This window comes from Peromyscus leucopus, chromosome 13 (assembly GCF_004664715.2).
Source record: "Peromyscus leucopus breed LL Stock chromosome 13, UCI_PerLeu_2.1, whole genome shotgun sequence".
NCBI lineage: Eukaryota > Metazoa > Chordata > Mammalia > Rodentia > Cricetidae > Peromyscus > Peromyscus leucopus.
Window position 1 is genome coordinate 33206690 of NC_051074.1, and position 71318 is coordinate 33278007.

General features: G+C 45.1%; 1 protein-coding gene across 4 annotated transcripts; it reads left to right on the forward strand.

Annotated features, from left to right (window-relative positions):
- Nucleotides 1-265: 265 nt before the first annotated feature.
- On the forward strand, nt 266-51040 carry Wdfy1 (WD repeat and FYVE domain containing 1). Of its 4 annotated transcripts, XM_037210234.1 has the most exons (13): nt 266-459; nt 20388-20455; nt 23423-23481; nt 26349-26422; nt 30849-30903; nt 33538-33688; nt 35296-35408; nt 37649-37775; nt 38795-38900; nt 43892-43993; nt 45390-45520; nt 46927-47035; nt 47747-51040. In XM_037210234.1, exons 1-13 carry the CDS (start codon nt 289-291, stop codon nt 47804-47806), a joined length of 1326 nt encoding a protein of 441 aa, XP_037066129.1. In that variant the 5' UTR covers nt 266-288; the 3' UTR covers nt 47807-51040. The 4 variants fall into 4 exon arrangements, with proteins under 4 accessions (XP_037066129.1, XP_028739934.1, XP_037066131.1 ...); XM_028884101.2 differs by lacking the exon at nt 23423-23481 and having other exon boundaries at nt 269-459; XM_037210236.1 differs by lacking the exons at nt 266-459; nt 23423-23481 and adding an exon at nt 16350-16535.
- The last annotated feature ends 20278 nt before the right edge of the window (nt 51041-71318 follow it).

The following is a 71318-nucleotide window of genomic DNA, read 5'->3' on the forward strand; positions in this document are numbered from 1 at the left end:
TGCAGTATTGTCTGAGGGGCGGGCTGAGCATAGGCATGCTCTGCGGCTGCTGCTGCTGCTGCTCGACTCAATCTGTTTCCGGGAGAACGGTTTGGCTTTTTAACCTTCCTCAAGGTCTTTGCTTGACTTTTCCGGGAGGGTTCTCTCCCGGGTCACGGCACGACACCTGCGCGGCTTTCCCAGGCAATACGGGCAGCTGCGGCGGCGCTCGCGAGCTTACGGCAGCGTGGCGCACACGCGGCTCGGTTGCCCCGGGCAACCGGCGCGTCCCCGCCCGGCGGTCAGCTGATGGGCCGCCCGCGGGGGAGGCCGCGGCGCGAACATGGCGGCCGAGATCCACTCCAGGCCGCAGAGCAGCCGCCCGGTGCTGCTGAGCAAGATCGAGGGCCACCAGGACGCCGTCACGGCCGCGCTGCTCATCCCCAAGGAGGACGGCGTGATCACCGCCAGCGAGGACAGGTAGGGTGTCTGGGAGTCCGCGCGCGCGCGGGGGCCAGGGCGCGGGGAGGGGGCGACCACGAGGCGTGGGGGCCGCGCCTCTGCCTTCCCCTCCTGTGGTCACCTTGGGTCGAGCGGCCACCCCTCTCTCCCGCGTCCCTGCAGTCCACCGAGATCCGGGTGCTGTCAGGAGGTCCTGTCTCGCTCCTCCAGCCTGGGACCGCTCCCCCGCCGCGCGCCTTTAGTTCCTGGGAACCCCAAACCTGCTCCTTCAGCCCGGACCTTCCTACAGCGCTCTTTCAATCCAGGACCTGGTTCCACTGCGCCCCCTCTATCATGGGACCCCGACCCACCCAGAACCCTTCCATCCCGGGACCCTGTCCTACAGCGCCCCTACAGCCACTGACCGTCCCCACAGCTCTTCTTTAGTCCCGGACCTCGTCCCACAATTCCGCTCCAGCCCGGGACCCTGACTCACAGGGCCCATCCATCTCAGGACCCTGACCTACAGCGCCCCTCCATCCTGGGACCCCGTCTCACAGAGTCTCTCCAGTCCAAGGTCTTCCTTCCTACCGCCTTCAGTTCAGCACCTTCTCCACACCCTTTCAGTCTGGGACCTCGTCCCCCCCATGTCCCCTCCAGACAGAACCCCTTGCTCCCGCCCAGGCCTCCAGTCTTGGGTTCCCAGTGCGCCCCTGCAACTCTGAGACGCCAGTGGCCATGGTCTTCTAGCCAGCCTTTGCCCCCCTGCCGCCCAAACCCTGCCTGCCCCTTGGTGCTGCTCCAGCCTCAGACCTTTGCCTCCTGCGTCTTCCCCGTGGGGGTTCACCTGGTGCTCCAGAGTTTCTGGGTTCTCCTGGGTCCGTTCCAAGTCCCAGAGGATTAGTGGCTGATTACATTGGAACCTGGTGCGGGTGTTTATTTCTTAAAGGAACTCCTGGGACGTATACCTCTTCCTTCTAGTTAGTTTGGAGTTGGGTTTGCGGGTGGGGTGAGATGGGGTGGGGATGGGGGAGTGGGTGGAGGGTGGGTGTGGGTGGGCTGTACCTTTCAATACTTCACCTGGCCTCAGGATCAGTTGTTTTTTTTTTAAACTTCAGCTGCTAGAACTCTCTGACCAAGATAGGTTTCAATTTTTAAACAAAAATGATTCATTCCTAAAAAGACTAGACGCATTCATTTTTAAAAGGAAAATTTATTTGCGAGTAAGTAGTTTTGTTTACGAGTAATTTATCTCCACAAGTAAGAAACAGAATGTCTTTATCATAAGACTGAAACAAGCCATGTTATCAACGTTCCTACTTTTTGCCGGTCACTACACTTAGGAAAAGACTCGTTTGGTCCAGTGATTTCATTTTACCCAAGAGGGAACTGAAGCCACAGTGGTGTAACTAGTTTCTCTGAGTCAAGGAGATGCAGAGGAAGCCAGAAGTGGAACCTGGGATTGGTCATCTGGCCTTTGGTGTAAAGGGACGGGACAAACAGCCCTTGCTTTAGAATTGTAGCAAGTTTGAAACCTTAAAGGTTTGATACACCGTTGAGGGAAACGGTTTCCTTGTAGTCTTAAGCAGCGAGCCGTAGGCCCAAACTGCAAGGGCTTTGGTGAGAATATTCTACTGTTCTCTGAAAGCTGGAGGCAGAGGCCAGCCTTTTGTTCTTCCACCTTCTGAAGTGAGTGAATTGAGGGCCTGCCCTGAATGGGAAAAGGAAACGTGAAGTCCCTAGCTCCTACTGGACCTTTCTATTGGCTTTTGAATGTGCTTAGTTGGGCTTTCTCCTCAGGTAGTGAGCGTATTTTCCCTGCAGTTTACATCTACCTGACCTCAAACAAGGTGGTTGGATTCTTGCCGGGATGTGAAACAGAAAGGGTGTGGGGAGATCGAGAACGGGAGATGAGAGAGAAGGGGATGTAAACAAGGCCAATGGTAGAGTAATGGCACTGGCCTGATAGTAAACAGGAATGCAGACCACAGCTTATTAAAGTCAGCAGGCTTTATTCAGTACAATATTTTATTTGTGACTCATGCATGTTGGGTAAATTGTCGAATATTTGAGATTACTGGGTAGGAACACTGCTAATAAAGATTTATGGAAAGTGATTACTAAGCTCCTTTGGGACTCAGACATTTAGGGGAGTTTTGAATTTGGATTCTTTTTTTTTTTTTTTTTTTCCACTACTCGACTGTTCTGTAGGGTCCTGGCAAATGACTAGACCACCAAGGAGTTGCTTGCTACTGAAGGTTTCTGATGTGTATGTTAAGCCTTTTTGTAGGTACCACAATTCATGGGATTTAATGAGTGTGGGCTGTGAGTTTTGTTTCTGGTTGGTCTTATTTTTTTCTCTAAAGTGTCATATTTGTCATACTCTCATTCATTCATTCATTCACTTAGGAATACTGTATCTATTGAGTATAAGGTCCTGGGGATAAAAGAGGGATCAAAAGCCATAGTGCCTGTGCTCATATAACCTCTGATTTATTGCTCTTTATGGCCCTTGTATATGTCTGAGGACTTAGGACACTGGCTTCCCTTATTCGGCCAAGAATATGTCAGAAATGCCCGTTCATTTGTCTCCACCGTAACCATAAAGGCGGCTGACATTAAAATAGCTCTTTGAAGGGCTGAGCAGCTTACTGAGGACGTGGCCCTTCATACTCTGCTCTCCAGATGCTGGGAGACACAGAAGGAAGAGACTCCGTGGCCTGGGTTGAAGAACCATCTTTAGGAGAGGCCCTCATGGATAAAGGAATGGTTTATAGAATGGAGGGTGTGGGTCCTGGTTCCAGCAGAGGGAAAGGACAGAAGGATGTGATGTGGTAACCATGCTAGATGTTTTAAAGTGGCCGGAGCAGAAAGTATGGGAGGCCATGGCAGGAAAGGTACGAGGCCTGGAAGGGCAGTGTCCAGTGAAAAGAATTTTAGTGTGGCTCTTAGGAACTAGATTTTATTTTGCTGGCAGGGACAAACTCTTTTTAAAGTTCAAAACAAGCAAATGATGTGATTGAGATTTATGTTTAGAAATGGCAATAGTTAACTCTTAGAAAGTCCCTTCTCTACCAATGCAAAATTGGGCCGTGTGTTTGTCTGTGTGTGTTGGGAGTGTGTGTATCACCACACCCAAGCTTATGTCCCCCCATGAGAATAGTGCAGTCCATTTCTCTGATCAGCAGTTCCAAAACTCAATACATTTTCAAAGTCAGAAGTGCCTGTATATGGAAGTTTTTTCAAAGCTCATTTGGTGTGAAAACTTGATCTGAGTAGATGAAACTTTGCAACTTTTATTTATCCCATGCAGTCTGTTTTACTGCATAAGCAGCAGCAGTGGAGAATGCTCTGTCAGATTCTGTCAAGAGTATTATGGAGGGCTGGAGAGGTGGCTCAGAGGTTGAGAGCACTGGCTGCTCTTCCAGAGGACCTGAGTTCAGTTCCCAGCAACCACATGGTGGCTCACAACCATCTGTAATGAGATCTGGTGCCCTCTTCTGGCGTGCAGGCATACATGCAGGCAGGACACTGTATACATAATAAATAAATCTTTTTTTTTTTAAGAGTATTATGGAATATAAGGTAAACATACCATATATTCTGATAGCCATTTGACAGACAGATCAGAAAACTGAGGCACAAACCACACTTAAGTAATTACCAAGACTACAAAGCTGTTAAGTGGTAGGACTGAGATCTGAATCCAGTTCTGCCACTTCCATCCCAAGTTCTTCTTGTAGTATACCTCGGTGCATGAGAAGAAACCGAGTCCAGGCTATGTCAGTCAGCGATTTCCTAGGCCGGCTGCAAATACAAAATGACAGGATTCACTTTCTGCCTTCATCAAGGAGCCTGCCTTTTCGCTAATTTTCAGGATTTAAAGAAATGGCTTGCAACTTTGCAACTTGTGTTTTAATGCTTACAAAAGTAGCTTTTGTATACCTTCATTTATTAGTGTGTGTAAATAACGTATGTATGAGCGTGAATGAATATACACCACTGTGTGTCTGTGGCAGACAGGCTGAGCTTTCCAACAGCCATTTTTTAGTTTTTTACTCGGGAGTTCCTGTAACCCAGGCTGTCCTCGAATATACTGAGCAGTGCAGGGTGGTCTTGAACTCCTAACTCTCTTGCCTCCATCTCTTATTGCTAGGACTATGGTCATGTGCCACAACAATTTTTATTTTTTTTATTTTTGAGACAAGGCTGGCCCAGAACAGCCCCCTGAGGGCAGGAGTTGTAGGTGTGTAGTGCCACACAGATCTGCTTAGGAAAGTAACTCTGAATGTGTGTAGCAGGATCCAGCTGAAGTCAGTCAATTACATAAAAGCCACAGAGAACGAGGACGTCCTGAAAGGAAAAGCTAAAGAGTCCAGGGGCTTCCTGAAGTCAGGGCCCACTTTTCCAAAGTCTGTACCAGTGGTTCCACTATCATTGGTGGGCCCCGGGGAACGTTCAGAACTATCTGCATTCACTGTGAGTTGCAGGGCAAAAGATACTGTTGGCATATGGGCCCGTGCCAGGCTCATGGCTCAGCGTCCTCAATGCCAGGGCGACTGCTCAACATCCTGTGGTACACAGACCCCAGTCACTGTCTTTCTCCTCTTTAGAAAGTGGCTCTCAGGGGCTGGGGATTTAGCTCAGTGGTAGAGCGCTTGCCTAGCAAGCTCGAGGCCCTGGGTTCAGTCCTCAGCTCCGAGAAAAAAAAAAAAAGAAAGAAAGAAAGAAAGAAAGTGGTTCTCAAACTTGAGTGTTTACCAGAATCACTTGGAGCTCTTGTGAACCAGAGACTACTGGGCCCCACCCCTGGAAATTCTGATTAGGAAAGTTGAGTTGGGGGGCGGGGCTGAGAAAGCTGGCATTTCTGTCAAGCACCTGAGGGATGCTGTTGATCCGAGGACCCTCAAAGCATCCGTGTTGTGCAAGAAAGAAGCGTTGTGTATCAATCGCCAGGGAAGAGTGCTCTTTACACCTCCCCTTTAGAAAGAGATTAATTGTGTGGCTATGTGGGTCTGTGCACTGTGAGTGCTGGTGCCCGTGGACTTGAGAAGAGGGTGTTGGATTCCATGCTGCTGGAGCTATTCTGGGAACCACACTCTGATCCTTGGTATGTGCTCTTTAACTGCTGAGCCATCTCCCCAGCCCTCCTCTCCTTTTTTTAGCATTTTGGGTATGTTTCCTTGGAGTTATACACGTCGCCACACAGTATCAAGGACCCTGTCTGTCACTGTGACAGAATACCGGAGGTAGCCAACTTGGAAGAAGAAAAGGTTATCCTCATGGCTTCAAGTTGTGGTCCCTTAGCCTAGTTGCTTTGGGACCTTTGGCTGGGCAGTGTGTCATTGCTGGGAGAGCATGGCAGAGGAAACTTCAAACCAGTGCAGACAGGAAGCTAAAAGGGAGGAAGGGCTAGGGTCTCAATACTCTCTTCAAGGGCACACCCCCACCTTCAATTGCTTCCACCGGCCACATCCCAAGGTTTCCACAACCTCCTAATAGCATCACTGGTTGGGGACTAAGCCTTTCAGCACATTATCTTTTGGGGGAAATCTAAGATATAAACCGTGAGCTGGGGAGACAGCTTAGTGTCTCTGTAAGCACGAGGAGCCGACTTCACATTTCTAGCACCCACTTACAAAGCTGCACATGACTGTGCATGCCTGTAACCCCTGGTTGGGGGACACAGACAGGTGGGTCTTGCACACTTACATGTATACACCACACACACACACACACACACACACACACACACACACATTCAAAACATAACATTCTCCTCCTTTCCAGTAAAATCAGACTAACGTAGCAGCTGAATACAATCTACCCTCTGAAGACATTAAGTCAATATGAATAATAAGGCTTAATTGGGGTCCTAAACTTTCGAACTAAGAATTTCCTTAATTGGGGTCCTAAACTTTCGAACTAAGAATTGTTTGAGCAGTGTCTTCCTGCTGAGGAAATTAAACAAGGACCACCATCAAATGATGTTCCATGGTAAATTTAAGAATTGGAGTCAGAGCAGTTACTCTCTGGAGGGGAGCTGGAAGCTGAGCTTGCCTGCAGGGCAGAGCTGAATTGTGTGAGGCAGCAGGGGCTGATTCCCTAGACACATGGCTGTTTGTGGACTCTGCTGGGACTGCACAAAAACTTAGTCAGCTGGTCCCGTGATAGAAGTTTTCAGAGTCTTGTTAGGAAGCTTTCTAACGAAGTAAAGGCTACAGACTTGCTGTCTTCATTTTTGACAAGGTTAAAGATGCGCCTTCTCTGTCCGCTAACTGCTCCAGGAGCCAGTAAGGCCGGCATTGATTTCTGCAGGAAACTCGCTTCTCTTTGGCTTAAGTCAGACAATGACAGATCTGTGTTTTCAGGTGCTGTGCATAAGCTGGTTTTAAAAAAGTAACAAAACAAAACAGGACAACCCTAACTTTTAGATAGTTTTGTATCATTTTCCCTTTTTAGTCCACCAGCTCTTTTAGTATATTTGTTGTCTCTTAAACACATTTGTTTGTTTGTTAATTTATTTTTGAGACAGACTCTCATGTAGCCCAGGCTGGCCTTTAGCTTATTCTGTAGCTGAGTTACTCGTGAGCCTTGTTCCCTGAGTTCTGGGATGACAGGCGTGTGCCACCAAGCCGGGTTTATGCTGTGCTGGGGATCAAACCCAAGGTCCTGTGCACGCACACACACACACGTTGGGCAAGTACTCTACCTGCTGAGCTGTCTCCAAACTGTTTCTGAACACTTGTGAGGATATTAAGACAGTGTGTAGGAAAATTTGTGTATTTCCTTACTGTTTATGGGAACTGAGTCTAAACCCGTTTTTTTTTTTAGGTAAAATACATAGAAGGAAAATGTGTCTGGGGTGTTAATGGCAGTATTTTGGTTGGCATTCAAGGCCTAAAAGTTTGTGTTATAAAAGAAACTGAAGAGTGGCAGGAAGCCAGCACAGACGTGAGCGCAGTGACTCCCATATTAGAGCGACCCCTCGCTGGGACAGTCATTTTCTTCTTTTAGTGTAATTAAAAACAGAGGCTCCAGCGATAAATGCCAGAGTTTGAATCCAAGTCATGTGGCCTTGGACAAGCTACTTAACCTCTTTGCATCCTGGTCCTCTCAGCTGCAAAGCACATATATAGTAGTGTCTACCTCCTGGGGTTCTGGGAAGAACTGACAGATTGATAACATAGATCAACTTAGAGCCTGGCACACGGCTAGCAGTTGTGATTTTATTCCTGTTTATTTTCCTTTATGTCAACAAAGCTAAATATACTTCTGCCCTGTGTGTGCATGTGTGTGTTGTGCGTGCATATGTGTATGACTAAAGTAAAAAAATTTTCCCTGCCCTAAATAAGGCATTTGGGAGCCAGTTACAAATGTAAACTTTCATAACTGACTTTGAGTCATGGCTTTTGTTTATTTCCTTATTTGGTCCGTTACAAGTCATTTCAGTCATATTCACATCCCACATAGATCTTTCCTCAGCTGTGGCAGAGAACCCTGAGAAGAGGTCCTTTGACTCACTGGAAGGACTCACACCTTACAACCGTACACACACACACAGCCATGGCATATTGTAGTCCCAGGGCACAACATAAACCCAACACATGCAGGAAGATAGGAAGATACTAGACCAAGCTTCGAGAGTCCTCCAAAGTGATTGTGGCACCACACAAGATGTGCTAAATGCTTCCATTGTTGAATTATGTGACACCACCCCCCTTGTGTTCAATACTGTTTATCAGGGGAGTTCAGCGGAGACAGTATGCCAGGTGTTTATTGGGGGGTAGTTATAAGGGCACCCTCTTGTAAGCATGTACCAAAATTTGGGAGTCTTGAAAAGAAAAACAAATAAGGTAGGGCAGCAGTGGCGCACACCTTTAATCCCAGCACCTGGGAGGCAGAGACAGGCGGATCTCTGTGAGTTCGAGGCCAGCCTGGTCTACAGAGCAAGATCCAGGACAGGCACCAAGGCTACACAGAAAAACCCTGTCTCGAAAAACCAAAAAAAAAAAAAAAAAAAAAAAAAAAGAAGAAACACAAATAAGGAGCATAAACCATATATTTTGTACAAACGTTAAACAGGGTAAGCCACTCTTCTGAGTTTTGGAATGTTGGGAGCCCCCTAGAAATCCAAGATCGGAGACACCAGCCAAGGGGCTAGCCTTGAAGGCAGGACAGTTGTCTCAGGCCTGACTCTGCTGCTGTGAATGCCTGTCCATTTTCACCCCAGGCTGGTCCTCATCTCTTAGTCACTGTTAAACCCTGATCACTACAGTAGCCTCCATGAGGAGCTCCTGAGCCCTAGCATGCCCTCCTTGAATCTGTCTTGCCAAACTTGTATCTCCAAAATGGCCTTGATGATGTCTTTTTTTTTTTTCATGACCTTTCGTTAATGTTGTCTGTCATCATACCTGTAATTGGATGCAGGGGCGCTTGTAACTATTCTGTACCCAACTTTATTTCCATGTCTGTTTCTCATTTCTTAGTGGTTCTTGCCAATGCGTTCTCTGTCCTGTTAGCATCTTACAGCTCTCTCACCTGGATGCTGTGGTTCACGTGCACCCTCCTCAAACCATTTGCCCTCCCCAGTCTCCCACATCCCAGCCTTTTAGGACCACTTTCGTATCCCTTTCCATCGTGGAGTAATTCTTCCCTGTCTACCGTTGTCAGCCTTTGTCAGCTTCCTCCAGCTTACAGTCAGGGGTTAGGTGCTGCTGGTTTGGATTTATTAATCTGATCCTCTCACATGGCCAGTACCTCCAACGAGCAGGTCACGCAGCAGGCCATGCAAAGCTACAACTAACTAGCATCATTGCTAGTTACATTGCTATATGGTGGGCCTTTCCCAATCTGGTTGACTTTAGCCATCTGCAAGTTCTCCCATAGGAACAAAGCTGAAATGTAACCAGTGCTATTGGTCTTTAGAATTAAGCTGTTTATCTTACTTTCTTTCCGTAAAAGGCACTTAACAAATCATTCTGAAGGTTAAGAGAGTAGGAATGTGTACTTACTCACTTTATGGAGTATTTTTTCATACTTCATAATCAAATAATCTCTTTTTAACTTTTTGAGTCAGGGTTTCTCTCATGTAGACTAGGCAGGCCTCAAATTCACTGTCTACCCAAGAATGGTCTTGAGCTTTTAATTGTCCTGGTCCAACCTCCTTATTGTTGGGACTCCGTGTGTGAGCCACCACACGCTGTTTATGTGGTGCTGAGGCTGGAACTCGGTTTGGTGCCTGCTAGGGAAGCACCCCCGCAACTGAGTTCAAATCGTCTTTTAATTATTCATTTCCCTCATAGACCACACACAGCTTTACTCAGCACAGTCCCCTTTAAGATCAAAGTGAGTCTGCAGCCAGCATTCTTGTACAGATTTGGGGTGAGGTCCTGTGTCGGGATAGTTGCCTCCTCTTATCTCATCTTCTTTGCTTGCGTGCTGGCAGGGGCATCCACCCTGGAAAGACTTCTGGGGAAATTGGAGGTGCTTGAAGTCATTGTTGATAGGGAGCCTTTGAGGGTACTAGGTTATAGTTGGTTTGTAGAAAATACTATGTGGACTGGATTTCCTTGGGTACTTGAGTACCCCAAAGGGCCTTCTTGCTAACTCTCTGTTCCCCCCAACATTCCCTGCCTGTGTGCTTACCCTTCTGGGGAAATTGTTTGAAGGGACTGAACTTTGAGGGTACCTTTTTTGTCCCATCCATTGCTCCCACCTGCATTTCTAGTTGTCAGCCCACCTTTATCACCATCCCCGTAGGTCTGGCCTCGGTACCTCCTTCCAGCTGAACACTGGCCTTTTAAATTCCTCTAGGATTTAAAACAGTGTAAAGCTTACAACAGTGTGTCCAATGTTAGTTTGATTGAATCACTAAACAAACTCATAAAGAGCCAGAGAGCAGAATCTAAAACTAACTCAAGCTGTGTTTCCCCTGGGTTAATTTAATCTTGGGTTTCCAGACAGCTCTACGGGCTATGGGTAGAGCTGAAGTTGTTTGTTGGTTATTATTATTAATATTATTATTATGCCGACCTCAGCTTGTCTATATTATTCCTGTCCTCTGGGGTGGGATTTTCCTTAGACTTCTTTTGTGCACAGGAGTCACACAACATCATTGATGCCAGTAGTAAAAGATTACATCTGGACTGGTTTCTCCAGTCACACAGAGAACCTGCAGGAGGCATTTCAGCCACATGGCTGTGGCTTCCTGGGAGGCGTTACTGATTAGGGGTGGTATGAGCACTGGGGTCCCTGCACGCCTTCTCTGGATGGTACAGTATCCTCACAGACCTTAAGCTGTCCAGTATTCCTTCTTTCCTGTAGTGCAAGCCAGTAAGTGCAGCCAGGCTTATTGTTCTCTAAAAATGAGGCCCGTTTTAGAAGATCCACTCAGCAACCGTTCGCTCGCTGCTTCACCTCCCTGTTACCAAAGGAGACACTTTGTTCTCTAGCGGAAATGCAGAGGTCAGAGTTCCAGCCACTTGGTTGGAAGGAAATTGCTGTTTATTTGATAAAGCCAGACTGAAGTGATGATGGTATCATTCCGTCTTCCTTTCAGGCTAACATCTCAGTGTTCTAGAACCTAGCTTAGTGCCAGAATTCAACACTGTTATCTGGATCCTCCAGAGGTAGGGTCAGACTAGGAAGCGATGTCCTTTGTTGTAGGGGACAGAAGTGTTCAGAGTCCAAATCTGGTAGTAGCAGCGTCCCTGCAAGCAGTCACAATTGTCAGCTTTCTTTACAATCACGATTTTCCCAGAGTTTAAGATAAATCAGGACCTTGGTCTTACTTTGTAGCATATTATATATTCTGAAGTTTGCTTTTTAATTAATTGGTTGAACACTACCTATTTATCAGGATAAAAGTAGAGAATGATTAAATTGCTTTATTTCTGTTGTCCCAGGAGGAAGTATTCATTGCTGGAGGTGGGGAGGGCTTGACCCTGGGCTTCTGCAGAAACACTTGAGTGTCATTGGAGATCACAAGTGGGCATGTGGTTATAGTCAAGGTTATTGTTTCGGTATCATAATCTGGAAAATATGTAGCACACCCAAATGTATGTCCTCACGGGTTTCGGATTGAAAATGGTACACATTAGTTCTACTAAATACTTCCTGGCTTGGGGGTCAGTGCCTTTGGGGGAGAACTGTGCTGGGTGTCCATCTTTGTTCTCACACCATCATGGTGGCGCACACCTTTAATCTCAGCGCTTGGGAGGCAGAGGCAGGAGGATCTCTGTGAGTTTGAAGCCAGCCTGGTCTACAGAGCGAGTTGCAGGACAGCCAGAGCTACACAGAAAAACCTTGTCTCAGAGAGAGGAGAGAGAGAAAGGGACAGAGAGAGAGAAAGAGAAGAGAGACTGGCTTTATGGGCTTGTGTTGGTAGTTTTCTAATATGAGTGTGTGTGTGTGTGTGTGTGTGTGTGTGTGTGTGTGTGTGTGTGTTTCAAGGCAGGGTTTATCTGTGTATCCCTGGCTGTCCTGGGATTAAAGGTACCACCACCACCTGGCTTAAAATGTATTCGTACATGTATTCTATTTCCCTGCATTAGTTAGCCTTTGCTCTGTCCAGAGCACCTCAAAGCAGTGGCTTAAAGCAACAGGTATTTCATTGTCGGGAGCTGTGGGTCCGGAAGAGCTGAACTGACTCAGTTCAGCTGACTCGTGCTTATGACCAGTCCTGTGTCTCAGCGCCTGGAGAAGTAGCTAGTTCCAGGCTGGTCCAGGGCAGTTCAGCTAAGACACAGGCTGCCTCTTCCTGTCGTCCTTTCTCCTCTGCAGGCCAGCCCCCCTGGTTCATGTATTTTGGCAGGCTTCCAGGACAGGGAGCAACAACAGGAAAGGCCTTTCTCAGAAGAGCCCCAGCACCACTTCTGACACACCCTGGGCAGCAGAGACACCAGGCAGCCTACCCACACGAGTGGGAGGAATAGACTCTACCTCTCCATGGGAAAGGCTGTAAAATCAGATAGTAAAGCGCACGGAGCAGCAAGGGGTCAAAAAACATGGAGCACGCTTCACACACAGTTATCTGCCACAAACTCTGACACACTGCATTTCACGCTAGGTCCTGCTAGATCCAGACCTTGAGTAATGAGAGATGTTATTATCATCCCTATTTCAACTTAGCACAAAAGTCAGATTTCCTTCCAGCTTTGGGGCACAAGTCTAGTTGAACCTAGACTTTTGGGTGCTCTGAGTCTCTTTGTTTAGGGGAACAAAGAACCTGCTATGTTATAGTTCTCGTTTATTTGTTTAGGAGTTACTGCTTTAGTGGAAAACATGTAAATTTCTGGAAAGGCTCTTTTTTTTTTTTTTTAAACTATACAAAGCTACTTTATATTGAATTGTATCTCTTGTAAGGTTTTAAAATGATGAGATTTTCTCACTTTCCAGTAAGAGATGGCTAGCACTGGACAAGGCAGCTTGAGTCGGCCAGTGTTGCAGCGGCCATGTTGGCTTGTGTGATTTTTAAGAAAACTTTCTGCTCATTTCTGTTTCCTGAAGCATAAACTGGAGGTAAAAAGCAATGTCCATCATCTTCACCACAGAGTAGCTTGCTCTCTGCAGATCACAAGTGTTTCCGGAATCCCTGTGTGGGTCTAGAATGTGGAAAATCTTTACCTGTACAGTTCAGTCCTGAGGACTAACGGGAACTAAGCAGGGACACACTTGGAGGGTAATAGCCTATTACATCTTTCAAACCAGGGAGCCTGGTGCCTTTTGGGAGAATCTCTTTCCCAGCCTTCTTTTTGTTTTTGTTTTTTGTTGTTTTGAGACAGGGTTTCTCTGTGAAACAATTCTGACTGTCCTGGATCTCTCTCTGTAGTCCAGGCTGGCTTTGAACTCACAGAGATCCGCCTGGCTCTGCCTTCCGAGCGCTGGGATTAAAGGCGAGTGCCACCACTACCCGGCTTCTCCCAGCCTTCTTGCATCTGGTTTCTTAGTCCCGATCTGCAGGCCCTATGTTCTGCTCCTTTGGGAGATCCTGTCAAGGCCTAGTCCATCTGGAAACTCTAGCTGTGCCTTCCATCGTGTCTCGTTATGGGGGCTAGAGTCCCTTCTTTGCGCAGTAGTGGCCTTCAGGGAAACACTCCTGAGTTCAGGCTGCTGGGGGATGTCTTTCTGTACACTGTGAATATATGTTGTTCCCATTGGTTAATAAATAAGCTGCTTTAGCCTATGACAAGGCAGCTTAGAGGCAGTCGGGAAATCCAAGGAGAGAGAAGGAAAGAGAAAGACAGAGACTGCAGAGACGCCAGTTGCCGCCAAAGGAGCAGCAAGATGCCAGCAGACCGGTAATGCCACGACCACGTGGCAACTTATAGATTAATAAAAATGGGTTAATTTAAGATATAAGAGCTAGCTAGCAAGAGGCCTGCCACAGCCAAACAGTTTGTAAATAATATTAAACCTCTGAATGATATTTTATAAATGACTGAGAGACCGAGGGGTGGGGGCGGGACATGACTCGGGACCTGAGAAAACTTACAGCTATCCTTAGCCAAGCCTGTACCAGGCACAAGTTCCTATTGATGGCCAGCAGACCACAGAGCAGGCGTCTTAGTGAGGCACACAGAAGCCTCTAGGGTTGGTCTTGTTAAGAAGGACAAGCGGCTGCCATTTATTTGAAGTTGCCTCTGATTCTTGTGCCTGAGGCCGCACAACAGCTTAAGCCTTCATCTAGTTTACACTCATCAGCCTTCTTTGCTCTTAAGGAGTGGAACATTTTCACAATTTCTCCTGTAGATAACTACACCTGAACACTAGACAAAACCCACCCCTGCACATTGGGAACTAATTGCAAGGTGTGTAATTGGTGGCTTGTCAGAAGTTCCCCACGGACTGACTGTTGTCCTCAGATCCTGGAAAGGACCTAGAGTCAGTGATTGTTCCTCTCACTGTCTACCCCGTCCCTCTACCTGGTGCCTGCAGCGCCCTAGAGTGTGCTTATACAATTTACTTATATAACTTTCACTTAGCTCAGTATTTTTGTCTTAAAAGGTGGGTCAGTAGGTAAAGGCACTTGGCACCAAGGCTGAGGACCCACATTGGGCCCCCAGAACCCTCATGGTGGAGGGAGACCCGACTCTCATAAGTTGTCTTCTGACCTCCACCTGTGTGCTGTGTGCATGTGTACACACCAACATGTGTACACACCAACACACACACTTCAGATAAAAGTGTTAAAAAAAGAAAACTGCGCCGGGCGGTGGTGGCGCACGCCTTTAATCCCAGCACTCGGAAGGCAGAGCCAGGCGGATCTCTGTGAGTTCAAGGCCAGCCTGGGCTACCAAGTGAGTTCCAGGAAAGGCGCAAAGCAACACAGAGAAACCCTGTCTTGAAAAACCAAAAAAAAAAAAAAAAAAAAAAAAGAAAACTGCATTTTATAAACATTTCCACACATCTACTGGCCTTCATACTTATTTTTAGTGACCATATAAGCTATTAAGCTACTGTGCCATTTGATAACCCATCTCATTATTTAACCTTTTCTCCAAATCCTGATTCTTACCTTTTAACTTTTAGATGGGAAGTTCTGTTTTTTTTTTTTCTACTTCATTAATTTCTCCTGAACAGTTGCCAAGCCTGAAACCCCTGAATTCAGCCAAGTTTGCCATCTTTCCTTTAGAGCTGATACACGCTTACTCATTTGTACTTGCTGTTTCTCTTCTCCCACTGTGGGTTCTGAGGATCGGACTCAGGTCCTCAGGCTCAGAGGCAAGCACGTTTACCTGGTGACCCAGAATTCTGCCGTTAATTTGTCTCACTCTTACAGTCAGATAAAGGTATGTTTCTTACTGTGTGCTGCGGCCAAACTCTTGCCAACGTGTTCTAGTTTAGAATGCTGGCCAAAACCTCAGAGCCCTGCTGCAGTGGGCGCTTGACTGCTGTCTGGGTTGTTCCCATGCTTATCCTGCGCAGCACCCACACACTTAGTGTGGCAGGTTGAAAATTCGGAGCTGCAGTCTCGCGTGCTGATGGACAGGATCACAGCTCTGAGCCATCTCCGCTCTCTCTCTAGATGGGTGGTGGAACCCTCCACAGGGATAGGGCTGTGGCGAAACCTGCAAATCACTTAACATAGGCTCAGAAAGAAATGATGCACTTCCATTCCAAGTATCTTTCAGAAAAGCAGACTATTGCTTGAAAACAGAAATTAGAAAAAGAAAAAAAAAAAAAAGAATGGTTCTAAGGTGTTTTTCAGGAAGTTTTCTTTTGAGGCTGCTAGGGTCTTGGAATGTCAGAGGTCCAGCCACAGTAGGGAATGAATAGAAAAGGTAGCAGGAAAAACAGGGCCTGACTGGGCTGGAGAGATGGCTCAGCGGTTAAGAGCACTGGCTGTTTTTCTAGAGGTCCTGAGTTCAATCCCCAGCAACCATGTGGTGGCTCACAACCATCTGTAATGGAATCTGATACCCTTTTCTGGCATGCAGGCATCCATGCAGACAGAGTACTCATACCAAAAAACTTACATACGTAAATAAAATTTAAACAAACAACAAACAAAAACAAGACTTTGGGGTGGGAGTAGAGTTGTCAAGTAAGAAATGTTCTGCTGGTTTAGTCCTCACAGGAACACGCGAGGGAGCAGCTTCAACGCTGTCCTGCCAGAAAACATTGGGCCTCTGCGCCACAAACGAAACCACCAGATCTCAGCGCTTAATGGAGCTGGCTCATTATATGGTTCAAGGTTTTGAGTAATTTGCATTCAGTAAAACATCACACACACTGTTGCTTTCAACTTACTGGAGAGCAGGCTTTGCTTAACTTTGCTGACAAGTCAGTGTTTTAGCCTGGAATTTCTTAAAGTATGACTAACTAGTCCAGTTGAAGCCTGTTTTTTATAACCCCATTAAGGCAAGGAGAAACACTCTGATCAGAATATGAAACAGATTCCCATGTACCTTGTAGACACTGGAAAACATTAACATACAGATTCTTGAGGATCCTGGGTTGTCAGGGATTAGATTTAATGTTGGTTTGATTGAACCATACACATGGAATGCCTCAGCAGTACAGGGAGGGAAGAATGTCGATGGTTTGAAGATGAGAACTCTGGGAGAGGGTATAAAGCTGAAGTCTACTGCCTGCTTGGAGCCTGATTCCCGGTGAGGTTGGCCTTCTCTGGCTTTATACGATGAGCACTTTTCAAGGGAATACCATAAAAGTTTCAGTTTCCTAGCTTGCTGGTTGGGTCCTAACCAGGGTCAGATTTGTGCCAACCAAGTTGTATGCTGTTTGTTCTACAAAGAAAAATGACGCCATGTTCCAAATGCTGGAATGCAGCTAAGTGGGATCTGAGTGTGGCCTTGGGCTAGGTTAAATACCATCCCTAAGGTGTGGATTTCGTTTTTTTGGGGTCTAGTGACGTGTGGGAGAGATGGGCGTTTAAGATTATTTCCTCCCGACTGGGTCTTCTGATGTCCAAATATTGCCCTTTCTGAGCACAAAGGGAAAAGTGTATCCCACTAGAAAAGGGGAAGTGCTGTGGGATGGTCTGTATGTTAAATGTGTTGCTCTTATTGGTTTAATAAATAAAACACTGATTGGCCAGTAGCCAGCAGGAAGTATAGGCAGGACAAGGAGAGAGGAGAATTCTGGGAAGTGGAAGGCTGAGGCAGAGAGACGCTGCCAGCTGCCATGATGAGAAACAGATGTTAAGATACCGGTAAGCCACGAGCCACATGGCAACTTATAGAGTAATAGAAATGGGTTAATTGAAGATATAAAAACAGTTAACAAGAAGCCTGCCACGGCCATACAGTTTGTAAATAATGTAAGCGTCTGTGTGTTTATTTTTTAAGTGGGCTGTCAGACTGCCGGGGCTTGGCGGGACCTGGAGAAAAAACTCCAGCTACACATGACCTTTGTGGTGGCAGAGTTTTAGTGAATTACCAACATCATGTTCTTCCATAGACTTAAAAATCTTGACAGTAGTTAGCTGCCAGATTTAACCCTTCGGTGCGCCTGTTGTACATTAAGCCAGTGAGCTTAAGCAGAGCTGCATGGAACAAGGCTCGATCTTCAGCGGCCTTTGTATCTTGAATTTGGACAGGAGGGAGGATCATTGAGTAGACTTAATCCTTACCTTAGAGTTGGCCTTTAACTTATTACTCTGCTTTGGCTTCGTCTGTTGTGCTGAATGTAGCCATAGCATTTCTGTGTAGACCAATTTCTCAGTGGTCTTAATAAATAAAAAAACACGGAGCCAAATATAGGGGTAAAAACCTTAGAGAGATCAGGGAAATAGGGAAAGCCACCAGCGAACCTCACCTCACCAACTCTGCAGCTTCCAATATGCCTTGCTGTTCTGCCATGTATATGGCTTGCTGTCTAGCTATATCACTTCCTCTTCCTGGCCAGCTCTGTCACTTCCTGTCTGTACAGGCCTCCAGAACTCTGTGGTTGGTACTGGGATTAAAGGCGCATGTCACCACTTGGGTCTGTTCCCTAGTGTGGCCTTGAACACACAGAGATCCTGCCTGATAAATGATAGGATTAAAGGCATGTGCGACCAATGCCTGACTTCTTTGTTTACTTAAAATGGCTTGCTATTTCCTCTGATCTCCAGGCAAACTTTATTTATTAAAGCAGAAATAAAATATCACCACATTTCTGATTTAAGCAACATGGAGTACAGTCAGCACAGGTAAGGCCCCTTTTGTGAGTCAGTTCTAGGGTAATCCTTGTATACTTCCATTGAGTTTTTAGATGGAGTTGTGTTGAAATAGTATCCAACCTGTTATCTACCTCGAAGGACAAGTCTATAGAGAATAGTTCATGGTGGAATGGTGAGGGAGGAGAGCTTGGGGCATAACCTGAGAGGACCTTCTGGAGACTTGAAATATGGCAGCTCACTGGTTTTCAAGGCCTGAGCTGGGGAGTTACAGGAGCTAAGTTTGCCACTTGAATCCTGGGTTTGCTTTTGCTGAAGTACCTTTGTCATGGTGTTTTAACAGCTTCTCCTGTCCCTCTGTCCTCCCGATACACTGAAACCGGTCAGATTCCATTGGCCTTAAGACATACATTAAGTGGGGTTCTGTGCTGTGTCATGGTGTCATCGATTTAGTCAGTGAAGATCACTGTCCAGTTTGAATGGCCGTCCAGTCACACAGACACAGTGGGCTATGCAGATCTTGAGAGTAGTGGGACGTCTTCTAGTAGATGGACACAGCCTCGCCATTTTCTCTTCCTCACACCTCCACAATCTGCGCCGTTCCCCAGAATCAATCAGCCATTCTTGAGTTTTGTCCCTGTGGAAGAGTTTTACTTGCCTTGAACTTCAAAAGGAAATAGCTTGATAAATAAATGGAACTATGTGTCAACACTTAGTTTTTATATATTTCAGTCTGAACTTACCAACATTTGTCAACTGTCATGTTGCTATTGGAATTATACTTTTATTTATTCATCTTTGTGTGTGTGTGTGTGTGTGTGTGTGTGTGTGTGTGTGTGTGTGTGTGTCTGTGAGTGGCACAGCTCAGGGATGGAGGACAACCCATGAGAATCAACCCTCTCCTTTGACTGTGTAGCAAGGATCGAACTCAGATCCTCATTCTTGATGGCAACCGCCTTTACCCAATGAGGCACCTTGCCAGCCCATGATTAGAAATATAAACACAACTGTCAAAGAATGACAGTGGACGATGAGAAACTTGTGAACAAAGCAGACCCCACTAGAATGCAGTTCCACAGAGGGGGCTGGAGCAGAGCCTGCCTTAGAGGTTTGGCAAGGGCAGGAGTGGCCCAGGCTGGCCCTGCTGTTTTCTCCTTCAGTGAACACACACATACACACACACACACACACACACACACACACACACACACACACACAGCCCTTTGGCTCTGTTGCTCAGTTACTTTCCTGCACACAAAGGATTTCCTCACAGCCCTGTGTGCCCTGATGAAAAAGAGGCCAGAGACACAGTGTGGGACACTTTTCTCCAGGGCAGGAGGCTGAGGATAGTTGTGGATAAGCGAGACCTCCCACTGACTGAGACACTTACACCTCTCTTCCTTCGCCAATCCCATACTGCTTTTCCATAAGCATGCTGCTTCATTTTTTCTGTTTTTACTTCTGTGGGATAGGGTTTTGCAATGTGTCCAAGGCTGGACTTTAATTCATGATGATCATTCTCCTGGTTTAGGCTTCCAAGTGCCAGGATTGAAGGTGTGTGTGTCCCTGGACCCAGCTTTTCTTTCTTTGTGTGCCTGATGCCTTCCTCAGTGTCTCCTGGTGAGACAGTCATGTGACTTTGTTGGTACAATCTGTTTCACCCAGAAAAGTAGTTGATAGTTTTCAGCTTCCTTTGTATGTCATTATATAGTGTATGTTTCTACGTTATTAAAATTACTTGAAATTTTGACCACTAGGTATTATATAACTTACCATGGTCATACTGTGTGATACATAATATATTAAATATATAAGTATGTATACCATATATAATATAATAAATTCTGTGTATGTATATATTTCCCTTTGAATAACTTTGTAAGATCAATTTAAAAATGTTGAATTTTTTAAATAAAAAACAAAATTGCCCTGAATTACAAAAGAAGATAACCCCATTGCATACACCACTGAGGGTGAGCATTCTTATGACTTGGATGTCTTTTATGCATATTTTGGAGAGTAAGCCTTTCTAAAGCATTGTAGCAAACTCTCTCTGCCAAGGCTGCTCTTTGCTTTGCACTGAATCTGGAGAATGGTGAGCTGAGCTGGTGCTTGTGTGAAGTACATTAATGTATATGGGGAGTCAGTCGCCACTGATGGAAAGGTTTAAAGATGACAGTGTCTGCAAATACTTGGCATGGGCATTAATTCTCATCCCGTTGTGTGTTCGGATTTTATAGTATTAGATGATTGACAGTTCTGCCCAGTTAGCTGACATGCCATTCAGAAGATTTTATAGGTAAAATGACTGAGCACTCCTCTCTCTCTCTTCTTGTCTCCACAGAACTATCCGAGTGTGGCTGAAAAGAGACAGTGGCCAGTACTGGCCCAGCATCTACCACACAATGGGGTGTAAGTCACACAGTTCTCCACTTAAGGGCCTTGTTTCTGATGCCTTTGATGACTTAATTTCAAAAGGCCTGGCTAAAAATTGCTGCTGGATTTCAGAATATGCTCCTTTATTGCCTAAGACTCTGACAGGCCGTAATAAACCACAGGAACCCTCCTTTCCAGAGGCACTTTGTCTACCAGCCTAACTGAAACAGGACCACAATTGAAGAAAGAAATGATTGCAAAACAAAACAGGAAACGGCCATTTTCCTTCATCCGAATTTGTCCAGCTTTAACTCCGTAGTGACTTCACAAAAATGACCTTTACAGTTTCTTAGCTGTGTAAGCACTCTTACCTTGGCGGATATTTGGAGGTTGTAGGAAAACTTGGAGTGTCGATTCCGTTCTGTCTCCCATGTGGGTACTGTGGAGCAAACTTGGGCTTTTCAGCATCCTCCGCCTTTAAATGCTGAGAGCCTTCTCATTGGCCCAGCAGTCACTTTCTCCTCAGTGGTTAGGGTCAGTAGTTAGGTTAGTGAGTTAGCAGCCTTTCCACACTGTCCCTCAGTGTTGTAGAAAGATGTGGACCAAGGATCAACACTTGGGAGACGGAGAGTCTTCTCAGAAGCTGGCCATGGAGCCCAGTCGGAAGAGTGTTTGCTTAGCATGTTTGCAGCTCAGTTCAGTACCCAGCGTGGCATGAAACTGGGCATGGTTGCCCATAGCTACATAGCAAGGTTCAAGACCAGCCTGGGCTACACGAGACCCCGTCTCTTAGGATGCCCTGACATCGAATTACCCATACATCGTCAAGCCAGTGCACACATCACCACATTACCATGTCTCTGTCTTCCTTCTTTTCTTCAGCTTTTCTCAGACAAAACCCCGCAGAAAATGCCTGGATGCCACCCAAGGCCAAGTGGGAGGTCACTCCTTCTGTCCCAAAACAGCCACAAAGGAGGCAGCTTCTGAGGGAATTCTCTATTTAGAAAGTATTCCACCTTGGGCCTCCGTGACATGGGGAGGTGGGGTGGGACAAGAGCAGGCTAAAGGCTAGTCATACTCACAGGAGTAAATGGAGTACATAGACCTTTTTCGTAATGGGGTCTTAGCTCCTAACTAGTGAGTGAACAGCCACAACTGTGGGACTCCTTGAGATACTCTTCCTAGATGACCCTCTAGGAAAAGAAATGGATTTGTTGTGAGCTTAATCGTTTGTTACTGAAGGACACTGTGAAGTTCCTCCGTAAGAGGCCTCATGTCACTTGTCCTGGTTACTGTTGACACTGGTCACAGCTTTCCTAAGAAGCATTCCGAAAATGCCGCGTTTGGTACGGTATGGATCAGCAGTTATTCAGGACATTCTGTGTGATGGGAATGTTAGTGGTTTTTTAGTGTTAGACCTTCCAAGAGCTTTGGACAGCTGGTCAACTTCTTTATGTTTATAATCACTCATTGAAAATGAAACACGTTTGGAATCCTGCTTGATAGTAAGTATTAGCAATGGAATACAGAGCACATTGGAAGACTCCCTGAAAGGCTGCTCGTGATATGCCAAGTAGTAGAACCTTCTTGTTGCCCGTGTCTGCATGTATTATGGCAGCACAGCCTTGGTTTCTTACTCAGAATTCTCTCCTTAACTATGAAGCGACCGCCTCAGTTAAAGCGCTTCTGGAGCCTGTTTGAGCAACAGGGCATCAGGAGGTGATATCCTCTGGGCCTCATTAGCTACAGCAGCCACACAAGAGGCTTCGGCTGGACTCGTGGCTTCTTACTTCCCAGTGGCTCAGCCGCAGATCTGGTCGCTGAGGGAGCAACGGTCCGGGAAGTCACCCCAGTGCTGGCAGAGCGTGCTCGTCATGTCAGAACACCTCTTCAGTGCTGCTGGTGTTCACCTTCTCAGGCTCCCAGCCCTGCTTTCCTCCATAGTTCACAGTAGGGTTATAACTCAGCCTCTTGGGTCCTGAACATTGGGGCTCATGCTCCTAAGATGCTGAGATGCTTGTGCCCCCACGTTCCATTGTTACTCTTCAGATTCCCTGTCCCTCTTCCCCTGTCCCCCGAATTATTTTTCTTGCAGTGCTGGGAAGCTGTGTCTCCAGCCTTCCCTTTTCCAAATATTTTGTGCATCTTGATTGTGAATTAGAAACAGTAAATTACATCTATTTATATTGTGTGGAGGGAGATGCTTCCAGTGGAGGTCAGAGGACAACTTGTGGGAATCTGATGTCTCCATCTACCATGTGGATCCTAGGGATCAAACTCAGGTCATTAGGCATGACAGAAAGTGCCTTTAACCACTGAGCCCTCTTGCTGCCCTGCTGTTACTGATTTTTTTTCCCTTAGGGTACCACTACTTCATCATAGCTGTTAGATCTTGAGCATGTGACCATGGTCCTCTCTGTCCCCATCCATCCTTTTCTTGACTTCACTGGCTCTCTTGAGGTAGTTCCCAGTTTAAAAGAGGGCTGGTGCCGGGCGGTGGTGGCTCACGCCTTTAATCCCAGCACTCAGGAGGCAGAGGCAAGCGAATCTTTGTGAGTTCGAGGCCAGCCTGGTCTGCAGAGCGAGATCCAGGACAGGCACCAAAGCTACACAGAGAAACCCTGTCTCGAAAAAACAAAAAAAGGAAGAAGGAGGGCTGGAAAGAATAGGCCCGGCCGGGCTCTGCAGTGGCTGCCTGACACCGCACGCCAGGTTTGTTTCTACACACAGCTGCTGCTGCTGTGATTTGTTGTTACTGTCTGAGACAAGGCGTCACTCTGTAGCCTGGGCTAGCCTTGAACTCACAGCAGTCTTTCTGCTCAGCCTCCCAAGTGCTGAGCCCCAGTCCAGCGGAGACACTTCCGTATTGCCTAAGCGTCAGTAGCACGGCAGTGAGAAATAGAGACATGGATTGTGAAAAGTAACTGCTATTTTCCCATGGCATTTCTTGCATAATTAAATTCAAAATACAAGAAAGATGTCCTTTCTCCAAACGATCTGCAGATTACTGGATTTGAGCTGTTTAGTGGCCGTCTACCGATTCCAGCTTCCCTGTGACCAAGGTAACCCTTCACATGCTGCCGCCGGTGGCCAGTCCTGCTCTATAACCTTGCTTCCCTTAACAAGAGTTACTTTCACAGTGCTGAAGAGAAAGTGGTGACTCAGTTTCTTTGTGCCCTTTTTTTCCTTGGAAGATAAAATTTGATGATGTCATCACAACAGCCATTTTATGAAGAGGCTGAGGAGATATAAGTTGATGGCTTGTGGCAGTGATTCCAGTTCACACCTGTTTGTGACTGCAGAACTGTGCCGCCTACCAAAAGGGTGAGGTGGATCCATGGTGTTTTATGCACAGGACCAGGTGACAGTGTTGAGATCCCATGGGCCAGACAGTCAATGGCAGCCCCTCAGCTCTGCCACTACCGTACGAAAGCCATAGTGAACAGTGAGGGCGTCAGGTGGGCCCCAGCACCAGAGACTGTCAACAGAACCTGTGGTGGGTGGATCCAGCAGTCCACTCTGAGTTTCACATCCGTGATTTCAGACTCACCGGTGCCTTGGGTGTGGATATTGCCACCAGTTTGAAAGATGCTCTGTGTCTTTCCTGTTTGTAAAGCTTTGTGAGTACCTGACCCCTCCACTCCCATTTTTTAAACTCCATCTTGCTTACCCCAGTAGAAATCTCTCTTTTGGAAGAGGGAAAGGCAGAAAAGCAGCCCAGGGTATCATAATATCCAAACCAAACTAGGGAAGCTTTTTTAATTAAAAAATTCTGGGGTCCATGAGCCAACTCAGTGGATGAAAGTGCATGCTGCATGAGCCTGGCAACCTGAGGTCGCTCCCTGGAGCCCACAGTGGAAGGAGAAACCAACTCCTGAAAGTCGTCTTCTGATCACCACATGTTCACTGTGGCACGTGTGTGCCCCCCATCACACACACAAGACAATAATATAATAAATAAACAAGTCTCTAGCATCATAAAATTACTCAGCACATTGACATTTTTACACAAATGAGGAATTTTACATATTTATGTAGCTTTATGATAGTGTCAGGCATTAAAAGAATTGAAGCTTAAAGCCAAACATCAAAATTTATCATCAGCTGATAAGCAAACAAAATGGTAACAGTGAATCTTTTAAATCATTGAAGCAGCTGATGATTGCTTTAATTGCTTGAGATTAGTGTGTGTGTGTTTAACAATATATCTTTGTGGTTATAATTATCTTTTAATTCAGGCAGCCTCACTTTGTACACATAGCTGGCCTCAAACTCCCTATCTAGACCAGGCTAACCTCAAACTCACAGAAATTCTCCTACCTCTGCCTCCCGCCCAGGTCCTGGGACTAAAGTCATGTGCCACTATGCCTGGTAGAGGGTATAATTATTAAACATGAGATTATATATTATAAACTCAAAACATAAATATAGGAGTGTGCGCACTTGGAGCCAGTTCAAAGCCACATACATCCAACTGAGTTGTGTACGGTGTCAGTGTCTACCATCACCTGCAGAGTTCTTGAATGCAACCGAATAGTCCTTTCCCATGTGCGATCTTACAATCGTCCTGGGGTGCAATTCTGGACATAATGCCGATTGCCTGCAATGCCAGCGATGTAGGGCAGAGATAGGAAAGATGCTGGAAACAGGCAGATCTCGGAAGCTCATTAGCTAGCCAGCCTGGCTGAATTGGTCAGCTGCAGGTTCAGTGAAAGACGGTGTCTCAAAACAGGAGAGAGAGCAAGAAAAGACACCCCATGTCTATGTCTGGCCTCACATTCATACACATACACGAAGAAGTATACACGCCACACACACCAAATAAATAAAAGCCAAGAAATGCATAAGCCTAATGGAATGAGAAAACTTCAAGTTATTTTCAAGCTCTAACTTCCTTTGGAGATTTTTTTTCTCTTTGACTTTTCTTTGGGGATTTGAGACAGTGTGTCACTCTGCGTGGATGCCAGGCAGCATGGAACTTTCTGGGTAGGCAGTTTGGCCTTGAATTTTGATCCTCCTCCCTCTGCCTTCTAAATGCTTAGTTACAAGCTTGCACCACCCAGCCCAGCTTTCATTTGTTTTTGTTTGTTTGTTTATTGTTAGTAGACAGTTTTAATCCAAAGCCACACACATCTGGTTTATTCCCCCTCTCCACACTGCATGCATTTCTATGCTGTGGGTCTTTCATTGCTAGTTAAAATTATTTATGGGGAGTGAACCCAAACAGTTCTGTCTCCAGATGTTCGGTTTTAGGAATCACATTTGTTCTGATTTAGAAGAAGACAGTTTGGAGTTTCTACTACTTAAGAAATTCTGTTGCCCATGATTTTTGGAAGAGGGATGGGTTGGCCATAGCAGGTGTGTGCATGAAAGAGGTCGGTGCTATCCCATGCAGTCACAGCTCCGCTTACTGCAAACTGGGGTGTGTGTGCTATTGCAAAGGGACTAATTGTTATTTTTCTCTTGAGGAAAAAAGTAATCCCGTGGTAGGTTTCCTTGCTTGTTCACATATGCCATGGGATTGGCATGCTCATGCCAGTACCCTCCATTGTTTAGAGTCCAACTAATCATTGGTCTTTCCTAGGGAAGGGTGGCAGGTCAGGGTGAGCATCTGGATGTCAGAGCATGCCCAGAAACACTGGTTCTGGAGGCATCTGTGCTGTAGCAGGAGCTCCACCCAGACGAGACTTCACGCTGGCAAACTTCACCCACAGTTCTAAAAGTAACCATGGGATGACTTACACCGTTCCAGTTTTAAACATAAGCCACAGGAAACTTCAATTTTCAATCTGTACAATTTATTTTTCATGAAGCATTTTTGTCTATTTTTAAAACCTAAACTGCATAACTCTTCTTAATAATAATATGCTTTTAAAAATGGCTTCCAATACTTAGCTTTTCTCACAGTGTGGTCTTGTCTTTCTGGCAGCTCCTTGCTCTTCTATGGCTTACCATCACGACAGCAGACGGATATTTGTGGGCCAGGATAACGGGGCTATAATGGTAGGTAGTTTCTCCAATATATTCAGTATGTCCTTTGTAAGACCACCCCACGTTTACTTATGCTGAACATGTTGTTTGGCATGATCAGTGTCGGATTCATCATCGATGTTAGACTGAAAATGAGTTCAATTTAATTAAATGCTTCTGAACTAATTTCTATACATCTCAAAATGCTCTCATGATTGGTATATTGGTACGCAGGTCACCCACAAAGCATAGACTTTTTACAGTAGATTCGAGAACTTTAGCTGCTTCTGTCTTTGACAGGGTAATGGAGAACCTCTGTGTATGTGTGAATATTTGTGAAAGACAGAGCTGAGAAGACAGACCAGCTATTCATTCAGGAACTCATGTGGTTCCAGAGGAAAGCAGTGTACCTTGAACCACCTTTGGTGGAGGATAGGATATTTAAATTTTCAGTCTGTTACTGACTGGTGTTTTTTATACATTTAACCGTGTGTACATGTCTGTTCATTTCCTCAATAGAAATGTAGCTCATGCACTGTATTGGCCATCATTTTACATGTACATGTTAGTGGTTTGTAGTGGTTTGTATTCTCATTAGATCATATCAGCATCACCCCTTTCTAATTGCAGAACATTTTCACATTCCACAAAGAAAACTTGTCTTCATTGGCAGTTGCTTTCTAATGCACCTCCCCCATCTAGATATCTCTAATCTACTTTCTGTGAATGGGGAGTTGTCTATCCTATCCATTTTGTGTGAACAGAATCATGTTCTGTGTGTAGCTTCTTATGTGTGTCTTCCCTGCTACAGTTTGGGTTAGTTACTTCATCCCCTTTTATGGTAGACCAATGTTCTCTCAGATAGAGTATTCTCTTAGATAGAGAAATTACACTTTGTCTATTGATGAGTTGACTGCATTGGGATTATTTCCATGTGGGGCTGTTGTGAACACTGCTACTAGTAACATTGTGTATAAGTCTCAGTGTGAATCTACATTTTTCAATTTGTTAGATATATAGGAATGGAATTTCTGGGTCATATGGTAACTAACATTTCAGGAAATCCTCCCATTCTTATCTATTTATTTATTTATTTATTTACTTACTTATTTATTTATTCATTCATTCATTCATTCATTTATTTATTTTGAAAGAGCCTTGCTTTATAGGCCAAGCAACCCAAGAACTCACCCCCTTAGTGCCTTTACCTCCAAAGTGCTGATCTTAGAAGCATGCACCACCATCCAGTACCCTGGGTTTGGGTTGTAAGTTCTTGCTTAAAGTTTTGTAAAGCCCAATTTATCTTTTCTTTTGTTTTTTTGTAGTTGCTTGTACTTTGGCTACAATATCGGAGAAACTTTTAATTACCTGGCTCAAGGTTATTTATCCTGTTGTCACAGGAGTAAACTAATCTGTGGCCATATCACTCTGAGTGTGCCTAATCCTGTCATAGGAACAGATACGTTACACTTCTCCTTTCTTCTAAGTGTTTGACAGTTTAGCTTTTATTTAGATCTTGGCCCCATTATTAATTTCTGTAGATGGTCTGAGGGATGGTTTCACACTTACCCTTTGGCATGTAGATACCCAAAGTTTTCCCAGTACCATTTGTATTTTTTTTTAATTTTTCAAAATTTATTTTACATACCAACCACAGTTTCCCCTCCCTCCTCTCCTCCCATTCCCTCCCCCACCTCCTATCTACCCACCTTCCATCCACTCCTCAGAGAGGGTAAGATCTCCCATGGGAGTCAACAAAGCATGGCATATCAAGTTGAGGTAGGACTAAGCTCCTCTCCCCTGCATCAAGACTAAGCAAGGCATCCCACTGTAGGGAATGGGTTCCAAAAAGCCAGCTCATGTGCCAGGGACAGATCCTGGTCCCACTCCTAGGGACCCCACAAACAGGCCAAACTACACAGTTGTCAGCCACATGCAGGGGCCTAGGTCAGTTCCGTGCAGGCTCCCTAGCTGTCAGTCCAGAGTCTAGGAGCTCCCAGGAGCTCGGATCAACTCATTCGTATTTTCTTTTCCCTTGTATTTACTTGGCACCCTTGTCACAGCCAGTCAGCAGAGATTCCAGAAGTGAAAGCTCTGTAAAGACTTGAGGTGACCCAGGTTTGTGTTGGAGGAAGGTATCTTGGCTGGGTGGCACTGAATGATAGAGGAAGGACCCAGGCCTAACTGAGATGTGGACCAGGGCCAGGTCATGCAAGACCCATGGGTCAATTTAGTGAGAAGCTAGCAAAAGGTTTTTGACAGGCAAATGATGTATTGTAATTCATATCCTCCTCTACCTCTCTCAGATAGGATTTCACTACACTGCTCAGGCTGGCCCTAGAATCTACTGTGTGACCCCATTGACCTCAAACCTATGATCTTCCACCTCGCCTTTCTAGAGTGGAATTATAGGCACCACCCATATTCTTGTGCCTGGCTATATATTCTTAGATGACTAACTCTGTGGAGACTGAAGTGGAGAGTAACAAGAATGGAAGGGAAAGTTAAGTTACCATGGCAACCAGGAATCTGGGATCAAGGACAGTGGCCCCAGAAGTGGACAGAGTGGATGCATTAAGATACCTCCTGGCATGTTTGCTGTAGGTTCAGTTTGAGAAGACAGAGGAAGATATCAGGTGACACCAGATTTGGGGTTTGAACTAAGTGGGCTGTGGTGCCATTTCCCGAGGAACTGAAGAAGGGAGCAGAGAGGTGGTGAGTTCCAGAAACCTAAGATAACTGAGAGAGGCTGGGCTCAAGCTGTCCTGAGAAGGCAGCATATGCTTAGATATAAACAGATAGCAGAATGAGTAAAGCTTAAGAAGCTAGAAAGCAGACCAAGCTGAGCAACGAGGAAGGGTGGGCATGGGCACAAAGACACAATAGTCCTGAAAGGAGAAAAGAAACTGAGCTGGGGTGCGACAAGGGAGATCAGGGGTGATGCGTGGAGAAATGGCGGAGGGGGAGAGGACCATCAAAACATAGTGTGCTTGAAAATCCCCTCAAGATTATCCAGTATTTTACATGCTAGCTACAACGTAAATAAGTAAATAAAAGAAGGCGGCCAGGGCTAGGAGGGAGCACACTCTCCTTGCAGGCACAGAAGTCTGGAACACAGTGGTAGGAGAAGGGACCGTGGTGGGAAAGCCTGAGGTTGGCTAGGAAGGGGTGATCATAAGAAAGGGGTTTTTGCTGAGAAGGGGCGAAGAGTCCTGTGTAGGTCAAAGATCTTCATTATTGTTTTAGTTGATTTGCCTTTTTATATATATATATATATTTATTTTACAATACGTTTTGCCTTTTAATGTAAAGATGCCTTGATTAGTTTAAGGGCTGAGAAGAAAGAGCCAAAAGGAAGGATGGGCTGCTGCCCTATCATTCATACAGCCTTGGCAGGTGGCAAGGACCATTCTGCACACAGGGTAGCTAGCAATGTTGGGCAAAGCTCTGCCCATCTCCTTCCAAAGACCTTGTAGGGATATCATGATGATGCACACACTCATGTGAGATAAACCCTCAAGTGTAAGCTGCAAACTTCTTCTCCGGGTGGCAGTGTGTGCACTCGGGATTCTTCTTCTAGTTACAGCACATAAAAGCTGTGGCTCTAGCAGAAAGAGATAGTGCAAATCTCATTCAGCGCGAGTCAGCAGTTGACCTCTGGGTTGGCCACCTTGTCTAGAGTGTCATTTACAGTGCCAATGAACTTTGGTACTCAGCAAAGCCAGATGGAGGACGGGAAGTCTATATTCCTTTATGTGTGTTTTTCTCACTCTAAATCAGTCTACAGTTTATGATGTCTGCATTACATAGCACCTTAACAATTTAACACTGATCAGTAGGATTCCTAATTAGTGCATATTCTTTTGACTTTTATTGATTCTTTTCATTATAAAAGTGCATGCTTTTTTTCTCTCCTAATTATTTGGAAAATACAAGAATATCAAAAGACCCTCTACAATCTCTAAAATTTGTGTTTTAGAGGATATGTTTATGCATACAACATGCATTTTTCCTTATTAAATCGCTGAGCCATCCCCGTGTCCTTCCTGTAAGTCATCAACAGTGTTGACAACAGGTCTTTCACATTTGCTCCTTAGGCGTTGTCTTGAGAGGTTTATTAGTTTAGTTTTGCATAGCCAAAGGAGCACAATTAACAAAGTGTTGTGGTTAGAGCGAGACTGGCTTGAGGAGGAAGCATCAGACTCAAGCACTGAGTGAGTGAGCAGCAGTTTCTTTGTAGGATTCCAGCTGATCGAGATTCCTCCTTAAAGGAAATGATGGCCCAAGGACACGTTAGCTGGGAGGAGCGGTTCGAATCCCCTCTGTAGCTCACCTTGAGTGCCATGCCTTGTGACAAGCATTTTTTGGACTTTGATTCAAGTTTGGATTCTCTTTCAAGTTGAGCTCCTGTTGTTTGAAGAACTGTAACTGTCTATTTATTGCGTATGCTTGCTTTTAGGAATTTCACGTTTCTGAAGATTTTAATAAAATGAATTTTATCAAGACCTATCCAGGTAATGACACACACTCTTGCATGTGTACACATTTAGACGCACACACATTGAAGGTAGGTTTCCATGTTAACATTTCCATTATATTGCACAGTTATATGAGAGAATATTAAGTTATTTATCCTCCTTTCCTGCTTCTTGCACTGACATTTGTGTATATTGTGTAAGTGTACAAGATTTAACTTCACCATTCTTCTGTTATTGGAAGAAGATGTGAGCTGCTTCCAGTTTTTGATTAACATACAGTACAATATACATGCCTGCGTTTGTGTGTACATGCACATGTCTGTAGGTGTAACTCATAGTTACATGTATAACTGTGTCTGTTCTTGGCTCTAGATGTGACACTGACTCTAGATGTTTAATTTTGATGACTTCTACTTAAGACAAATTCCTAGAAGAGGAATAGCCAGGCCAGACATTAAAAGTTACTTAAGTGCTAGAGATCTATTTTTGCAAACTGCTTCCCAAACAAAAATGCAACTCCTTGCAACTTCGTGACCAGTGGGTGAGTGAGGTGCCTGCCCTCTTGCTGGCTCTTCCTAACATTGCCGCCTTATTATTTGGTTCCAATTTGATAGAAGAGTTCACAATTTTAAAATGACTTCAGCTTTATTTAGTGTTGGTCATTTGTCTTCTCTGAATGTCCATTGTGATTTGTGTCTGTATTCCCAGGGAGTTGCAGTGTGTTGTAACTGAGTTAAAAGGTATGCTTTGGAACATCTTGTTTAAGAAAGATTCATCTATTTGTTTGTTTTGTATTTAAGTTTTCAGAGTTCTCTATGGGTTATATACAGCATAATTCTGTAGTGCTTTCTAGAGTTTGCATTTCATTGGTGACCTTTGACATCTAGAAAACCATATGGAAGGCTGAATAGAGTTTGCCACATTTTTAATTCTACCGCATGGAAGATTTTAGAAACGGTGAGTGAAGCAGGATAAGCATTAACAGGATTCGCCATCCTTTCCTAAAAGAAAATTTTGAAAAAACTACAATAGCAAAAAGGATCTAAGCCTCCAAATAAGATAGCTGTTCCTGAGAAAATCAACTGACTGCCGTTCTGAGGCCTTTACCGTGAGCTGGGATAAGTCTTACTTCAGTTTGACAGCCACAGGTTCGGTGGGGAAAGGGTTTGGAGTCAGACAGAACAAATTCGTCTTTTAATTAGAAGACGTAGTCTCTGATTTTGTAAAAGCCACGTCCCTCGGTGTTTATATCTGAAACTGATACGCACCCCGTGTCTGGGAAATTAGAAATAGCATCAAAGCAGAAAAACATGAAACGAAAAGCGCACTCAGCCCCACAGCAGTCCCTCAGTCACCGTCTGGGATCGGGGTTGCTTGGTCCTATGGCTGAGAGCCGTGGGAGCACCCTTGCAGTTCCGTGGCTTTCAGGGGGGGGGGGGATGTAATTTTTAGCATAGCCTCCTCGCAGTCTGTGTGCATGACAGTCCCACTGCCTCTCTGGGTCCCCGAGTTCTTCTGAGCCGCTCACACAAGCTGAGAGCAAAGGCAGCGTTTTCTCTGTCTGCCCTTTGGCCTTACTGAGCATTTACTAGATACCTACTGTGTGCAGTCTCGTGCCTGGTAGGGCGGAGTCATGCCACTGCCTTGGGTACCCGATCGACCTGAAACATTGCAGCGGTTAAGTGATAGCACGACTTCCTCCTTTCTCAGCTACTGCTTCAGAGGGCTTTACAGATGCTCTGTCTTTATAAATAATAATACAAAATATACACAGAACGATTCCATAAAGGGCTTCTTTTAAAATTTCACAAAATTGCATTTGTTCTTATATACAATGCTAGTATTATAAAAAGAATCCTATTAATAATGATTTATTTTGGGCGGTGGTGGCGCACGCCTTTAATCCCAGCACTCGGGAGGCAGAGGCAGGCGGATCTCTGTGAGTTCGAGGCCAGCCTGGTCTACATAGTGAGATCCAGGACAGGTACCAAAACTACTCAGAGAAACCCTGTCTTGAAAAACCAAACCAAAACAAAACAATAATGATTTATTTTAAAATGGGTATATCTTCTATTAGATAAGTGCAAAAAGGTATTAGCCAGGTGTATGGGTGACTTTTCTGGTTGTTCTGACCAAAGACCTAACAAAAAGCAAATTAAGAGAGTAAAAAGGGTTTAAGTTGTTTTAAAGTTTGGGGGTCCATCGTCTATCATGGCAGGAAAGGGATGAGCCATGATGAACTAATCAGCAGTTAAAAAACCACCTTTGCCTCTTGAGAAAAATCTGCCTCTGTCCATATAGATAGCATAATAAGGTCTTCAGAGCAAAAATAAAAATGTTCCTTTGAACACAATCAGACAGACAGATAATAAAAAAATAAAAATAAACAAAAAACAAAAAAACCTTGTTTGCTGTTATTGGAATCCTTCTTAAGCATGGCCTTTAGTGTTTCCTGGCTTCTGACAGCCTTCCCTGTGTGGTGGCCCAGGGCTTTGGAGAGAGCCCATGGCAGAACATGGAGGGATGGAGAGAAGCAGATTGTCTGGAGTCTACTGGGGTCCTGACTACACACTGTGGAAGCTGAGCCTCAGCTCTCCCCCAGTGTGGGGAGGTGTTTCTGAAGACAGCCTCTGTCCTGGAGGGCACTGACCCTCCGTTTGTCTCCTGCAGCCCATCAGAACCGAGTGTCTGCTATCATCTTCAGCTTGGCAGCCGAGTGGGTGATCAGCACAGGCCATGACAAGTGTGTGAGCTGGATGTGCACGCGCAGTGGGAACATGCTTGGCCGCCACTTTTTTGCATCCTGGGCTTCCTGCTTGCAGTATCCTTCAGAGTGCCGAACCCCTTCTTCCAGCCACCTCACACCTCACTGTTGAATTTGAAATTGAACTATTAGTTATTCTGAAGGTAGAATGATTCCTGTGGATTTAACCTAGAATCCAAGAATTTCTGTGTCTGCTTTTCTTTTGTATAAAGCATATCTGTTAACAATAATGACATAAATATGTTCTCTGTGGGAAATGTGGTTTTTTTGTTTTTTTTTTTATACAAAGTTGTAGAGCCCTGCTAATGCAAGTCCTACCTTTCATTCCAAAATGAAAAACTTCACCTTACCCTGGGCTTTATACATGGGCTGCCAGGAGCTTTATACAAAACTTCACTTAATGCTTTTTTTTTTTTTTTTTGTTAATGAATGTGAAAAGGGCTTTGATTCTTAGAGTACTGTCACGGGGCCTCGGGCTCCCCAGATGCTAGCAATCCTGCTTTAGCTTTCCAGCCATACGGATTGGTTTACACACAGCTCAGCTCTGCTTGCACCAGTGACAACATGATGAAGACCGTAAGCACAGACAACACCCCAAGACAGTTCATGGTACTGTGCTGTGCCTCCCCTCCACACACACACACACACACACACACACACACACACACACACACACACACAAAATGTAGAATTGCTTTTCTTAATTTTTGTTACAAATGAATGCATAACACGAGCTATTTAAAATGAACCTTTGACATATACAGTTATAGTTTTATACACACACACACACACACACACACACACACACACACACACACACACACACAAACACAGTTAAGGCTCCAACAAGGGAGAAGTGCTAATATATTATATCATATGCTACATTCTAAGTGAGTTTTTCTGTCATGGATGAGAGCTCTCGTGATGACTTTGCAGAACAGAATCACAGCCATGGCCTGGCTTGTAGTTCTCCTGACGTTGTGTTTTGGACTATTAGTAGTCACTCCATTGTTTTGTGGACAATGTTGGTTTTCTACAAATGTCCGTGGTTACAGAGTGAGAGAGGAATGAGTTGTTACTGGTAGTTAATATGCTTTCATCTGGCTACCACCGCAGATAGCTGATGTCTGGATTATGGAACTACCCTCTGTAAGTTAAAGTAAGCCATGGTCTTCATGAGTCCGTATCCTGTGCTTGGCTGTCAGTATGTCATCCTATCAGAGACATTTCATAAAATGACATCCTGTTGCATTGTGTGTGTGTGTGTGTGTGTGTGTGTGTGTGTGTGTGTTTGCTGTTCTCCCTGTTTAGCAACTTCATTCTTTAATGTTTTGTTACAACTTGATTGTAACTGCCTATCTGTCATCTCCCCCAGCTCTCATGTTTTTTATCGCTGGTTCCTACGCTGTCGCCCTCACTATAGTAACTGTTGGCTGGATACTAGCTTTCCTTACAAATCCAGCTGCTTTAGTTTTTCTTCCAGGGTGTACCTGTCACTTCCTGCCATTTGCTCATTCATTGCCTTTCACGTCGTGATTGAGGTTTGTGGTCACTCTCCTGGAATACCTGAGTTCCGTGTTAAGCCTTTGTCTGTGGCTGGTATTGCTTGCTTCATGGGAGTATGATGAGATGGGTCCTGTTACCTGTCCTTGACTGCTTCTCAGGTATGATCTGGACACTCAGCACGCCTTCATTGGCGATTACTCGGGACAGATCACCCTGCTGAAGCTGGAGCAGAGCACCTGTTCAGTTATCACGACCCTCAAGGGACATGAAGGTAGGCTGTGGTCATAAGTTTCTCACTTATGTTAGGCATTCAGTGCTGTGGTTTTGGGAGTGGTCCCCTCCTTGTGACCAACCAGCTTTCAGTTTGATGGGATGGAAAAGAAAACTGTTGGTCAGATGTCACCTTCAGTTTCACATATCAGAAATCCTGTCTGAATTGCTCAAAGGAACGCTTTGTGTGACTTACCTTGTTGGCTTATTGATTGATCCACGGTTTTTGAAGTGGGTCTGATGCTACCCCTGGCTATCCTGAAACTTAGCATGCAGCTCAGGCTGGCCTCAGCCCACAGTAATCCTGCATCAGCCTCCTAAGTGCGGGGGTTTATAGTTGTGAGCCACCATTCCCAACAAGCTTTTAAAATTATTGTTTCCATAAGAACTTCTCAGGGGCAGGGTACAGTACTGGTTTTGAACCCAGGGCCGGTACATGCCAAGCAAGAACTCTACCACTGACCTACATCTCCATCTTCAGACCATTTCTTTTAAACAGATCTTTGGAAGACTTCCCACCACTGTTATTTTTCTTTTGTTAGTTTCTAGAGTGGTACAATTAGAGAAACTCCATGGGCTGGTCAGCCTTATACTTGGTCACCGTGCACTGGGTAATGACTTGGGAGAGTGAAGCATTAGATAAAACTCCTTGTTTCTGCAGTGCATTGTGGGGTGGGGCTCAGTGGAGGAAAGTAAAATTCTCTTGGCTGAATTGGGCAAACGTTTTCTGTGCATGTGAATGATAAGTGAATTTCCTCGACTACTGAGCTGAAATGTAATCTTTTTGTACAGATGGTTGGATCCCATTTCTGTGCGAGTCACAGATTGGAACTTGGAGGTCTCTAGTTTAGACTAAAGAATTGAAAGTTTGTTGAGAGGATCAATAGTGTGTTTATTTAAGATGGTACTTAGGCTTCCGAGTGCAACATGTTGGACTCATCAGACACTGTCCAGCTAAGTTGTTTAGATGACATAGACTATCCAAGATCAGGGACTCTGGGGGAAAGCTGTGGCAGAGAAGCAAGGTTCCAGGTGAAGCTGCATCTTCTAAGGACAGAATGGGCCCTGAGGCTGCTGAGTGACTTTCCTATGTCAGACCGTGTTTATCTGTGGTTTAGGCCACTAGCTGACACGTGAGGGTCACAGGACTCAACACAATTCATGGAGAAAAAAAAGAGTCCCGAAGCTCATTTTGCCGAGTGCTTTTTGGTTTGGTTTTCACTTTATTTTGTTTTGAGAAGGTTTGTGTGGAAAACTGACTCATTTTACTTGCTTGTGAAGGTGACCTCATTAATTTCTGTACCTCCAGGAGAATTGTTAGTGTGTGTCGTGTGTCACTGTTCAGGGTTACTGTTTGTTAATAGCTGTTTCCTAGGCCAGTAGTAACGGTGGAAGACAAATCTCTAGAAACAAAAGATTCCCCCAAGGGCATTCAATTTGATAGGCTAGCTAGTACAAGAGTGTGAAATATAAGGTTTGGATTTTTTTTAAGCTGAATTTCTTTGATATATTTATTTCATATACCTGCACCATTTTTTTTCTTGAGGCATTAATTTAATTTCCACACATAAAAATATCCTAGGGTAAATGTCTATAAAGTCTCATGGGTCTGGAATAACCTAGATCTGCATCTTATATAAAACACCCACAGTAAACTACAGGTGTTTTTCTTGACATATTGGTGGGATTTCTTTCTATCGAGAAGTTTTCTGATGTTTTATTTTTAACTACTTTATAAATTATTGGTGCAGAGCAAAGAAAACCTTTTTTTTTCCCCCCATGAACCATTAAGTTTATTGGGGTTGCTTTACAGGAGCAGGGATAACTCAAAGACAGCTGCATCACTGAAAGTCCACCATGAGATAGGAAGTAAACAACTCACAAGTCTCAGGAAGTCCCTGAGAGTTAGCAGATGCACAGAACCCTTTCCCCACTCACCAAGGATATATAAGCAGTAACTAACGATGGCTAAGAAGAGACTCTGCAACCTTTTGAGCTGCCTGCAAGGAAAAACTTTTAAAGCTATGTGGCTCATAGCCAGAAATCCTCACCTTCCAAGTTTGGATAATGGGTTTGAAGTGGTTTCTCCATGACTCATGAGAGTTGTGGTTTGAATGGCTCTTTGCACAGCAAAGGTCGATGTTTCACTCAAAGGCTCAGCTGGTAGCGTGGTTCTCCATGCAGTTGTTGCACATGTGTCCTGATGCGGAGTTCTGTTTGACCCCTCTCTCGCGTGCCTAGGTAGTGTCGCCTGCCTTTGGTGGGACCCCCTTCAACGGTTACTCTTCTCGGGAGCCTCCGACAACAGCATCATCATGTGGGACATCGGCGGAAGGAAAGGCCGGACACTTCTCCTTCAGGGCCACCAGTATGTGACCATTTGGGGTTGGGACCCTGAGTCAGGAGAGGAGGGCACTGGTATTCTGGACTATCTTCATTTTAACTGCTTCTGTCAATCCTATGTAAAAAGAAGAAAATGGAGTGTGAGGTGTTCTTCCTCATTTAGTCTAAAGAAGTCACCACTCTTTTCTCCCAAGGAATGGCCCTGGTGAAATACCTATTTAAAGCACCATGGGTCGGAGACTGGAGGCGAGAACTTTGATCATGGCAGATTGTGTGTGTTGAAGTACCAGGCTACTCCTGAGCTGGGGGCATAAGCATTCTATTAAACTGTAAAATACATTTCATTAAAAAGGGACCTGTGCATCGGTTGCTAAGTCACTTAAGCCCTGACACTGTAATACTTAGGGCTTGTCCTACAGCCTGGGAAAAGGAGCGCCGCCTCCTTCACTCCTTCACCATGTTTTCCTTTCTCCCTTGTTGCTGGTCAGGCCGTAGCTGTTGACTGTAATTACAGTCAAGTTGAAATTTAGCCAGGAAAAAAGTTAGGTGCAAAAGTTACCAGGTCAGGAGATTGTTTGCCTGGCATCGAGGTCCGAGAGCCTTCGGGAAGAGGGCAGAGTTCTACCTGGGTGTGCATGTGAGTCACCTGTGGCTGCATGTGCAGGTGGCTAGTCATGGCCCTGGTAATCTGACTACTTTTTCATATGAACTGCTTGCCAGTCAGTTGCATTCTGTTTTGTCTTTGAATAAGTAAATGCATTGTGTGACGAGAGAATATGGTGATGGACACAGACATCTGTAGTTCTTATCTCTCTCCAACTTGCATTTTAAATGACAGGTTCAGAAGGAGCAGCATTTATTTTGTAGAGACTATGATCTGGGTAATGGTGAGGCATGCTGAGTGAAGTCTGTCATACAGTCCTTGTCACCACATCAAATAATAAAGTAGCCCCCCGGGAACAGAGGGGGGAGGGAGAGTGCTGCGCTCCAGTGACGGGCTCTGGGTTTGTCTGTGTTGACGTGTGACTTGTGTACCGTTTGCAGTGACAGGGTGCAGTCACTCTGCTACCTGCAGCTCACGAGGCAGCTTGTCTCCTGCTCCTCAGATGGCGGGATTGCGGTGTGGAACATGGATGTTAGCAGAGAAGAGGTAAGAAGCAAGAACCTGGCAGGCGGGGCAGAGGAGAGCCTTCTCCGGCTTCTCAGTCTGCCACCTTGCAGGTTGGAAGTTGTGTAAACAATCCCGCCTCTCTCACTGCTCCACCTGTGGATTATTGTCTAACAAAGTTCTTTCAAGTTCTTAACATTAACTTACTTTTATTGGTGTGCGTGCGTGCGTGTGTGCGTGCGTGCATGCGTGCGTGTAAGTATGATGTGTATGTATTGTGTGCATATATATATATATATATATGCATGCATGCATGGGTACAGGTCACACATGCATGTGAAGGCCAGAGGGTGTCTTCCCCTCTTACTCTCCATCTTTGTATTGGAGACACCAAGGCTGGTGCTCACTGATTGGACTAGCCTGGCTGGCCAGCAAACCCCAGGCATCCCCTTTTTCCACCTCCCCAGCACTGGCATAGACCACCCTGCCTGGCTTTTTGTGTCAGTGCCTGGGGTCTGAACTCACAGACAGCACCTTGCTGACTCAGCCGCCTCTCTAGCCCTTTCTGGTGTGCCGTAACCTGCACTGGGTGAGACTTTCTGGCATTGGTAAGCAATGCAAACAGATGGGCAGCATTTAGGTTGAATATCAGCTTGGACTCTTTGCAACCAGCAGCCTTCTAGCTCATCCAGGGATCTGGACCCATGCAGGCCTTCTGAAGTATTCATGTGGCTCGTAGCATTTCAGTTTGGAAGCCCTGAGAAGGATGTCGCAGGACATAGGTAGGCAGTGTCGTCATGGAGAAACTGTACCTCTGTTCTCTGCTTTTATTTCGTCCTGCGCTCTCCTCCACTGGGTCTGTGCTGATAACAGATTTCTTTTTAGGCAACTTGATTTTTAAATTTCATTGAGCCACTAAGTAGGTGTGAGACCTTGTTTAGGTTAAGTGTTTTAATCTCTGGGTGTCTGTTTTCTCCTCTACAAAGTGAAATCATTTCCTGAGATGATGTCTAAGGCCTCCTCCCTTTCTTTAGCATCTGTAACTGTCTGCTCAGTCTCCCTGCCATACTTTTATTTTAGGACACACTGCAGGGACTGTGCTTGACCTTGTCATCGTGTGGTTCTTCAGTTAATCGCCCCATGCAAATTTCTGAAAATAGATTCCGGTGGAGGGATGTGTCCGTCCATAGGCTTTTTATAGCTGTCATCAGATGGTTTTCAGGCAGGATTTCCTGTTCATCTCTGCTAGGACCAGGGCGGTCCTTCTTTGCTCAATGCTATCTGTGGCTTGTGATGTTGATGGCAAAAGCAAAGTGCTGTGGATATCACTCTATATAAATAAAACACTGATGGTCAGTGACCAGGCAGGAAGTATAGGCGGGACAAGGAGAGAGGAAAATTGGGAAAACAGGAAGAAGGGGGGAGAGACACTGTAGCCACCGCCAGGATAAGCAACATGTAAAGATGCCGGTAAGCCACCAGCCATGTGGCAAGGTATAGATTTATAAAAATGGGTTAATTTAAGATATAAGAACAGTTAGCAAGAAGCCTGCCACGGCCATACAGTTTATAAGTAATTAAGCATCTTAGTGATTATTTTATACGTGGATTGTGGGACTGCGGGGCTTGGTGGAACCTGGAGAGAAGTCCTCCAGCAACAGCGGTCCTTCTTTGCTAAGTGCTATCTGTGGCTTGTGATGTTGATGGCAAAAGCAGATTCCAAAGAAGGACGATGGATGGTAAGGACATTTCCACTTGAGAAGCATTCATCAAGCTCTTACAGAGTGGCCACACAGTCTGTCAACTTAGGGGAAACACATGGTAGATGTTGTTTGGGTGTTGCGTGGTTTTTAAATTGTGTGTCTGTGTGTCCATGTGTCCATGTCTGTGTGTGTCTGTGTGTGTGTGTGTGCGCGCGTGCTTCTGCCCTACACTCTCCCCTTTGCTTAATCCCTTTGAGACAGATCTCTCACTGAACCTGGAGGTCATGGCTTTTGTCTAGGCTGGCTGAACAGCAAGTCCAAGCCATCCTGTCTCTGTTGACCACCCCCCACTGGAGTTACAGATGTGTAACTCTGTGTAGCATTTATGAGAATTCTGGGGTTCTGAATTCAGGGCCTCATGCTTGTACAGCAAGGCTCTTACCCAGCAGGCCATCTCCCGAGTCCTGGTGAATTTTTTTTTGATACCGCATTGTAACAGGTATTGTCTTCCGTGATGTCACACGTGTTCCCAATGCTGTCCTGCATGTAGGTCATTGTGCAGTTCAGGGTGCTCTGTGTGCCATTGCAGTGGGGGCCGCATTCATCCAGAGTCCCCCGTAAGCTTCTATGCATGGCTCTGCTCTGTGTGGTTCTCACTGAATAGACCTTAGTTTTTAGTATGCCCCTAAGTACTAATCGGGGGCTCCAGTCTACAGAAAGCAGTAGTGACAGACTCGTTTTCAGCTTCTCACCCACAAGAGACATGCGGCTACGTGGAAGAAAACAGACTGCCCCATGACTGATAATATGTGGTGCCTAACACAGAGGCGTGCTAATTGCTAGGTTTCCTGGCAGCCTTGTGTGGCAAGCCAAACAGGAAACTCTGGTTACATGACTGCTGTTTAACTTCTGGTTTTGCACACTCTAAAAAAATCTTTTGGTAAGGCTTGGAGTGGTGTACCGTACAATATACTTAGCGCCAGCTCCGTATCGCTGCTTGATAATGCTTTCCTTGCACGGTCTATTAAGACCCTGCTCCGTGTTCCTCAGCCAGTACTGTATGCGCCAAGAATGGCTGGTGTGCTGTTCTGTCTCCCAGGTTCTTGATCCATTGTTTCCCAGTCTTATCCTGAGAGAGCAGAGGTGTGTGAGGGAGGGTGCATTTCCTGTATCACCGGGGATGACTGTTGGGATTCTCTCACGGGTTTAACCACTCCAGTTTCAACACCTTTGTTTGCCTTTGTGCATTCCTTCAGAAAATGCAGTCAGAAAGGGGGAGCAGCACCCTTCCTTCAAATGACATACTGCGAACTGCAGTTGTACATGTGGGAAAAGAAAATTGTAGGCCTGTCTGTCAAGGTGCTTCCTGTGGGGCAGAGATGACTTCCTGTTAGTCATCTCTGGAAGAGAGGGGAAAGCAAATAATATCAAAAGAGGCATTATTTTTGGTAGCCGCTAAGTTTTTCTAGCTAAGGAAATGCAGTGCAAAGGTGAGCAGCCTGCTGTCTGTGAGGTCTGACCCTGTCAGGGATCCGGACAGTGTCCAGGTCTTCCTTAGCCAGGATTCAGAGGGAAAAGCACGGTTCTCCAGTCCACACCGCTCACCTGGAGTATCTGTGGAAGTTAGTCACCTGTCCATCCCAACAGGACTGTTCCTAGCCCCTCATGGCTATTAGCTCTCTGTGGCTGTCAGCCCCTCCCAGAATAGAGCACATTTGTTTCCCTGCCAGATTGTAATCAGGGCTGTTCCTTTTTAGAAGTGAGTGTATGAAGTATGAATGGACAAGTAACTAGTTATGGAGAGTGTTTAAGTAGACAGACTTCAGGATGGGTAATACTGTATCAGTACAGTATCAGTGAGTTAGCAGTGGCCGTAATAAAGTGGGATTATTCTTGCATTCTCTTTGTTCAGATTAGACAGGTGGAACAGGATGTAGACAGGAGATAGAAAGTCACCGTGCTTAGTTAATATCCTCTTTTTTGAGCTGAGGATGTTGCTGGATGGTAGAGCGTTTGCCTAGTGTGGGTGCCTAGGCCCTGGCTCCCCATTACTCTTTGCGCTCTTTCTTAAGCCAAGGTTTCGTGTAACCCACACCAGCCTGGGAGTCTGTGTAGCCTGAGCATGACCTTGACTTCCGGGTCTTCCTCGGCTTCACTGCCTGAGCACTGGGATATAGGCGTCCACCACCACATGGACTTGTTCAGTGCTGAGTATCAAACCCAGGGCACCTCCTTCCTGGGCAAGTACTCAACAATTGAGCTTTGTCCCTGGCTCCTCTTTGCTCCTTTTCACTCTTCTTGGTGCAAATAACCCTTTTTCTCCTTAGCACTCACAAAGCCAAGTGGCTCATAATGGCTTAGGGTTTAACACTGACTTCTGAGTATTAACAAAATTAAGTTATGGATTTCTATATTAAAGTGTGTTCCAAACCACACGTTTACTTCTGCACTGATTATAGTTAGCTATCTCAAGGTATAAAAAAAAAACAACGTATTTTTTTCTTCCCTTGTTCTCTTCTGCCCTCTAGTTCAACAAAGTAATGCTCAGTCTCAATCCATGGCTCTCCAAGGCCCGAGCTTAGCTGTCATTCTCCAGAACTGTGTTTTGAGACCCCCACAAAACAGCATTGAGAAGGGCTGTGTGGCAGGTGGCAGTCTGTGAGAAGACCCTCGTTGGTCAGTGTGGGGAAGTGAATGCCAGAGTTGACTGTTCAGTAGAGGGCAGAGGCTTCATAGGGGAGTGGGCCTGCTCCTGAGGCCTGGGCAGGATGGCGAGGGTGGTGAGTCTGTCTGGCATGATGCCCACACAGAACAACTAGAAGTTTCTATTTTGTCGGTCTGTCTTACCGTGGCCCTACACACATTTCCAAGAGGTCGTTCAGGTTGGGCAAGAAATGCGTTTTTATTCAAGTAGATACAGATTTCAGATAACTTTAGCATAAAAAAAGAAATATTTAAGACAGTCCTTAAAGATTCAAATTATTCTCTTACTTGTAGGTTACAATTTGAACAACCCCATAAGCACTGCTAAAATTGTCATGATTGGTCAAAATAGAAGCATGAGTCAGGTATGGTGGTGCACACCTATGGTTGTAGCACTTGAGAGGCTGAGGCAGGAGGATTGCTACAAGTTCCAGGTCAGCCAAACTACATAGTGAGACAGTCTCCTAAAACCAACCAAACATATAAAAACAGCAACAAAACAATCTATACACCATGGTATTGATCATGGCAACTTCAGCTAACATACATTGTGGAATTTAAAAGAAATATGAACTCTAGAAAGTTCTCGAACTCTGAACTAATGTCTGAACTCTGCATTGCCCCCAGGCCCCGCAGTGGTTGGAAAGCGATTCCTGTCAGAAGTGTGAGCAGCCCTTCTTCTGGAATATAAAGCAGATGTGGGACACCAAGACCCTGGGGTTGAGGCAGGTCAGTAGCTAGTGTTTCCTCATCCTGTAAGGATTTTGTACCTCATCATTTGTATCATTAATTTGAATTTTTAGGAAATCATACTTTGTTCTTCCAAACGTGGTTAATTCCTCCATTGTTTGATATTGCTGCTATGTGACTGACAATGAGCATAGTCTGTCCTGGGGCTGTGAGAGCTCTTCCGTAACTGTTTGTCCTGCATCGGAAAGCTAGGGACGCCTAGAGAAGCCTAGAGTCTGCTGTGAAACTGCAGAAATTGCTTGCATTTGGCACTGTTTCCTATCAAAGTCAGCATTTCATACTAGCTAAGAATAAAATTAGAAAAATGAGGAGATTCAGCAATGTGCCTTAAGTCGTCACTAGCAGGCTAATAACAGCCCTTCCCAGGGTGTCTCCAGTTCTGTGACTGTTAATTCATTCTGAGTTGTGCCGGTATAAATACACCTGGAACATTTCCATTAAGACTTTCTCAAATCTCTCTTAAACTTTTTAAAATGAAGAAACGGGCCCCCAATAGCCTATTTCTGAGCTCCTGATAGCTTGAGGTGCTCACGTGACTTGAAGTCCTGCAGTGCCGTGCATTCCTGCACTGTCTGGCAGGTGGTTGCTCACTCAGGCCAGTATAGATGTGGTCAGCTAAGTGAGAATGCGGTAATTTTGTTCACCGTTGGTGGTGAGGGATTAGCCTAGCATTGTATGTGTTACTACCATGGCTTTCACTCAGAGAACTGCCCCTCAAGGCCCCATCCAGACTGGCAGCCCAGGCTGGGCCTCTTTTATTTCTTATCACCCTGAAACGCTCTGCGGGATGCTTGTGTAGTGGTGAATAGCACATGATAGTTGGTGACATAGTCCTTCTGAAGAAAACTCGGAGGGGTGAATTTTACTCTTATGCATTAATAATTAATAGGAGAGAGAGAGAAATGGTCATTAAAGGGTCAGTGGTTAAAGTCTGTTACAGCCAGTCAGTAATAATAACTGGAGTGTTTTTGAATGTTCTGGAGGCTTATTTCCAGAGCCAGACTTTGAAAGGTCAAAAGACCACTATTCCCCTGTACAGATTATTTTAAAACTTACTTTAATGGAGGAGTAGATTTTCTTCCAGAATCTCCAGCAATTGGGTTCTTAAGAGAACTTGAGTTTGGTTTGAATATTGTTGCTTATTGTAGACCAGACACTGTAGGACAACAGACACACTGTTGTCCAGAAAGCAGGGAAGTAGTTTTTGTTGTTGTTGTTTTGTTTTGTTTTTTGAGACCCTTGCCTGTCAAGCTTATGGAGTGTCAGTTGATGATGCCGTGAATGTTGGGGGTCTCTCAAGCATCTTCTCCGCAGCCCTTTTTCCCCTGCTTTCCCATGAAGCAAAGCTAACTCCTGTCTCCCTCCACCCTGGAAGCATCACTGCAGGAAGTGTGGGCAGGCAGTCTGCGGGAAGTGCAGCAGCAAGCGGTCCAGTTACCCGGTCATGGGCTTCGAGTTCCAAGTCCGAGTCTGTGATTCCTGTTACGACTCCATCAAAGACGAAGAGTAAGTGCCCACTGGAATTTGTCTTACTGTGTCCCGCCCCGCTCTGTTTGACGGGCATCTGAATGTGGGCAGCCTGAGGAAGGATCTCAGTTTCTACCCACATGCTTATCTCTTTGGAATGTCATAAACCATTTCCGTTTGTTTGTTTTGAATGACATTTGTTTATTCGTGGGTAGAGCATGTGTGTGTCACAGCTTGGGTGTGGAGGTTCAAGGACAGCTTGTGGGGTCCGTCTTCCCTAAAAATTGAACTGGTGGGAAAAGTACCTTAACTTGCTCAGCCATCTTGTCAATCCACATTTGAAGAGAAGTTCCTGTCCTACTTTGTGACTTTGGGTTGCTACTGTTTATCCCAAGCTGCTCCACTGGCTAGGACAGGTTTTTGTTTTTGTTTTTAATGATTTATTTATTTTATTTTATGTGCATTGGTGTTTTCCTGCATGCAAGTCTGTGTGAGGGTGTCAGATCTCCTGAAACTGGAGTTATAGACAGTTGTGAGCTGCCATGTGGGTGCTGGGATTGAACCTGGGTCCTCTGGAAGAATAGCCAGTGCTCTTAACTGCTGAGCCATCTCTCCAGTCCCCAAGACAGTTTTTTTTGAGTACTGTGAGGCTGGCTAGGAGTAGTCCAGCCCCTGGGACCCAACTCCCAGGGCTCTGTGCAGAGACATGTTCTTGTGTAAATGACGGCAGTGGTTGGGCTAGCCGACCTTTGTCCACTCATACAAATTTAGTTACTAAGAAGACTGCGAAGACCTGTGCTCTTTCTTCAAACACTCTTAAATAACTTGATCAGACATGCCCTGCTGTGGGCAGGTCCTTTAAGAGAATAATCACCATTATCTTTCCTTTCTCCTTGAACCATGGCTGCAGTAGCAGAGGCCTGTGTCCCTGCTCATGATGGCCAGTGATCTTATGGGAGGAAGTGGTGCTACTGGCTACAGAGCAGAGTCCTGCATCATGGCTCTTATGGGTGGCAGAGGTTCAGGGGCATCTCTTACTAACGAATTTTGCCCATAGTCTCCTCCAGAGCTAGTCTTCTCTAGTGTTATAGGCTCATGTTTTTATGTTTATGTGCCAGTCTTTCTAATGAAAACAACTGGTTTATTTTTATGCTGAGTAACCCCTTCTCCACCTCTTTGAGGTCCTGGCATTGGAGCCAAAGCCTCCTTAATTCTAGGCAAATCCTCTGCCATTGAGCTATATACTCTTAGGCCTTAGGAAACCTTTTGTACAGACAGCCTGGTTATTACCTTCCTGTACTCCTTTAATTGTAAAACCATTGCTATTTTTTAGAAGCTAATGTTAACACCGTTACTGTACACAAGCCACCTGTATTGCTAACGGATCCCTTTCGTTTTCCTCTCGGTATAGTCAGTATGTTTCAACGACACTTTTTCTCTGTTAGTCGGACTTCTCTAGCAACATTTCATGAAGGAAAACACAACATTTCCCATATGTCCATGGACATTGCAAGGGGACTGATGGTGACCTGTGGGACAGATCGTGTTGTAAAGGTAAGCTGGCCCGTTGGCATCCCACCTGAGATAGAGCCATCCTCATGCTGTGAATGGGCTTCCAGACATTTCTAATAACATTGCCATTCACCTTTGCTTTTTAGAATCAACTGCCTGCCTGCTCAGAGCCCTGAGTGACTAAGCAGATGTTTGTGACCCCCTACACCCTGGGGTGGGGGTCACTCTGGTTCTTGTTTGGTCAGGATGGTGAGAGCTAGGTGCCCTTTAGATCCTGGGGGTTGTGAGCTGGCCTCAAGGTTTCCCCTCCCATCTGGCTTGGGTCTTTACCAATCCTTGTCCGCAACCTTTCCTTTCTTCTTGGCTAATGTTCCTTTGCATCCTATCCTATTTGTGAGGAATAATCACTGTTCTTTTAAACTAATTTCTAGATCACAAATAGAAGTTGAAGTAAATGTTTACTTAGTTGAGCCGTGAAACTGAAATATTTTATATTCTTAGACATTATAGTAAAATATTATGACATTGTTTTCAGATTTCAAGATGCTACCTAGAAGTGTTTTTCTTGTTGTTTGTTTTGGGTTTTTGTTTTGTTTCGTTTTATTTTCAGTGTAGTTAGTGAACTACATTGCTTTATCTGTATATAAGTCTTAAGGGGGTTTTTCTAGCCAAAAAACAGGCAAGTCTGGGTCAGTGCTGACTCTTGAAATGAGACCCAGTGGTAAGTACTTTCTCTGTGTGCCTTCCTTGTAGATATGGGATATGACTCCTGTGGTGGGCTGCAGCCTGGCAACTGGATTTTCTCCACACTGATCCTGGAGCTGGGTGATGTCTGCTACACTTTGCGTACAGTGACCACCATGAAACGAAACCTTCATGTAGCTCAAGCCACTGTCATGTAAATGGACAGTAACCACCTAAAAAAACAAATCAATATTTTTAAAAAGAAAAAATATATATATAAGTGTGTTTTGGGGTATTTGTGGAAATTAATCTGTGGGGATTAACACCTAAAAGGTCTGTCCATAGTGATCTCCTAAGGAATGGAATTTCCTCAGCAAAACTGCCTCATGAACATTGAATCAGCGGGTAAGGAGGAAGTGATCCAGCAAATGAAGGTTTTAGAGGGAAAAATTTTTAACAAAAAAAAAGATTAATGCTTAGAACTTCTTCAGCGCAAACCCGTGAGCACACATGGATTCTACGGAGAGACAGGGTCCTTTGAGGGCCCTGAGGGCACTTTGCTGTCCGGGCAAGAGCTGAAGGAAGGGCTGTCTGTCTTTCTTCAGCAGAGTTGGTAGGCTGTAAGAAACTCAAGCTTCCTCCCTCCAGGCTGGCTGTATGGGAATGCTCTCCGCAGTGAGTTGCTGATAGGCATCTTCAAGGTACCTGTTCGTCAGGTCGAGCTTGTAATCTGCTCGTAATTGGCTCACTGCTGTTGTTTCTCTCCCAGCCAGTGTCCCATGGGTGAACCTTTACAATTGTCATTTCACAAGACAGCCCACAGTTGTCCCTTTCTCCCAAACCCCATCTGTGGACAAAGCTTTTTTATGGTGCTGTTGTACAAGCCGCCTGACATTTTTTTCTTCATAGCTAGTCATGACCCATGGCAGACTCAGCTACCAGCATGGTGGCAATGGATGCCATCAGCCTGGTCCATGGAACAGATATAGCCCAGTCCTGCTAACAGATACATTTGTTGGCCGTCCCATGATGAGCCCCTGCGATACAGTAGCAATTTCTGCCCCTCAGAACAAATACTCTGAAGCTTTTACGTCATGTTATGCTGTGATTGTCACTAGTTGTCGCTCATGTTGCGTAGGAAGAAATGGGTGGCCCATTGCTGAAATTATCAACCAGGCCTTGTATGGTAACCCCTAACTTGTAAATCACTTGTCATGTTTGGAAAAGCTGTTGTATAAAATGCATTTTCCAGGTGTTTGACCAGATTACCAGAATGAGGAGAAGGGGGACGGAAAGCCTGCGGTGAATGTCCAGATGTGTATGTATGTTTGTGTTAACAGTAGCACATGAGTTATTCCGGTAGAACTCTGGGAGCCAACAGGAAAGGGTCCAGTGCTTTAAAGGCTAAGTAATGAATGGCCACAGCGTCTATGTGACACTTGCTAATGGGTATCCACTAAAAATCTCACTGCTGCTCTGTGTTGGATTACATCACGATCAGGGCCATTGGGCCTGATAGGACTAAGGGACTAAACATGCTTTATTAACATGGCTTACAGGGAGGGAAAAGTTTATATCGGGCAATAAAACTATTGATGACCATGATACAAACGAGGAAAGAAAAGGCAGCCAGGTGTACTGGGTTCTAGCTTTACACTGGAAGCTCTTGTCTTCAGAAGTAGGACCAAAGGGTTTTGTTGCCCCTTTTAATTTGTATGTTACGTCACCTTAACTGGCAATCCTCACCAGATTCTGCTTACACTCTACATGATGTGTATTGCTAATGTGCTTTGGACAAGAGACTGGGGGATGCTGTGAAACCACAATGTAGAGTGTTCTCCCTGGTCTGCTTCCCTCAGCTCAGTTCGTGGTTCTGCCCACGCCAAGGGAACTAGAACATGATGGAGTCGTCGCCCTGTGGAATAGTGCTGAGCCCTGTGTGGTTTCGTTTTCCTAAAAACGTCTGTAAAATGTGACTTTTGGACATCTGTGGTAGATTGAACTGAACACTCTATATTTTTGAAGCTTTTTTTATTTTGAAAGCCTCTTTCTTGGTTAAAAAAAAAAAAAAAAAAAAAAAACCCTGTGTGGTGTAGAGAACATGAGGTTGGTTTGAGCTTTCTAAGGGGCTAATAGAAATCAAGGAAGGAATTTCTGTTTAAGGAAGAATTAGGGCAGGGACCTTGGGAAGGAGTGCAGACTGTTGGAGTGCAGTTTGCTCCTCACTTGGGCCTGTGATCACTTCCTTCAGAAATGTTGGTGCCAGGCTCTTCCTGTGTGTTACATGTCAAGTAGCAAACGGGGTCATATTTTTTATAGAGGGTGAAAATTATATTCTCAAGTTTACTGACTGGGCACGCGAGGTAGGGACAGTAAGGCGCATGCTCTTTGCCTTATTTGGACTCTTGCAAAATGAGTCCCTGAAGATAGTTCCTCAAGTGACAGCGACCATCTTTTCCATCCCAGAATTCTCAAGTTCATGTGTACAGATGAGGGGCAAGAACTGCAGAATGTTAGAGAAGAGCCTTGTACTTAGATCTAGTGTGTGCTAAAGTGATGCCGAGTCTTTATTCTCAACATGTTCTTCAGTGGTCCTGTGTTCGTTGGTCCCAGTGATAGCAATAGGCCTGTGATTGGTGGAAACCACTCATTCTTCACTAGGTTGTAACTGTTTACTGTGTCCTGCTCTTAACCCGCTGCCTGGAGGACACCAATAAACACTTATTCCAGAGTTTATTACTTTGTTCTCCCTTACAGTGATTCACTTTGTTAGCATCTATGTTTATTATATGGTCAAAATTGATCAAAATATACAATAAATAGAATAGCAGCCCAGACCCAAGAAGATATTTTTGAAAATCAGTGTTTCATTAAAGTACTATTGATATCTCCCAAATGACAAGAATCCAGTTACTATTAATGAAAAACGATCTATCTGCTCATTATAAATGGGAGGCTTAACAAATAAGTAATACATGCTAATTTCTGAAAGTGTCTAATGCTTAATTGTTAATTGTGAGTGGATTCTTGAATGTCTCGTCTATCTTCTGCAGTTTACTATATAATAACTCTTTGAGTAAGTTGAAATTTAATTGTGCAGCAAATTTCGATCAGAGAACAATTTAAAATGTTTTATTCTGTAGGCTTTTTTGACTTGGGAAGCAAAAAGGTGACATTAAGTAATTCGATTTGTCCTTGCACAGCTGTGTTTCCATGTAATACTGTGTGCTCTGTATATCCCAGAGAGGCTGGAAAATTTTGTCCTTTCTATTTGTGGGTTTGTTTTTGTGGGGCATTTGTTGTTGTTGTTGTTTGTTTATTTTTTGGAGAATATGCATATAATAAAGTCTCCCTTGCTTGTTACCATGCTGCTTAACTTGTGTTTGTTCTGTTTGCTCTGGACACAGCACAGGACATGTCTATGTCTGTGTCACCCTGACTTGGCATCCCATGTATGGTGATATTTTATTTATGCTGAAATGTGATTTTATTTGTATGTTAATAAATTAAGTTGCCTGGGGGTCAGAGCTAATAGCAAGCCATTTAGCAGAAGTCTAGCAGTGGTAGCACATGCTCTTAATCCCGATCACATGGCAGGCAGATCTCTGTGTGTTCAAGGACACAGCCAGCATGGAGACACACACTTAATATCAACCATAGAAATAATCTCAATATCAACCATAGAAACTTGGAGGTCTGTATAGACAGGCAGTGGCGAGGAGGTCATGTGGTTGGGTTTACAACCAATGAGAGGGCAGAACATAAAGTCAATAAAAAGACAGACACACATGAAGTAGGTCTCTTTCTGAGAGGAAGGACGACAGCGAGGGGTAAGAAGGCGGTCTTGGTCTTAGCTCTTGGCTGCTGCTCAGACCTCTTGGGCTTTTAACTCTGCATTTGGCTCTGTGTTTCTTATTTAATAAACTGTTCAGAATTACATCTTCACCCATATGCTCTGGACAAGTTACCCGCATTATCTTTTTAAATTCTAGCATCACACCTCAAGTTATCTTTTATTTTCATTCTACAGATGACAAAATGAAGACAAGTCTATCCATCTGTCTGTCTGTCTCTGTGTCTGACTTAAAGGCAGGTGCCTTCTCTGTCAGCCCTGAAGTCTGGGAAACTTGGAGGAGTCACCAGTTAGTGTAGCTCAGGATAACTGCACAGAGCTGCATAGAGAAGTGACATTCTGGTCCCAGCTCTACTTCTGTTGCTCACGGCTTAGCCTTGCGAGGTTAGATAAGGTAGGTCAGACCCAGGAGAACTGAATCCTCAGCTAACGCAGTGAGATAGATTGGCCTAACTAGTCAAGTTACTACGTGTTTCTCAAAACTAGATATCACGTTTTTTCCTCTCAGGTCAAAACATTTTTATGATAGAAAAGGACCTGGGCATGTTGACACACACCAGTAATCCTAGCACTTGGAGGGTCTATGCAGAAGGAGCTGAACCATACAGAAAACTTGAGGCCAACCTAGGCTGCGTGAGACCCTGCTTCAAAAAAAGTAAACAGTGAAGTAAGATTCTGCCAAATGATAGGAAACACAGTGCTTTTCAAACAGTCACACCACTCAGAGAAAGCACCACTAAACTTCCACTGTGTCTTTCCAGTGTTTTTGATACATTACCATTTGTCGTTGCTGTGCATGTGAGCCTGTGTATTTTCTTGGCTCTTGCTCTAATTGTGTCTCTGACTCCTGAGCTCTGCTCCGCAGTGGGGAAGAAGCTTTCTCCTTGTAGGTGAGTGACTCCCTGTCGTGAGTGACTGTTTCTTCCACGGTAGTCATGGGAGCACGTGGAGGAAGGAATGTGACACCGAGCCATCCATGGAACGCTTCTGCTCTGGACCTCAGGTGCACACACCATGAGCAAGAAATGTAAGTTCATTGTCTGCGTCCACCCAGGTAGAGGTGTGTGTGTGTGTGTGTGTGTGTGTGTGTGTGAGAGAGAGAGAGAGAGAGAGAGAGAGAGAGAGAGAGAGAGAGAGAGAGAGATAGATAGATTTGGGGCAGGGGAAGAGGGTAGTGGGGTGTGGATTTCAACAGCAGTATATTCTAGTTTGTACAGCAGTATTCTGTTCTTGCCTCATGAAATTGTATTTTCTCATTTCTGATAAGCCACCTAAAGGAGGAAGAACTGGGGCTGGAGAGATGGCTCTGTGGTTCAGAACAGATACTGCTCTTGTAGGGGACCCGAGTTTGCTCTTAGCACCCACGTCAAGCTACTCATAACAATCAGTAATGCAGCTCTAAGGGGTCCCTGCCTTCTTTTGGCCTCCGAGTGCCCCTGCATACTCCTCTCATCCTCCCCCACATATACATCATCAAAAACAAAATAAATACTAAGAAATAAAGAGAAGGCAGAAGCATTTTTAAAGAAAGGAGGTTTTAGCCTGACTCTGGGTTTCAGGGAATCGCAGGCGTGCAGTAGAAGCTTGTGGCTTAGCCTGGACAATAGACCGGAAGCAGAGAAGTTGGTTGACGTTTTTCTTCTAATGTTCACCATCATTAGCTCTTAGGGAAATACAAATTAGAACTTTGAGATTTCATCTTATGCCAGTCAGAAAACGAAAGGATGACAAATGCTAGTGTCAGCGTGGGAAAGGGGGAACACTTCATTGTGGGTAGCAGTGCCAGCTGGTGCAGCCACTGTGGAAACCAGTATGGAGGTTCCTCAACACACTAGAAATAGCTCTTCACATGATCCAGATACCACATGGTTTTTGTTGTGGTGGTGGTTTTCTTACCATGCTAACAACAGAAGCCCAGAACATGCTAAACATGTACTCTAATCACTGAAACTACCCAGTCAGTGGGTGCTTGAACCAATGTCCTGAGACTTAACACATGCGTGGTAACAAGTAACACACATGCTTTTCTTCCTTTTCATGAAAGCTTCTTGAAGTAGGAGCCAGCCTGTGTGTCCTCAAGTGTCTGTCACATAAGACCTCTGCCCTGGAAGCCTTTAACCCTTTGACTTCCTAGATCTTTTAGAGGCCATCCCCTTATTCACAGAACTAAGCATCTTTCTTCCCATCCTTTGAGTGCTGAATCTGAAGAAAGTCCTGTTGTGCGGTTTTCCTCAAGCTGTTGGAGGCCGAGGGATTGGAGAGCGCCTCCCGGAAGGTGGGTTGTGTCAGCCAACCGGAGGGACACTAAAGGGAGAAGAAGTCACATGTAAGTCAGGTAGAGATGTGTTTGCTTCGGGATTTACTTGTATGGAAACAGTTCCCCTCCCGCTTCGTTGTTGTTGTTGAGGCTGGGCTTCACGTAGTCCAGACTGTCCTTAAACTCTGTATGTAACAGATGGTGGCCTTTAAATTGGGATCTTCCTGCCTCTGCCTCCTGGTGCTGGGATTGTAGGCTGTGTCTCAGGTGATTTGGGGTTCAGTGATAAGGTCTTCCTGTGCTTTCATATATTTTCATCTTAGGGTCATATAGACCCTCTAATACCTTTTCTCCAGGAGTCTTGCTCAGGTCCCTAGTGAATCCCAGATTGCAGTTGTGTACTAAAAACGTGTGTGTGTGTGTGTGTGTGTGTGTGTGTGTGTGTGTGTGTGTGTGTGTGTCCCTGTCCATCTGTCTGTCCATCCGTGTCCCTGTCCAAGGTATGGTGATATTTGTGTATGAAAATGTCATAATAAAACCCATTATTTTTATTTATGTATGTATGTATGTATGTATGTATGTATTTATTTGAGACAGGGTTTCTCTGTGTAGCTTTGCACCTTTCCTGGATCTTGCTCTGTAGACCAGGCTGGCCTCGAACTCACAAAGATCCGCCTTCCTCTGCCTCCCAAGTACTAGGATTAAAGGCGTGCACCGCCGCCGCCGCCGCCGCCGCAGCTGAAACCCATTATTTTGCACACGAAGAAAGTAATAATTACTGATGAATAAAACTCGGCAGGCTTGCAGACACGGACCTCAGCACAAAGGTTGTCAACTGTTCCTTCAAGAAACATCCCAGTCACAGCCACTTCTCACCAGACAGCTTCTGTCCCCATGTGCAGGCCACCGTTCTTCCTGGTTTTCTGTTAGCCTTTTCTCATCAGCCTTCCTGCTCCCGTCAGCTGGCTATCCACACAGTTGGTACAGCATGACTTCAATCATGCTGTTCCCTGTAAACCCACTCACAGCCCTGAACTCTTCACAGTGCGCGTTCTAAAATGGTCTCACTTCCCTCCTTATTAACCAGCTACGCCTCTGTCCTTATCGTCATCTCTCTAATTTATAAAAAAAAGGTTTTTACAATTATTTATTTATTGACAGGGTAGACGTGTCAATGCCAAGGTACATGTGTGGAGGTCAGAGGATAACTTGGCTCCCTATCATGTGGGGTCCTAGGGATCCAACTCTGGTCTTCAGGCTTAGCAGCAAGTGCCTCCACCCACTGAGCCGCCTTGCCAGCCCCGCTAACTTCTATTAGCAGGGAATTTGTGGATAGCCTATTATCAGGCTCAGCAAAGGTATTTGAATGGTGCTTCAAGGATGTGGTTCAGTGGTAGAGCACTTGCCTGGGAAGTACAAAGCCTTGAGTTCAATCCCAAGTAGAGGGGTAGGTGGATGGAGAGGAACACACTCGCCATTCACCTACCCTTAACCACTTTGGAAGTGGATCATTAAAGCATGGCGGTACATCTTGTTTATAATAATAGTGGTGCTTCAACTTGTACGAATCAGGTGCTCTGTGTATAAATGAAAAATAAGTGACATGAATTCTCTCAGAAAGTGAGCCTGCAGTGGGACAGTTGGGGTGGTGGTTTCTTCAGAGCCATCCTCTCCACCACCCCCTTTCCCCAGCAGGCTGGAAGTGGTAGTAGATGGAGGTATAGGGGGGATTATAAAGGTGGAGCCATGGAGGCTGTGCTGCAGTATTTCTGGTCTTCCTAGAGCAACAAAGTCTACTTTGGGGGTTCTGCTTGTCACGGGACTGTAAGAACGCCACCCTCAGCTTCATGCTTGTGTGGGTGCTGTTGGGTGCTGTTGTACTTCTTAAGCTATTTCCACAGAATTTCAGACCTTCCTCCTATAAAGTGGTGGTATCTGTCTTCTTCCCCTTAAAACTGATCAACTTCAGTGAACTTAGTGACTCACCAGGCCAACCTTGGTAACTGTCTGGGAAACTAGTAAAAGGAACTATGTGTTCTGAGGCTAGGTCAGAAAATGTCACACAGTTCACATGTGTCTTTGGGAAACCAGACAGTTCCAGTTGGCAGCCAGGGTAAGCACCCAGCCTTGGGAGTGCCCCATCCTCCACATCCAGTGCTGCTGAGTAGTTTAGGTTGCTGCAGATGCAGCCAGCAACGTCTGGAACATCATGAGACACCAGAAACATGCACTGCTGTGGGATCCTGCTCTCAGATTCCTCACCCACAAAACTGTGGACAATTAAATGGTCTTTTAAAGTCAGAGTGTTGTTGGAGTGCTTTGTTATAAAGCAGTAGTGTCCTGAACATGAGGCTCCCACCAGACTACCAGCATGCAGAGCTGTCTTCCCCAAACAAAGAAAAGCTGTGGCCACACAATGACAGAACACAGATGAGGAGCTCCTGCAGAAGCCAGCTGCTTTTCCACAAGGGCTAGCTGAAGCCAACAGGCCAAAGCCCTTGCCATTTTCTCCTTCAGATTTCTTCCCTCTGTGATCCCAAGATTTTGAAGTTTTTCTTTTAACCATATTGATTCCAGTTTTTGAACCAAGCATGGGATAATCACACTCAGATTATTATATTGGCTAAATACAGAGGGGCTGGATTTTTACAGTGTTTTATAAATGATGCACCGTGATTAGAGCATTCAGAAACATTTTGAATTACTGAATTCTCTAACAAGTGCCTGTCTACTACACATGATTTTTATCTTTTAAGCATTGTGTTTTTGTTGACACGCAGTTCCACTTACTGAAAAAGCACTGAGCACAAAGCAAGCTCCCCGCTGTGATGAATTTACGTTCTTGCCGAGGGAAATGGTGACCTAACAAATAGGTAATCAGTGTTCCAGGAAGTAATAAATGGAAGGAAGCAAAGAAAGGAGCGGGCTTCTGGAGACGGAAAGCAGCTGGTGGGTGCGGTGGGACGACAACTTGCCAACTCAAACTCTGATCAGAGTGACACATGTACAAAGAATTCAAGGAGGGTGAGGGAGATAGCGAAGCTAGAAACGAGAGAAGAGACCCGGGGAAGAGAAAATAGCTCCCGTGTGTGTGTGTTTAATCTGCCCCCCCCCCCAGATTGCATGTGGCCAGTGAGCTGTGAATTAAGCCCAGCACAAAGCTGTCAACTTACTTGAAACATGGAAGCTGTCTTTTCATTTTTTACAATAAAAAAAAAAAAAAAAAAAAAAAAAAACTCGATTCCAAAGTTCCCATGCATGAACTTTGGATACAACAGTGTTGTGATGTGTCAACGGGCTAGACAAGCCTGATGAAAAGGGATCCAGGCCCTTGGAGCAAGCTGCATGTGTCTGGAGAAAAGCAATGACCTCAAGTGGGACAAGTGAAGGAGGAGTCTCTCCAGAGCCTGGGAAAGCTCAGGGCTGGCAGAGGCGGAGGTGGAGGTGGGGTGGGAGTGTGGGTTCGTCAAAGTGCGTTCATCAAAGTGCAGGAACTTTGAGAAGCCCATGGCTTTCCCTAAACCCAGCAGCCTGTTACGTGCCAGGCCTTGGGTGCCAGACCAATATGGTCCGACTTGTGCATTGTGAGTAGGTCATTCCAGCAGCTGCTCTACAGTTTGTAAGGGGTTAGTGTCCAAATGGTGGGTGCTGGAGAGGCTGCAGGGTGGTCCAGGTGAGTCAAGGACGGGGTGAGAGACAACACGGGGGAATCTTGTGTTGCTTGTATTTGGGTGGAAACATCTGCCTGACTTCCTGATGCCCTGAATAAAAGGTCTGAGAGAAATCAAGAGTCAAAGACAGCTGCAAGGTTTGGCCTGAGAAATGGCGAGGTCTGAGCTGGAGAGCCACTGTAAGGATTGTGCCCTTAATTACGTCACCAGCCTGCGACGGCATCCCAGCCTAAAAAGTGGGTGTGCCCTCTTTGTGCTTGCTTTCCATATCGTCTCTCCTTCTGTATTCTCCACACGTGCGCTCTCTCTCTCTCTCTCTCTCTCTCTCTCTCTCTCTCCTCTCTCTCTCTCTCTCTCTCTCCTCTCTCTCTCCCTCCCTCGCTCTCCTCCCTCTCCTCTCTCTCTCCTTCTCTCCCAATAAAGCTCTTGATTCTTCCGCCACTGCAACATCCGCTGGCATGGCTGCTGCGGTCAGCCACTTAACCAACAGCCACTGGAGGCACAGAGTGGAGCTGTAGCCTCCAGCCAGTCTACAGAGAACAGGACCACAGAGGCAGGCATAGGACCAGGTCTCGATGGAAGAGTGGGTGCACAAAAAAAAAACTGATGATTTGGTGGACCTTTTCAGGAAATGGGGATTATGCTGAACTGAAGTCCTAGAGACAAGTAGGGTCTTCTGTTTGTCCGTTCCTTGATGCACACAGCACCATCACGGTGTTAGGTGTCCTCTTCATAGGACACGAGGTATTGCATCCTCCCTCAGTCTGGTGTGTTTGATAATTCCTTGGGCCTGGATTTTCATATGTAGTTTTTGTTAGGATCCTGCCCTCACTCCCACACATGCGCAGCTCGGGGTCTTGCGTCTTACTATGTCAGCAGCAGGTGCTGGCGACTACGTACCTGCCTTAAAAAGCTGGATGCGGACCCCCACCCACCGTCTTTTTCTTTTCCCTCTCTGCTCCCTGCTCTCTGTTCTGCTCCTGCCATCTTCTTCCTTTCTCTCCAGGCCTGGCTCTCCTCCCTCTTCTTCCCCCTTTCTAATAAAGCTCTTTGTAACTCTGATAGTCGTGGCTGTGGCCCGTGACTTTTCCGCCGGTAACCAGCGCCCTGCATCATAACCATCAGTTTTAATAAACCCATGTGTTGTACGGTCCCAGTCTACCTCGGTAATTTATAGGTTTAGGGAATAAGTTAACAGTCCATGTTGCATGGGTGATGCTGGCCAGGTGCTAGTATCTACATGCACAATGCATGCTTATCTTGCACCAATCATTTGTACTTAGAGTGGAGCTGTGGGGCATTTACCCACCAACCCCACAGTTCCCCAGAGTTTTATTGAGTGCAAGCAGCAGGAAATATTAGATAAAAGGATTTAGATTGTGGATTAGATAAAAGGATAAACAGAAAATACAGGCTAGCCTGGAACCTATTCCAATGAGCCCTGTCTCTGCCCCCAGGGTTTTTATAGAGACACCAAGGGGGTGGAGCATAAGACCTCCCCCCCCAGCACAGCCAAGTGCAGACCATCTCAGACACCTGCACTCAGGCCCGTGGTCCTAATCATCCTCTCTATGCGGACCTGCTGGGTAAAGCCGCGAGGAACCTGAAAACGGGCTCCCACGTGGAACCAAATGCTACTTCTTGTAAAACAGTCAGTTACTCATGGTGTTGCTGAAGTTGTTGGCCCAAGTCTGAGTTCAGGTAGTCCTGGCCACCCATCCCTATTATACCAGTTAAAGACACAAGTAACAGTGGAAAGAAGAGAAAGGAACTTTATTCAATGTGGTCATGTTGTGAAGGGTAAAAAATGGGGGTCAAAGCCAGACGTGGAGGTGTAGGCAGAGGCGGGCAGATCTCCATGAGTTACACACACACACACACACACACACACACACACACACACACACACACACAGCGGGAGGCAGGGAGAGATCCAGTAACTCCCAAGTACAACTTTAATGTACTAACATGAGGTTTAGGTTTAAACAGAGCACAATGAGTATTCATAGCTAAGCAGTCCTGGAAAGTGTGGTCCTAACTGTCACTGATCCATCGTCTCTGCTCCAGTCCGTCTTGTAAGGTAGTTACCAGGTAAGTTGTCAGCACTGTGTGACGTCTTCCTGGACAACATGTTTATCGTTTGCCATCATGAGAGCATCAGCCCTTTCTAGTTTTCCTTATAGGAAAATCATTGGGGAGTTTTAGTTTTTTAGGGTTCATTGTTTGAACAGCTGGACAGCACAACTGCCTCTTGAAAAATCTCTTCACTCCTGCCTGGACTGTGACAAGGTCAAGACATCACAGCCCGGGAGTGGCTTACTTCCCTGCTCCCTGACCGAGTCCTTTGGTTGTGTTTGGGGTGCCTCAGTAGTTACATTTCTCTTGCTATGATGAAAAGCCTGTGACTGAAAGTAACTTAGGAAAGGATTTACTTTAGAGAATTCATAGTCACAGGGAGTGTGCATGGCGTGGCGGTGGGAATAGGAAACTAGTTGATCACAGTTTCAACCTCACCCGGAAGCACAGAATCAGGAAGGGCAGCAATGCTGTACACCCTCCAGTTCCACCTCTAGTGATGTACTTCCTCTAACAAGGCTCCACTACCAAAGCTTCTGTGACTTCCACAAACAGCAGCACCAACTGGGGGCATCAATGTTCCCTGTGGGGGACATTTACTCAGTCCGCTATAGGTGCTTTTAAATAGTCCTATCCCTTGCCCTTTTGTCTCCTTAAAGCTTGGGGTGCCAGTGCCATAGTTTTAATGAATTCAAGTTTTTGCTGGTTTTGTTTTAACTGTCACACTTCAAATATAACTTGTGAAAATCAACAAATGAAAATTATCAAATATACATTCTAGCCAAGAGTCATAGTGCCTATATCTTTGTTCCTAGCATGCAAGAAGTCAAGGCAGGAGGATCATGTGTTACTGTGTCAAGAAAACAAAATTAAACAAACAAAAAATGTTTCAAATCCTTATACATAATTATAACTAATTTAAATGTCATTATTTTGTGTTTGTTTGTTTGTTTTTTTGTTTTAGAGACAGGGTTTCTCAGTGTAATAGCCCTAGATGTCATGGAACTCTCTTTGTAGACCGGGCTGGCCTCAAACTCACAGAGATCTGCCTGTCTTTGCCTCCCAAGTGCTGGGAATAAAGGCATGCACCACCACTGCCTGGCTTCAAAATTTAAAATTCTAATGACACAATAATGTTTATGCCTGATATCTAGAAATGTGAGGTATATACCTTTCACAGTATTGGTAGTAAAAGAGTGACAAATTCAAGAGACTAGTGAAAATACAGCAGTTTTTAATGCACAGTTCTGCAGGAAGGGATGCCAGCATAGAGAAAAGACAAAAATGGCTTTTTTTACATTTATTTTTTGTGAGATTCATTTTTAAAGTGCCACATGGTGAGAAATTCCTGTCCTCCCATAGGCTGGGACTTGCCCCCTTCCCAAACTTCAGATCATTATTCATTACTTAATGAATAATCTGGAACTTGAGACTGCCTCCCTCTTTTAATTGTGGACTCTGTCACTTAGACTACCTGTTTCTTTTCATTGCTCTGATGGCCACTGCTGCCAACTAGAGGTGAGGTGTAGTTGGAGTTTTCTGTCTGGGTCCCGCCAAGCCCCGGCAGTCTGACAGCCCACTTATAAAATAAACACATAGACGCTTATATTATTTATAAACTGTATGGCCATGGCAGGCTTTTTTGTCAACTGTTTTTATATCTTAAATTAACCCATTTTTATTAATCTATAAGTTGTCACGTGGCTCCTGGCTTACCGGTACCTTATATCTTGCTTGTCATGGCAGTGGCTGGCAGTGTCCCTCTGTCTTAGCCTTTTACTTTTTAGAATTTTTTTTTGTTTTTTTTGTCCTACCTATATTTCCTGTCTGGATACTGGCCAATCAGCATTTTATTTATATAGAGTGATATCCACAGTGAGGTGCCTACTGCATCCTGCTCATCTGTTAGAGTCCGATGAACTCTAACCTCACATTGAAAATGGACCATCATAGTCTGTTTTTTACAACATGGATCCTTAGAAAAATGTAAGAAAACATTTCAGTGTTACCTGCTAATATTAAGCAGACTATAGTTGTGTGAATATGAACCATCTACCCCATAATGTGGAGATGAGAAGAAGAAATTTTACTTTTCTGATTTTTAAAAGGCAGTAGATGAAGGTAGCCTTCTGAGAAGTCTAATGTTTCCTGTGTTTACCTGTATTGATGAATGACAGCATCCAATTAAGCATCTAACTGTGTTGAAAATGCAATTGCGTATTTACAGATGTTCTTGCTCCTGTGCCCCTGCAGTCATTTTGGATACCCTTGAGTCTCACGATTTAAACTATCTGCCATGTCTTCATGAGTGCCGTGGAAGCTCTAGGTGTGCACTGATTGATTAATTTACATCTCTTGCCAATATCTCAAAACCAAGGCACAGCCAGATCCAAAGGTGGGCGGCATTCTGAAGGCAAAATACCATTACAGATGTTACCTGGTGTTTGCACCTAGTATCTGGAAATTGAAGCTTAATGGGGAACATAAAAGACAGTGCACCCAATTCTAGCAAGCTACTTTCTTCTGGGATCAAGGGTCTTATGAGAGTTAATTCAATGAAAATAGACAAATAGTCTTCTTAGGCATTTCTGGTGAAGTGAAGGAAAATTAGGTGTTACCTAAATTGGTTGGTGAATCTTGTTACTAGAGGTCAAAGCCTGGGTCCTGGCAGCCCCAAAAGCTAAGCTTGGCCATCCATCCTCAACAGGCCAATTACAGAGGTGAATAATAGTGAAAAGCAGAGAAAAGGGGTTTATTCAAGGTGGCCACGTTAGGAAGAAGAGCAAATAAAAAGTGATCCCACTAAGCAGTTAGCGTCTCGTGTGGTTCTGTCCACTGCCGAGCCATCTTCATCAATACCGCTCCTCCAAGGTGGTCTACAAGCTGTCAGCCTGTCTGAGATATCTTCCTGGGAGACAAGTTCCTCCTCAGGCTGGTACCAGGGCTTCAGCTTTCCTCTCCACCAGCAGGAGATTCCTGGGAAGTTACAATTCCCTGTTCCAATGAGGAAGAAGTTTGATCAAGTTTTTATAGTAACAAACAACAACAACAACAAAAAAAACCTCATGAATCAAGACCCTTTTCAGAGATCATTGGTGGAAGCATCAGAGAGGCAGGGGGCAGCAAAGTGGGAATCCTCTGTTAGAGCCTCAGATACCACCTGATGCCACTCAGTTTTTGGTTGGTTGATGCTAGTGGTCTGCTAAGTTAATTCAGCCCAGAGAGAAGCCATGCTGCCTTTGTACATTCCAAGGGACTTACTTAGTAGTCACAAAGCTGTTCTGTCAGGTACAAAGAAGAGAAGTAAGTGGCTATAAAGAGGGCTAAAGGTGGCCAGAGATAATTCGGCTCTGGCGTTGCAACATTCTCAACTCTCCATAATCATTAAATTGTAATTGGTTAATCAGGCTTGCAGAAGGATCACCCTGGAGGTACAGCTTCTTCCTGGAAACTTTTGTTCACATGAGCTAGGTTTGGCTGGCCTCAGTAGACCAAATGGCATCAGTCATAGTTGACCACATTGGGAAAAGGAACAAATACAGAGCCTGGTGACACCCCTCCCCCAAACCCCTCTTTAGAGTCCTGACATGAGGTTTAGGTTTAAATAGAGGACAAGAAGTTTGCAGAACTATGCAGACTTGACTCAGGTATGGTCCTTCCAGCTCATCACTGACTTGTCATTGTCTCGGCTCCAATCCCTCATGGAAGATCATCGGACACATTCTCACAACTGTATGAAGCCTCTTTGGGAGACAAGCTCCCCTCTGGCCAGCACCAGTCTTCAGTCAAAACTGCCACATTTCAAATATAACTTGTGAAAAATCAACAAATGCTTAGGGAAATTCCAGCTTCTTAGGACACTTGTCCAATAGTCTGATAGCCAACGAGAGGGGTTTAAACATTCCTTTAAGATATGTTCATTCCTGAACCAGATGTGGTAGCGCATTTGGGAGGCAGAGACAGGCAGATATCTGTAAGTTAGAATCCAGCCTGGTCTACAAAGTGAGTTCTAGGACAGCTAAGGCTGTTACACAGAGAAATCCTGTCTCAAAAAAAAAAAAAAAAAAAAAAAAAAAAGTGTCCACATTCCAAGTCAGGTGGCTCATGACAGTAATCCCAGTACTTGGAGGCAGAGGTGGGTGGATCTCTGTGGGCTTGAGGCAAGTCTGGTCTATGTAGTGAGTGCCAGACCAGCCAGGGCTACACTGTAAGACACTATCTTAAAACAAGGAAATCAAGGAATCTTCTCCTACTTGAGCAGTACTGGAACCCTATGAAGGGAAGAGATTAGAGGATGATGGCGTTGGAGGGTGGAGGATAGCCCTTGAACATCAGAGAACTATTTCTATTGTTCACTAATACTTAGTGACAGTTTATGTTATCATAGGAAGGGTTGTCTTTTGGGTTCTCATATTGAAACAAAGAACTTAATCCCTCTGATTCCTTTCTTCTGTTTTATTCTTATTCTAGTTTGGTTTCTATTACTGTGAGAAAGGTCATGACCAAAAGCAACCTGGGAAAGAAGGGTTCATTTTTAGCTTACAGTTGTAGTCCACTAGGAAAGGAAGTCATGGTTTGTACCACCCACAGTGACCTGGACCCTCTCGTGTCGATCATTAAATCAAGAAAATGCCACACAGACTTGCCTACAGGCCAGTTTGATGGAGGCAAGTCCTCAATTGAGATTCCATCTTCCCAGGCATTTCTAGGTTTGTGTCAAGCTGACAAAACAAAATAAACAAGTAAACGACAACAAAAACAAACAACCCCCCAAACAAACAAAAAAAACCCAACTAGCAAAATTTTCTTTATTGTATTGTATGATGACTATTTTAAAAAAAAAAAATAGGTGCCTGGTGGTGGTGGTGGTGGTGGTGGTGGTGATGGTGGTGGTGGTGCACACCTTTAATCCCAGCACTCGGGAGGCAGAGCCAGGCAGATTTCTGTGAGTTCGAGTTCAGCCTAGTCTACAGAGAGATCCAGGACAGGAACCAAAACTACACAGAGAAACCCTGTCTTGAAAGAAAAAAAAAAGTAGGATCTTCTCTTTCCCCTTGGTGTTCTGAAACTGCCAAGAGAGTGTGTTCAGATGACTCTTCTTTTCCTCAGTAGGCACTCAGTGGATCCCCACAAACTGGGAAATTTCCCTGGATTATTTCCATTCACGGTGTCTCCAGCGCATTTTCTCTGTTCCTTCTGTTCTTTTGTCTTCGACAGATCTTGCAACAGTTTTCCTCTCATTTCCCGCCTTCCGTCACTTCATCCTCAGTTCTAGTTTCTGGATGATTTCCTCGGCTCTGTTACAATTTTCTGCGGGAGCATTTCATTTTGACTTTTAGATACGGTGGTTTCCAAGAACTCTTTGCTACTCTCCGAATCTCCAAAACACCTTCATTTTACTGTCCTACTTGTACAAATGCAAAGCCTGTCTGTCTGTCCGTCTGTCTGCAGAATCTGAGGGCAGCTTCCGGCCGCCTCGTCTTTGCTTCTCTTTCCGGAAGTTAGCCATCTCAGGATCCCTGCTTGTTTCTGCCTGTCATCCGCGCTAAGAGCTTACCTGCAGGGTCTGGAGACCATTGGCTATCTGCCTATACTTCAACACAGCTCTACGAAGCTAACATCAGGGCACTTTGTGGGGACATCTGCCTGCGCTGCTTCCTGGCGAACTCCCAGTGGTCCTGGTCTGTGGATCTGGAGTTTCCCAATCTCTGTCTGTGGCTGAGTTAGTGATGGGTGTAAAAAAAAGTGGCACCTCAGATTTCCAGAAACAGAGATTTATAGAATCCCTGTTTTCTGGGTCCCAAGACAGAAAGAGAGGTGGTAGGGCCAATTGCTTCTCATCTATCCCCATAGCCAACTCCCCGATACCGGCTGATGTTTGGGTTAGAGGACAGGGTCCACAGTCTTGTGTCCCGGAGCAAAGAAGTAGACAGAAAAAACACCAGCACATAGCAGCTGTTAAAGAGAGAGTTTAAGACTGAGTACATGTCCCGGGCTTTACCCAGGCCTCGCTCACTCTCTGTCCCACTCAGTTGCCCACCGCTGTGGTCTCTCTCACCTCCACCCTGGTCTTCAGGGAGACCTGCAGCTCAGACTCGTGGGCCCTCCAGGGGCTCTGTTTGTAGATTTAATTGGTCTTGTCACCCTCTGATCTATGAAGTCAGCTAAACAACAGCTCCTAAGTTTTTCTGTGGTCACCAGCTGTCCTTTTTAAAAATGCTTTTATTCTAATTGTTTTAAAATTAATTTTAAAAAAATTAGCCCGGGTGGTGGTGGCGCAGGCCTTTAATCCCAGCACTCGGGAGGCAGAGGCAGGCGGATCTCTGTGAGTTCGAGCAGCTGGCTAAATGAGCTCAGGAAAGGTGAAAATACGCAGAGAAACCCTGTCTCGAAAAAAAAAAAAAAATTAACTTTAGGGACTGGAGAGATGGCTCAGAGGTTAAGAGCACTGGCTGCTTTTCCAGAGGTCCTGAGTTCAATGCCTGGCAACCACATGGTGGCTCACAATCATCTGTAATGAGATCTGGTGCCCTCTTCTGGCATGTAGGCATATATGCCTCAGAATACTGTATGCATAATAAATAAATAGATCTTTTTTAAAAAATTAACTTTACATATAAGACAATAGTTTTCATTATAACATTCACATAATTGTATGTCACTGTCTTATTATTCATACGTTCATACTTGCAGAGTGAAATTTTTAAAAGACCCCTTTTAGAAATTTTAGAAAAAAATCCAAGAGGAGGTATGTGAAGGAAAACGAATATTTTGACTGCTTTTCTTACATGTGTATTGACACACACATCCCTAAGGATGCATTGAAGATGCAGACAGAAGAATGTGAGTTGGAAACTATGCAAACCACACTGTGGTTTCCAAAGAGCCTTTAGAAATGCAAATGTAAGCAAATCTTTTATTTTTAATTTATAACTTTTCTTATAATAGTTCCTTGTAAATACAGTCTTTAAAAAAAAAAAAAAAAAACTTCAAGAAGGATGTGTCCTTCCAGTTTACCATATTTACCTAAAAAAAAAAAGTTGAAATTGTATGCCTCCATAGAATTGCTTTGTATATCTCAAGAATAAAGAAATACATAAGCTACATCTCCTTGTGTGCCGTTTTTTATTCAATACTTGCACTTTAGCAGGGGAAAGAGTTAGGACATTTATCTGCATACACGGTGTTTTCAATGTTCTATGTTCTTCTTACTGTTTTCTCTTTGCAATTCCTCTATTTGATTTTAGGCAGTTCATTTAAAAACCTGAACCAGAACTGAACTAATCTTTCTATTCAAAACACATTTGCCATCAGCCTGTGATTTTGGATTTTGTTTATTTGAGTCCAGGCTGGTCTGGATATAAAGTTGTACAAATATTTGCTGTCAGCGCATGAATCGAGACTGCATATTTGAGGTCAAAGCTGTGTGGATGGGTGCAGAGGTATGCTGCTGCTGCCCCAGCGTTTTTTAAATGGCTTCATATTACTGCGTCGTTTATGTGAGGCCCAGCATTGGGTCACCTAAGGCCAGAGTGGAAGGCGGGTGGGGGCAGGGATTGCTATGATGGCTTGTCATTCTTTTTCGACTCCAGTGCTAAATTATTTACCCGAACTCTTTCATTTAACCCTTTCGAGAAAGCTCGGAGTTAGCAATTATTTTTATTCCCATTTCACAGATAGCAAAGCATTCCTCAAACTCTACTTTTTTCTGACTCCAAAATCTATCCTCTTATTCTGTCCAGGGATTGCGGGATGCAGAATTATCTGAGAAGATGTGTTAAGGAGCACCTTCTGGTTGGCATAGGGTAGAAATAGCTTGAGCCTGAGCTTTGGCCCCAGATTCAACTCTCTTTAAATTCCATCTCCGACCATGTCCCTGGCTGTGTTAACATTCACAAGTTATGCAACCACTGTAGACACTGGCCATCCTCATCACCTGCAGAATGTGTGCCTAATGAAGAAGAAAGCATGTAGAGCATGTAGTTGACTTCGAATCTGTTACAAAGAATGTGTATTGGTTTCCCTGTCCCCCTCCTTTCCCTGGGAAGTGACAGAGATGGCTTGAGACTTGAAGTTGCTTTGGGGAAGGGAGACGGAAGAAAACAGAGCCCAGGATGGGAGGCTGGGAGGCCAAGCTCACTCTGCAGGGGAGGGTTGAGATATGTGGTCTGGCCCCGTGCTGAATTCCTCGTTCACTGCCTAGAAAGAGCACAGATGCTTTCACGTGAGGTCCACTGTGGGCAGTGCCATGCATGAGTTCTCAGACCCAGCCCTTGAGAGTTTGATACCTAGTTTCTTCAAAAGGGGACTCATGGAGACCGAACAAGGCTGGGGTTTGAATGAGGCTGCTCTCCAAGGGTAGCCACGAATGCTGAACGGGAGAAAAACCCTCCAAGGACAGTGGAGGGAGGAGCAATGAGCTGTAAGACTGGGAACTTCCATGGCCCAGAAAGCATAGCAAGATGCTGGAGCAATCAGGAGCCTTTCCTCAGTAGGGTCTTGTTGTGAGTTTCATCTTGGTTCAATCAGAATACACCCACTGAGCGCAAAAGCTGTAGCTCATGTAGGGCTTGGGGAAGGAGTTGGAGGGCACAAAGACTGTGGGTTTCTGGTTGACTCCCCAGAGCACTGTCTTCTGATCACGTGTCTGTCAGGTTGGGAGAAAACTGCCTGCAGAGAATGCTGTAGCAAAGACGCAATGAGCTGTTGCCTGTGGGGTGTTTCAGCATTGCCTGCCACCTGTCACCTCTACGGAAATCTCGTCTGCTTTTCTGTGCCAGACTGGGTTGGATCAGCTGTGTAAAGCCTAACAGGCATTGCTCCAATAGGAACAGGGCTTTACGCCTCGGCAGCCAATCAAGGTAAGAATAGTACTGAGTGGGGCCTGGATTTCCGGTCCTGGGGGATGGAGTTTGAGAAGCCCACATTACCTCTCAGGGCTCCAGGTTTGAATCTTCCTTCACCGATTCCCCGCTGCTCTTTTTTCTTATGCTATTTCATTTGAGGCTAGCCCACACCCTAATTGGACTGAGCGCCCAGCCTCAGAGCCAGGACTGCACAGGATCACAGGCTTGGAGAAACTGCAGCGATGACATCTTGAAAATATGAAATTTGCAAAATGTGAATTGCTTCAGAAGTCCCCAGGAGATCACTAAATCCTGCTCCTTGTATTTGGAAAGGTTCCAACCATATATACTCAGAGAATCAGTGAAGATGTTTTTGAGTAGCCCTGGTACATAAAGACTATTTGCCCCATAGAACGCTTTACTTGCTTTAGATAAAATGTGGGATGGGGAGTAGGGGGAGAGAAAGGAAGAAAAGTGAGGAAAAAAGAAAATTAAAAAAAAGCAAGAAAAATAGATTCTTACTGGCAGCTATTACTCATAATGAACACTAGGTGTCCCCAATGCCCATGTTGTGACCTAAAAAACCTTGGTCTTTAAATCTCTCAAAACTGTTGACACCCAGTTTTTAAAGTTGAAGACAAAACTGGAACATGAGGCTGAGCGGTGGTGGTGCACGCCTTTAATCTCAGTACCCGGGAGGCAGAGCCAGGCGGATCTCTGAGTTCGAGGCCAGCCTGGTCTACAGAGTGATATCCAAGACAGGCACCAAAACAACACAGAGAAACAAAACAAAACAAAAAACTGGAACATGGTTCTTCACCGCTGTGGGTTTCATTTGATCAGACATCCGACTCTAAGCGGACATCCTCACGGCATTTTGCCTGGATGTGCAGATTTCAGCAGGGCCATCCAGGTCAATGTTGAATGACTGGACGGCCGCACTGGAAAATGGAGGGGATTCCCAATAACCACCTCCCAAGAGAAAAGGATCTCATACGCTGCTGCGTGTTGAATTGTGGGCTGCTGTGTTCCTGCTGGTCGGCTGGCCTTTGTTTCCATCTAATTTGCAAATGAATTCAAAGAGAAATGGTGTGAGAGAGTGGGCGAAGGAATCAGTTCATAAATGCTGTTCAGAAAGGAAAAAGGGTTGTGGTGGCATTGTGTTCCCCAAAATATTGTGTACCCTAATAAATTTATCTGGGGTCAGAGAACAGACAGCCACTAGATACAAAGGCTAGGAAATGGTGGCACTTACACCTTTAATCCTAGCATTCCAGAGATAGAAATCCCTCTGGATCTTTGTGAGTTCAAGGCCACATTGGAAACAGCCAAGCATGGTGGCACACGCCTTTAATCCCAGAAAGCCAGCCTTTAATCCCAGAGAGTGGTGGTAGAAAGCAGAATGATATATAAGGCGTGAGGACCAGAAACTAGCAGCATTTGGCTGGTTAAGCATTTGGTTGGTTAAGCCTTCAGGCTTCTAGCAGCAGTTCAGCTGAGAGCCTTTGGGATGAGGACACAAATAAGACCAGCTGAGAAGTTAGCCAGGTGAGGTTAGCTGTGGCTTGTTCTGTCTCTCTGATCTTCCAGTGTTCACCCCAATACCTGGCTCAGGTTTGATTTTATTAATAAGAACTTTTAAAATTCATGCTACAACGAGTTTTTCCACAAAACCCCAGCTTCTTATCAGAATCCAGAAGGCCAGGCTCCTCTGAGACCAGCTACTTGTACCACCTACTGCATCTGCGCTCCAGCCCTACCTGGCTTCCTTCAGATACTCCCTTCCAACCCGCCACCTAGCTGGCCCCGTTCAGATTTCAGGGTAAAGGTCCCTTCTTCAGAATCTCTTCATGAATTCCCCAGTGAAGGATGTTTCTCATTCCTCCCTATCCCCGCCCTTGGCTTTGTCTATCCTGGACCTTACCAGCTTTCCAGACACACTACTTCTGTCCTGTACTGCCTGCCTGTTGGCTCCAACACTAGACTATAAATACATGTGTGGCAGAAGGACCAGCCCCATTCCAAACCTGTGCGCAATATGTCTTGCTGATAGATCCACAACACGCCCCCACAGTTGGACGTTCAAGACACTTCCGCCTAGCCAGTTCCAGGTCAAAATAGCCAGTTCCGGGCCAAGGTGTCTCGCATGACCAGGCCCCCTTGGCTTTGCATGGTTGCATAAGAGTGCTCAATGCAACCATGTGATCTGCGTGCATGCGTGGAGTAGCTACATGGACCTTTGTACGCATGTGCCACCCAGCCTTTATAAGCTGGCGCCATATTCCAGGCTTTCTCCTCCTCCTCCTCCTCCTCCTCCTCCTCCACACATGTGTCTCTTCCGCAGGCCTGAGCACTTGTCTGTCTCTCTTATCTTAATAAAACTCTTGTTAGTGGATTCTGTCGTGTTTAGTGACATTTGCTCACAGGGTAAGAGCGCCACTACATAACTAACACTTGCACCATGCTATACCAGAGAATTTCAGCAGGTTCAACAAGGAAATAATAATGGTAGGTGGATTCTTGTGAGCAGGGAAGCCACCTCCAGTAGTCTAGTAATTAACTGTTCATTAACTAATAAATAATGCAAAGCTTGCAGCCACTATATTAAAAAATGGAGCATATTAATTAATGCAAAGTCATTAACGTAGAAGAGTGAAATATGTCCTCTGCCTTGACGCTGGTATTTTCAACCCAGGCAGGCCTTCTTATCAGGGGTTGACTCAAGCAAATCACTGAGTATTTGGGACAAAGTGAACTGGAAAGTAACTCACATTGGAGCTTGTTGAATGAGGTAGAGAAGGAAAGTAAGATGTACTAGATTTTTTTTGACAGTAACAATCTGTCAGCAGTACAGGTCAGACCAAGTAAAACAGAGATTATATTCTTAAAACTGTATGATCTTTTTTTTTTTTTTACTCTTTCTTACCAGTCTTACTCT

What these genes read in the sequence shown, in the direction of transcription:
- Wdfy1 (XM_037210234.1), top strand. Translation starts at nt 289, where the DNA reads ATGGGCCGCCCGCGGGGGAGGCCGCGGCGCGAACATGGCGGCCGAGAT. An exon ending in AGGATAACGGGGCTATAATG is followed by an intron (nt 26,423 to 30,848) that starts GTAGGTAGTTTC and finishes GCTTGCTTTTAG; the next exon opens with GAATTTCACGTTTCTGAAGA. An exon ending in GACTCCATCAAAGACGAAGA is followed by an intron (nt 45,521 to 46,926) that starts GTAAGTGCCCAC and finishes TTTCTCTGTTAG; the next exon opens with TCGGACTTCTCTAGCAACAT.